Raw genomic sequence first — 72,089 nt, 5'->3', positions numbered from 1 at the left:
GGGCTCGACATTATACATTACATTACATGTCATTTGTTAGACGCTTTTATCCAAAGCACTGTGGATAATCCCCACAGGAGCAATTTGGGGTGAAGTGTCTTGCCCAGGGACACAACAACATGCTGACTGCAGTGAGACTCGAACTTGCTACCCCCTGATTCGAAGTCCAGCACACTTCCACTGAGCCACAGTCTCCCTTATAAATGGCCCGCTGGCCAGGAAGCACTATTTAGACACCCCGGGCCAGCATAACGTACTTTCCACTTGCCCGCGCGGGCCGATAAAAATATTGCTTTAAAAAAAAAAAGATGGTCCTGTGGTATAGGTATTTTGACAAGCAATTTTGTTACATTGTTTGTATGGAAGCAAACAAGAGACAGAAGTATTTGAATTTGATCAGACACCGAATTTATAGCATTGAAAATAATTACTTTGAAAATCATGTATCTGATTTTTTTTGCTCCGAATTGACCTACTGTATGTGAAATAAAAATGTAAAAATTCAAGTTAAAAAAATTAGAATGCACAATTTTGGTGTTTAAAATTTGACGTCCAAAATTGCGATGCAAATCATCCGGGCTACCCAGACAGGATAAGCAATCGAGCCTGAATGCAATCGAACCGACTTCTGGCCTATCAGAGCACGGCTTTGTCAGTCATGTGATCACAACAACCCGGGAGAAAAATGACGGAGAACAGCGGGGCTCGAGTAAGTAGTCAGTTTGTGCTCTTTATTTTACAAGCAGTGAGGGCTTGACAGCATTTGTATCTTACATTAGCTAGCTAAATGAGTGATGTAGCCTTGTGCCTTGCTGTTAGCAAGCTCTGTAGTTATCATTAATTTAAGTGAATCACAACGTTACCGTGTCCTTTTGTGTGTGTGTGGGGGGGTGACGGTTTGCAAAGTAACGTTACGATCACTTCGGTTAGATAAGTCAAATTGACTTGGTTAAAGGGGGTGTAAGAACATCCATAAGTTGTTGGAAGTAATCGTGGTTAATGTAGTTTTCAGATAATTTACTTCAGTAAAAGTAGACCATGCTACACTATACAAATACTCTCTTACAAAAGCCCTGCATTTAAACATGTTAATGTTACTTTAGTAAAAGTATGCTAGTATAATCAGGAAAGTGTTGTTAAAGTATTTAAAGTAGACACAAGTTATAATATTATATTATATCATTTGTTGTATTGTTATTACCGATGCAAGAGTTGACTTAACTGTGTGTAGTTGGAGCTCATTTTGAACAATGAGCTAACTAATGATTACTTTCATAATGGTTTAATGTGCTGACTATTTTCTACGTTAATAGATGAAGGTCTGGTTTGTTCAAACTCTCAAAATAGTAGGACATGCTGTCATAATTACCCAGAGTCTGAAGTGACACCTTTACAATGTTAAAGCTGTTAGATAAATGTCGTGATGTAAAAACTAAAATATTCAAGATAGTGTAGTGGAAAAGAGATAATGTTTTAAAAACAAGTTACTAAAACAAAATATCTTGTTTTGGACTGACAGTAATGATTCAAGAAATACTAGATAAATAAATACACACACATCAATCTGTGTGCATTTGTTGTGGATGGAACACAACAAATGGTGCTCTTACCTGTGATGCCTCCTCCAAACATTATAACCAGACTGTATCATTCAAACTATAAGTACCAGTTCTAGCTACTTGACTTTAGACAAACAATTCAAAAGACAAAATCAACACAATTTATTGAAAGACCAATCTTTATTTTACGGTGCCTCTCCTTTTGTTTGTATTATTAAACCCTCAGATGTGAGATATTAGTAATACAGTAGTAGCATTGTCAATCTTAAAATCTGAGCAACTCAACAGTTAACTTTATATTTCTTATTGTCCAAAGCATCTATTACACTATTTGTTCCCCTCTCATATTCACAGTATGGATGATTAGAGACTTTGGGGGAAACCTCAGCTTTATGACCGTCCTGTCTGTTGGTTTGGCCAGAGAGGGCTGAGGGTCTTTCCCTGCGAGGAGGACCTACACCAGCTGCACCTACAGAACTTAGCCCATGCTGGGCAAATGCATTTGATCAGCTGACTTTTTTTTTGCCAAACTTTATAGGCCTGACAATAATCACACTGTCTCTGAGGTGCAACGTAAAACACAAAACAACACAAAAATTAAGTTCCTGTTAGACTACAAAACTATTCAGTGTGCAGGTCTTTGTGTTACAATATAAGTGTCTCTTAGTGAATGTCCTGTACTGGTCTTAAATCTCATAACATCAGCTTTTCCTTTCCCTCTTGGATGTTCTTCTGGACCCTCGGAGAAAGAGAAAATGGTGAAGCAGTCCTGTCTCTCAGGCATGTCCTTTCCTAACAGAAATATCAAAAAACATATTATTGCAGAGCAAGTGTGTTATTTAAGAAAGAGGTGTGTTTGTTTGTTCAGGGGCTATAAATATAATGATTTTTTTTTTATTTTAATGTGTTTTTTAAATTCAACAGTGTACTACAAAGACAATCAGGTTATTTAGTGGGAATGCTGATACAGCATTCCAACTATATGTTATGCTACGGACAAAATTCTTATTATTATTCCATCCAATTATTTTGGCCCTCTTCTCCTCCCACAAGACGTTCAGCTCGGTCGGGAATCGCAGGCTATTACTTTTATCATTCATAACTTTCATAATTCCAGAGATACATCCCATAATTCATCCAATTTTGAACATGGAAGTCAATGGAGACATTCTTCAGACTTCAACAAATCTTCATGCGACTTCAACTGCTAACTGTTCATTCATACTTTCACTCAGAAACCTCATTCCAACTTTAAAATGTTACACATCTTTCTGACATTATTCGTGTAACACAACTTTTAAATCTGATTCTTACTTTTAGAGATATTAAACATTGTTCAGACCTTGTTAAAGAGGTTTTCTTCAGATTTTAACATTAACTAGAGTGCGTGATGTCACAGCTAGAGTGTGGGAATTCTTGAAATGTGCCTTCATATTTCTTTTTAAAACTGCCATAATTCCCAAACCCGACATTCCTGAGACATAATTTTTCATGACAAACGTAGGAAAACATCTCGTAGCTTGAAAAATGACAAATAATTAAGCAAAAATAATTAAACAAAATGCCTCTTGAGGGTGACAATAACGTGCAACATGTCTCCATTAAAGCCCATTGTAATTTCAGGCAGATATTTCCTCACAGCAGCAGCCGCACACCTTTAGTTAAACTGCCAAAAAGGCCACATTATTAACCCGAAAGTACACAAAAATTACACTTCAGATACTCAACTTCCTTGACATGCTTCACATTTTGAAATTTCACAGATATCTGTTATCGTTCTTCCACAAAACGTTCACATGTAAGAGGTTTATCTCTCATTCAGAACAATGCAAACCTTTGATCTCTTCAGAGCTCGTTAGCTCAACTATAAACACCTGTGTAATGGAACACGATGATGTCATCACTCCAACTGACAGCAGTCAGTTCTAACTGTTCATTTCTCTCTCTCTCTCTCTCTCTCTCTCTCTCTCTCTCTCTCTCTCTCTCTCTCTCTCTCTCTCTCTCTCTCTCTCTCGCTCTCTCTCTCTCTCTCTCTCTCTCTCCTCTCTCTCTCTCTCTCTCTCTCTCTCACTCTAACCGGGGTGAAAAGGGTGTTATCTTTACTTAATTATGAATGTTGTTACATCAAGGCTGAAAATTCGTTTTGTTTGTATTATATTTGTATTTGATCTTGTGGACGTGCAAATCCAGGGGGGTAATGCAGCACCCTCAGTACCCCTACTTCCCACGGCCCTGCTCGCGGGGACGGGCTGGCCGAACCCGACGGGCTCCCGCTCCGGCTCCTCCTCAGCAAAGGGCTTCTAGGCGGGGTGCACCATCCTCCAGAAGCGTCCCGGCGGAGAGAGTGGATAGGCTTGTTTGAGATGAGCGAGACCGACGCAGACCTGCGCAATTGCGATCAACGTCTTGCTAGTGCGTTGCATGATGGTTAGTCATTAGGCTTGTTTGAGACGAGCGAGACCGACACAGACCTGCGCAATTGCGATCAACGTCTTGCTAGTGCGTTGCATGATGGTTAGTCATTTTGTCCGACTTGGGTTGCGGTCGAATACTCCAAAAAAACAGCTCCTAAGTTCTAACCCTATCGTCTATTCCTTGACCTCGGAGTGAAACGTCATGGGGTTAAGGGATAGTGGATAGGAGAATTCAAAAGGATTTAGGAGAAGAGACTGCGGTACTTTAGAGAATCCGACTGCACTTTCACTATCCGACGTGTTTATGATGCGCCAGCGGAGGTCATAAATGTGCGCCTGCTGCTGTGGGGAAACTATGGAAACTACAGTTTTCTATACAGCGGACCACAACATGGATGTTTAATAAGAACGAGGGACTACTGTAAACTCATCTAGAGACTCTGCACCGTGATCTGATGCTGTTGTTTTATGCTTTATGAACGTGGACAACAGAGAAACATATTCTTCATGACCAAAGTTGGAATTGAAATAAAAAAGGAAAGTGAAACTTATGCTCGTCACCCTCTCCCTCCGGTCCACATTAATACAAATGATCCCAATACGTATGATTGTATGAAAATATCTTAAAATCAATACAAATGTATTTATTATAAACGTGAGTCCTTAACATCTATCACTGTGTATATCACCATTCAAACATATTTTAAAAGTTGAACAAACCCCACACAGCTCAGTAAACACTGTGAAATGTTGACTTTATTTGATAATTTCAGTAAAAACTAACGTTCATATTTCTCTTTTTGATTATAATACTGATGAACGTTCAAAACAAAGCACTTTGGCAACTTACCACATACGTTTTAAAATGCTTAATAAGCACCGTAACTTTCATGATATCATTTCTCGTTCATAATCGGTTGTTTCCGTGAACGGCCGACTGTTGTGTGACGGCAAATGCCGCGGCCGCAAGGCATTGTGGGGCAGCATTTTCTCCTCTCCTTTCGGTTAGGGAGGTCCAGTGGTTCCTAAGCTAAAGGAGGTTATAAAGGAAGTTTGAAACCTCCTTTCCTTTCATTTAGAGAATTCGAACGGCACTTATCATGGCTGCCACTGAGGGACTTCCGGGTCATTTCACTCCGTTAGGAAGGTTCCTAAGGTAAATGGACTATTCGACCGCAACCTTGCTCTGGAGGCTCGCCTACATGAGACGTTGAAATCTCGCGGGACAAAGACGCCCGCAGACTTGAGAGCGAGGCGGCGCAGTTTCTCTCCACGGGCTGCGGAAGCGAAATGCTTGATGGGAAACAACCAAGCCCCCAGGAAGTGCGCCGGACTCAGATGAAAATATTCGTGCTGGCCAAAAGGCGGTACTACACTTCCTTTTGGTTGCCAGGCCCGGAAACACTTTTTCCCATTGACTTACATGGGGAAAGAGTGGTCTGTAAATCGTTGGATAATTTTTTTTAAACTAAATAAACTACCCAGTATGAACACTTGTATAGCCCTTATTAAAAACATTCGTTCCTCAAGTTGTAAAAATGTGCTAATAACGTTATTCTGAGAGTTATTTCCCTCTGCATTATGAACGCGCATCTAACCCACGGGACCGCGCCGCCCGGCACGTTCATGTTACGTGTTCAGCACTACATGCGTTTATCTTTACCCATGGATGCACAATAAGAACGGACCCATATCGCCTTACTGCCAGCCCACGGAGCTGTAATAATGGATATATTGCACATGTTTGCTGTAATTCATCATTTGTAAAATATTATACTACATGGGCTGTATGATTAAATCTTGTACCGTAAATGTTGTATTAAATAAAGTTAATATTACCGACGTAGATTAACGTCCCTGTAGCTTCTTATTGCACTAAGAAGCTTATTGCACTGTATATATAATATACATATATATATATATATATATATATACAGTGCAATAATTCTTTCATGCTAAATGAAGCTCTGTTGCTTGGATATCACTAGATCCTGTTACAGCGTAATATAAAAGTACATAACGATTGATGTGTAAATTAGCATAATTACTAGCTAACCGCTAGCTGCTAACTGCCGCCTCGTTAATATCAAATCTATCATAATAACAAACCATTACCATGCTGTCATGAACGTGCGGTGCTGTTACGTGTACGCAAATTGACGTGCTTGATGTGAACGAGCATTTTGGGGGGGCATGGTTAAAGTTGCGCATGCGCTATGAGCGCACATACGGGTACTTCTCAGGCATGCCGGGTAATCTGTGACGTTTCGCTCTCTCAAAAGTTGGGCCATTTTATCATCATGCGCGAATGAGCAACTCTCATAGGAATGAATGAGGCCCCGCCTCCCACGCTGTATCCAGGGTTGCGGTCGAATAGTCCATTTAGCTTAGGAACCTTCCTAACGGAGTGAAATGACCCGGAAGTCCCTCAGTGGCAGCCATGATAAGTGCCGTTCGAATTCTCTAAATTAAAAGGAAAGGAGGTTTCAAACTTCCTTTATAACCTCCTTTAGCTTAGGAACCACTGGACCTCCCTAACCGAAAGGAGAGGAGAAAATGCTGCCCCACAATGCCTTGCGGCCGCGGCACAACAGTCGGCCGTTCACGGAAACAACCGATTATGAACGAGAAATGATATCATGAAAGTTACGGTGCTTATTAAGCATTTTAAAACGTATGTGGGAAGTTGCCAAAGTGCTTTGTTTTGAACGTTCATCAGTATTATAATCAAAAAGAGAAATATGAACGTTAGTTTTTACTGAAATGATCAAATAAAGTCTTTCACAGTCTTTACTGAGCTGTGTGGGGTTTGTTCAACTTTTAAAATATGTTTGAATGGTGATATACACAGTGATAGATGTTAAGGACTAACGTTTATAATAAATACATTTGTATTGATTTTAAGATCTTTTCATGCAATCATACGTATTGGGATCATTTGTATTAATGAGGACCGGAGGGAGAGGGTGACGAGCATAAGTTTCACTTTCCTTTTTTATTTCAATTCCAACTTTGGTCATGAAGAATATGTTTCTCTGTTGTCCACGTTCTTAAAGCATAAAACAACAGGATCAGAGCACGGTGCAGAGTCTCTAGATGAGTTTACAGTAGTCCGTCGTTCTTATTAAACATCCATGTTGTAGTCCGCTGTATAGAAAACTGTAGTTTCCATAGTTTCCCCACAGCAGCAGACGCACATTTATGACGTCCGCTGGCGCATCATAAACACGTCGGATAGTGAAAGTGCAGTCGGATTCTCTAAAGCAGGGGTTCCCAACCTTTATTGTGCCAAGGACCGGCAGATACATTAAAAAAAAATCGCGGACCGGTTGTCAATTTTAACTGATTTTAATATTTACTCACCACCAGCAGGTAGCATCAGAGGCTAATTGTATGTAACAGCCTGAACAAATACTAGAACAATATGCATCCAAAACATATTAACAAAGTTTAAAAAAGAACCGGTGTTGTTTTTCGGGAAACCAAAAAACCGACGTTATTCAGTTTTTAAACCAAAACGGGAAAACAGATAAATCAACGTTTTGGTTTTGTTTGTATGATTTACGGATAATCCAGTGAATGCTGGAGAGGAGAAGGCGCATTATGAAGGAGATGTCCGGTCGCCAGGGTGTGTGTGTGTGTGTGTGTGTGTGTGTGTGTGTGTGTGTGTGTGTGTGTGTGTGTGTGTGTGTGTGTGTGTGTGTGTGTGTCATTTGTTTTCAGAAGATATTATGATAGTGTCGTTCGTTCCGGTGCACTCCGACAGCATTTAGCACTACATCGAGATTAAGTTTAAACTAATTTATTTTGGGAACAGCTGATATATGGAGTTAGCCATATGTGTGTAAATTACTTTTCATAAACATTTGAAAACAAATGCCGGTGTCGGACAGACACAAACACACCGAACACAGAGCTGAGCAGAGCAGAGCACATACACACACACATCATGCGCCTTGGTGACTGACTGGACATCTCCTTCATAAAACTAATAAAAGGGGGAGTAATCGGGCAGTTCGATGTGTGTAGATGTGTGTGTGGTTAACACATAGCAGCCTGCAGTCACTCTTAAACTGTTCTGATGAAGTTAAACACAGCGAAGGCGGTGCGTAAAAAGGCACAGCTTAAACAAATAGCTCTACACCCCTGGCCGACATGTCCTTAAAATGAAGTCCGAGTTTGAAATCTATCTCAAATAATGTATGCACCACCATTTCCCCACATAAACATAACAGTCTGCAATGAAACGGTTGTCTCCTGTGCGCTCCTCTTCCTACTTGGCGCACCGGTAACATGCTCGTGCGCACAAGAGGCTGAGACTTGCTGAGCCGCCGAATCCCTCGGAACACCATAAAAGCCATTTTCAACTGTTTTCTGGTGAAAGTTTAACTAGCTACTGGATGAAATAATATGACTGGTGGCATAGGTGCGAAAATTAAACACTTTTTGAAAAAAAATATGATAAAATATTTTTATATATTTATAATTCTGCAAATATTACGATAAACTCACAGCTATTTCGCGGCCCGGCAGTAACACCTCCGCGGCCCGGTACCGGTCCGCGGACCGGGGGTTGGGAACCCCTGCTCTAAAGTACCACAGTCTCTTCTCCTAAATCCTTATGAATTATCCTATCCACTATCCCTTAACCCTGTGACGTTTCACTCAGAGGTCAAGGAATAGACGAGGGTTAGACGTTAGGAGCTGATTTTTGGATTATCCGACCGCAACCCGGGTGTTTCTCAATCTCGAGGAAGGCTGCTCCAGAGCCACTATTTCAAGCATACTACGTCATTGAGTGCCGCCGAAGTACTGTTCCAATGTCCAGCATACTTGGAAATCTACCGAGCCCGGCGTACTTTGTTTGGAGAAATTTCGAGGCTGCACATGTGTAGACTCCGCGGTCTTCAAATCCCCACAATGCTTTGCGCACGGACCAATTTCCCCAAATCTGTGGCGGAAAATGTAAGGCGGGGCCTCTCATATGACGTACACCTGCACACTTGCTAGCCTGTTCCACTCTTTGTTTTCCGAATGCCAGGAAGTATTCTTGCCTCACTTCTGAAGAAAGATGCTCGGAAGACATGTGCTACCAAGCAAGCGTACTCGAGATTGAAAAACACCCGCCGACTCCGAGCTGTCCGACTTCAGGCGAGCTTTTTGAGACCTCCCCCGGCTGCAATCGGCTATTCTCGTCTACTTTAGAGGCGAGCCGCAGCTCATCTCAAACAAGCCTAGTTTCTCCACCCAGGACGCGAGGGCGAATCCCGCCTCCTCCCTGTACGATTCCACTGTTGTGACACAATCATTTGCAAAAAATAAAAATGATTGCTTGTATCCCAGTCTGAGTGTCTTTTCTCTCCACAAATCCACACTTCCACATGATGTTAACCGTACAGATTCCCCACTCCCTGCCCCAGTTGTAACTCCAGTAAAGGAAGCAGCTAGTGGGCATGCTAGCTGAGAGTGATAAACCGCGCTATGCGGGTACAGGGACATTATGGCCGGCGTAGCAGGGTTAGGAGACACATAACGCCGAGTGTAAAAACTGCGCTTGATGCATTTCACTGTTTGGGTGAATGCATCATGGCGGAGCGGGCGCTCCCACAAGAGCGCACCGCGGTGCGTTCAAGGACCTCAGTAGAGAATCGGCCCTTTCTGTGTCGACCCTCCATGGGCAGAGCTTCCCTTCGCGGGGAGTTTTGCGGCGGGACGGGTCACCAGAGAGTACCACAGCTTTATCACTGGGGCCCCACAGCTGATTGCACATCCCCTAACGCAGTGTTATGGGGAATGGAAGCGCAGCTGTGTGTTAACGGAGTGGATGGACAGGAGGCTGAGACTGGGTTATTCACTCCAGTTTTGCAGCATCCCTCCTCCGTTCACAGGCATAAGAGAGGCGAAGCTATCATCCCGAGGGGAGATAGGTTTCCTCTCGGCAGAGATTCAGGCCCTGTTGCAAAAACAGGCAGTGTCTGCTGTGCGCACTCAAGACAGAGAGGAAGGGCACTATTCCCTGTACTTCCTGGTCCCCAAGAAGACAGGCGAATTCAGGCCCATTCTGGATCTTCGCGGCCTGAATCTTGTTGGAGCAGAACACTTATTGTGGTGGCTGATAGCCACCCCCTCTGCTACGCGCCGTTCGTTGGATGAGGCTGAAATCTCTATTAAATAAAAAAGGAATTGAAAACACCGGAATCAAAAGTTATAACAATTATCTGAGTTTACTGGTAGGAAACCAAACACATATACAAGTTATACAGAGTACTCCGGACTTCAGGTTTGTGATGCGATGCGGACAAAGGTGTCGGGACCGGCCACTCAGCAAACCAGAAGCATTTTTTCATACAAAAACACCAGTATTCATATCCCTATTTTGGGGCGGAGATGTGTTGACTCTTCCCCTCCCCTTTTATTCCAAAGCGAATGAGAGAGTCCGTTGGGAGGAGCTGTCTAAACTGCTCACCTCCCCCAAGTGTTTTTACTGGCTGGATTCACTTCTGGTCGGGTTCAATAGTTCTGACCAGAACGTCAAATTCCAAAGTTTCACAAGGTCAAAAGTCAACCCTTATCTTCGTGGGGATCTTCACTCCCATACCTTCCCATGAGAGCTCTTCACATAAACCATCCCCCCTCAGACATCCAAACCCCTCTGCATACATTTAATGAGGTCTTTAACGACTTTAAAACCAACATCTGTTTGAGGAGGTGAAGGGGACAGTGTGTGTGTATGACACAGGATCTCTGGGTCAGTGAGTTTAAAAGTGAGAATAACATTCCTATTATAAAGTGATTACCCAAACCCGTTGTGATTACCTAAAACAGTTCAAACAATACATGTTCACTAAAATACAATTCAAAATAATACATGTTTACTTCAATACAGTGTAGAATCATATCTTTTTACTTCAATCTCCACATTGCACGCAGAAAATTCCAGATGTTAACTATAAAACAGTTACTGGGACTGGTGCAGCCAGGCGATTGGTTCACAACCATCGACCTGAAGGACGATTACTTTCATGTCGAAATTGCTCTGAAACACAGAAAGTATTTGCGTTTTGCCTTCCAGGGTGTAGCCTACGAGTACAACAGGCTACCGTTCGGCTACTCCCTGTCCCCACGCACGTTCAGCAAATGTATGGCCACAGCGCTCCAGCCGCTGCGCGCCCATGGCATGAGAGTTTTCTTTTATCTGGACGACCTCATAGTCATGGCCAGGTCCAGGGAACGGGCAATGTTTTATCCTACACCTAACCAAGTTGGGCTTTGCGATCAATTGGAAGAAGAGCACCCCCATACCTCACCAACAGGCGTTGTATTTGGGAGTGGTGCTCGATGCAGACGCGCTACGCGCCACCCTGTCAGAGAGCAGCCGCGCGTCCCTGCTTCGGGCGGTTTGCAGGCTGTGACAGGGGGCAACAGTGACAGCTTTGACTATCATGCAGACTCTGGGTCTCATGGCGGCTGCTCACGTTGTGGTCCCGCTCGGGTGACTGCATATGCGCCGCCTGCAGAGGTGGTTCTCCAGCCTGCGTTTGAATCCCAAGAGGCACAAACGGCGTCTGGTGACCATCAGTGGAGGGCAACCTCCGGTTCTGGGGGTCTCCTGGGCGCCTCCGGAGGGGGTCTCCACTGGGACGGATGACCTCCTACATCACAGTGTTCACGGACGCATCCAGAACAGGATGGGGAGGGACCTGCCTGAAGAGAGCTATAGGCAGGGTGCGTACGGGTGCTGGAAATCCTTGAAAATGCTTGAAATTGTACGATGTGTTTTCAAGGTTTGAAAAATGCTTGAATTTTGGGAATGGTGCTTGAATTTGGGATAAAGTGCTTGAAATTGTAAATGCTTTACTTCGCTTTTTAGATTAAAAGAAAATAAAGAAGTCGGAGCGCGCTTAATTGCTTCGCTTTTACATAAAACAACTCCGCTCCGGCCTTCCCGCGCAATGCGCGTGACCGGCAAGTGTTTTTGTTACGTGTGTGACCTGGGCATTCTGATGAGAGTGATAGATGACAGTATGCCAGGAGGTTGCCGTTTCAACGAGCGTTGGCTAGCAGAAGACAAATACAAGCCATGGATAAGACGAGGGTCAAGCGAAGCCCAAGAGTAGCCTCCTGCAAAGTGTGCAACAATAACGATGCTAGAGTCTGCGCTGACGAGCCACACACCACACGAAAGGTACGCCATAGTATAGCATTTTAGATTAGGCTATCGTTGCATGTCAAATACATGACACTTTTCTCTGTGCGCGGCAAAACAAGCTCGCCAAAATGGCTTCACTAGTCTGGCAGTATTTTAAGTGTCCGAAAATGACAATAAAATAGCGGTATGCAACGTGTGTGTGAAGCAGAAATCCTGCAGCTCCACCCGCTGTGACGGACCGGTGACCGGAGCAGAACACACATTAAGAGTTAGACCTAACACACTTAGCTATTTGATCTACCTCTGGAACAAGCTAAACTAGTTATAAATATATTTATTCTTCACTGTCGGGTCGCTCATTACTGGATCAGTGAGCTGCAGGAGATACTGACGGGCTGTCAGGAGAGAGGGGGAGAGAGGAAAAGAGAGCGATATCGGTATCGGTCGATACTGATTCCGGCGATCAGCCCCAAAATTGGCGATCGGAGCATCCCTAATAATTGTATCTGATATGTTTTATAATGATTGATCATGAAAGTGTTATCAAAGCTGGTAAAGTTGCAGCTAGTTTGAATGACTTTGTATACTACAGGGTAGCTTGTGAATTTACTCCAGGTGGAACTAAAGTCTGATTTAACACTTGATTATATTTCACATCATTCATCCACATCTGTAAAGTAACTAAAGGTATTAAATACATGTAGTGGAGGAAAAGTACACCATTTACCTCTGACTTGTGTTTACTGCCAACCTAAAAGTACCTCAAAAATAGTAATCAATAATATATTGAAAAGTTATTTGGCTGATTGTTTTATATTGGCTCAGCCAGGTTATATGGGATGCCCAGTCTACGTACAGATGGGTCACTCATTTTGAAATATTAAACTTAGTTTTCTTTTCTAACATTTTTAATTTTTCATCCTCATGTAGAATGCTATTATGAAACACACATTTGGTTGTTTATAGCATAAAGAACATCTGATTTAATGTGAGGTAGGGAAATAATCATTTGAGTATAAGTATGTGTATATAAATATGTAATTTACAACAGCTGTAAGATGCTTGAAAAGCTTGAAAATGCACCTTGAAAATGCTTGAAAAGTGCTTGAATTTGACTTTGGAAAAGGTGTAAGAACCCTGTATAGGTGGGCGCTGGTCTCTAACAGAGACATGGCACAGCAACCTCCTAGAGCTGCGGGCAGTAGTGTTGGTCCTCCAGCATTTCAAACCCTTAATTCGGGGGAGACATGTACTGGTCAGGAGCGACAACAGCACCACAGTGGATTATATCAACAAAGCGGCGGAGTCCGCTCCACCCGGAGGTGGTGAAGCAGATCTGGGCCCAGTTCGGGAGAGCGGAAGTGGACCTGTTCGCCAGCCGGCGCAACAGCCACTGTGCCCTGTGGTTCTCCATGGCTCTGAGCGACGATCCGCCCTTGGGGGTGGACGCGTTCGCACACGAGCCATGGCCAAGAAAGCTGCTCTACGCCTTTCCACCGCTGCGTCTCATTCTCCCTCTCCTGGGGAGATCTCGTCCTGCCATGAGGGATTTGGCGGCAGGTCAGCCTTTAGTCAGCCACTAATGTCGCGGTTTTTACGGGGGTCAGGAGGCTGCGCCCAGTAGTGCACGCCTCCACCCCGCAGTGGGACCTGCCGCTGGTGCTCGAGCCTCTGGTCACAGAACCATTTGAGCCTCTGGAGCTCTCCTCCCTGAAAGTACTGTCGTGGAAGACAGCGTTGCTACTTGCCTTAACGTCAGCCAAGAGAGTGTCTGAGTTAACCGCTCTATCGGTGCACCCGAGTTGCTTGTTGATTCAGGGTGACCGGAGTGGGGCGACACTCAGACCAAACCCCTCCTTTGGCCCCAAGAGCCTAAGGAGTGCGTTCAGGTCGAGGGCTATTCAGTTGGGGGGCTTTAATCTTCCACCCCATGGTGGGGCCAGGGAGGCTAAATTGCACCTCCTCTGCCCGGTGCGTGCGCTAGCATGTTATGTGGAGCACACGGCTGCCCTTAGACGCACTGAACAGCTGTTTGTGTGCTTCGGGGCGGGGTGACCGGGAAAGCCCTGTCCAAGAAACGCCTGGCAGGCTGGCTCTGCGAGTGCATTGCACATGCCTACGGACAGGCGGGGAGAGCCTTCCCCACGGGGGTCCGTGCACACTCTACACGGGCTGTGGCTGTGTCAACAGCCTTATTTAACGGCATGAGTGTGGAGGACATATGCACGGCGGCGTCTTGGTCAACGCCAGGCCCCTTCATAAAGTTGTATTTCTTGGATATGTCTGGCTCCTTTTCATCATCTGTGCTTGCTGGGGCAACACAGGACTGGTGAGGAGGAGGGGGGCTGTGGGTCAGTGGGCATCTGACCCCCTCCCCGGGCGTAATGCGCTTACGTTTCCCCGGGGGACGTGGCGCGCACTGGGCCCTTAAGGGGCTGGAGGACTCTTTCCCTCTGCTTTAGGGCAGGAGGGGGGAGCCCTCCACGTCATAATCCATACACGCTCTTCACAAGGTAAGTGTGTCTGAGTGTGGGACATGGGGCACTTGCACTCTCCCCGTGCTCCTTAGGGACTCGGGAGAGGTGGTGCATAGTGAGCCCAGACAGGGCTGAGGGCTCGCTCCGTCCGCCTATGGGCGGAGGGGGAGGGCCCTCAGCGCTGTATATTATATATATTTAGTGGCCCCAATTTGCTGTGGTACATTTGCGAAACACTAGATGAGAATTTCTAGAAAAGGAACACCAATAATATGAGTTTAATTTGTTTTCTGACTACGCTGTTGTGTCATGCCTGAGAGCTACTAACTAAAAACATATTCTAAATTGATATTAATGTTGAAAATGTATCCCCACAGGAACACTTTGACCATTGCTTACTTTGCTCTTTCCCTGAACACGGCAAACCTTCACGGTAACGCTTACTTCAACTGTTTCGTGTTGGCTTTGGTTGAGATACCAGCCTACGCTTTGTCTTGGGTAATGTTTCGCTGGTGGTCCAGACGACTGAGTCTTTCATCAACCCTCTTCATGGGAGGAGTGTTTCTACTCTTCGTACAGCTCATGCCAGCAAGTATGACCCTTAGAGGAAGCATTTTCACAGTAGATTAATAAAGCTTTGTGCCTTTTTTTCATTTGTTTGTCTATGTAGGACTCATTATATAGTATTTTCAGATGCAAAATGTGTCTACTTTCTCAGTTGCAAGCAAACATAATTGCGGATAATTGAATTTGCATCTTATATAACTCAACTTACATGTAACCTCTGATTGAATGCTTTACCCGCTCTAGACCTGGTTTATCTCTCCATAACACTGGAGATGATGGGGAAGTGTGCGGTGACGACAGCATTTGGTATTGTGTACGCATACACAGCTGAACTCTACCCAACAGTGTTGAGGAATACGGCCTTGGGGGCCTGCTCCATGGCCTCCAGAATAGGCAGCATCATTGCCCCATACTTCATTTACTTAAGTAAGAATGCTCTCACCTCTGCCTTATTTTACACTTCTTACATTTTCCCAAGTATAGAATTATTTGGATGCTTTCCAAATTTCTTACCCAACTGACTTCTTGTTAGAACAAGCTGGTGCCTCCACTGAAATAAAACAGAACAAAAGTCACAAGAACAAAGAATCTAAAAACAGGCTTGATTAGCAACCACATCGGATAGACCATTATGCTGAAAACTTAACTCTTTCACTTCAAATGTCGAGGCTTCTATTAAAAGATTTGATTTAAAGTACTGATGCAGCCACATCAAATCCTTACAGTCGCTATACCTTTTGTCTTTTTGTTGTTTTTAATTGCTGTGGCCATGGTTGTTTTTCACTGTCTCCTCCTTTGATGTGCTGCCACAGGAAGCTATTCCGTTTCACTGCCTTACATCCTGATGGGAAGCATTAAAGTTGCGTCCGGGTTGCTGAGCCTCCTGCTGCCCGAGAGCTATGGAATGCCTCTGCCTGACACCATCAGTCACATGCAACACTTCCCCGGGTAAAACTGCACCTTCCTGTCACTAAATCTCCCAGAAACCAGTGATATTATTTATTATATCACTTTATGCACCATAGCTGCTACATTGTACTGCCATGTGGTAAATGCTTGTCTGCTGCTCATGCTCTTTCTGCATGTCATGTATTTATTTTTGCTATGTATATAAATGTCATGTTCTTGTATGTTGTATGTGAGGGGACTGCGGATGGAAATTAGCTTAAAGCTAAAATCCGGCTCATTTACGCTTGTAAGCATTGTTTTGTTTTAAAGTGTTCATCGATGTGCACTGTCCCGGTTCAAATAAACGATTAAATAAATAAATAAATTAAAAATAATCATTTGTACGTTAATTTGAATTAACATAAAAATGGACTGGGTTTAGTTTTCTTTAATTTTCTTTTTAAAAAAGCAAATATGTTCTTGGCTCAAAACTCATTTGTCTACCGGCATTACAAGTAAATCAAAAGAAAGAAACATGGCTAACTGTATGCTTTAAATCTGAAATATATATTTGTATGTGAATGAAAGACAGAAAACAAAATTAAATAGATAAGTAAACTAAAAACTAAAAAATATGGCCTCCATAAATAAATAATAAAAACAGTTCAAATAATTACTTTACTACAAATACAAATAAATTACAATTCATCATATTCATAATAGTCATTAAGTGTCTGTCAGTGCTTAACAGTGCTTGACTTAACTGCACGTATCCAGTTTAATTAGAAACTAAACTGCATCTCTGGTAGGTCATAAGTAAGCCAATCACACTAACTCAACACATTACATCAGGGGTGCCCAACCAGTGGATCGCGAGATGTGTCTAAAAATAGAACAACAATATTCTGTTTTATCGTTAATGTCCTATAAGATAATCTTCCTGTGCCAGAACAATAGAGTGGCGAAGTCCCTCCCCTTCCGGTGGACCTCCATGGGACCTTATTTCGGAAAAGTTATGTATTGAAGTCAATGGAGAGAGAAAGATTATCTTTCGATCCCGTTTGAATTGTGCCACGAATTACACATATGATGTTTGTCAATTTAAAAGATAATTTTGCAAGTTAAAAAAAAAAAATGTGTCGTAAAACTGTGAAGTTACACATTTGTTTGTGTGAAACACTCAATGAACTACATCTCTGGTCAACAACACACGTCACCAAGATGGCCGTCACTACTGTCTTGTCAACAAAACGATTGACTACCCTCACTATCAACACAATGAAACACGTCCAGAAGAATGTCATGCAAAGCTGCCTGCCTTCCTTTCTTTGATTCTCTCTGAACTGCCTGGTCTTTTTAATGTTTAATGTCAACCATTTGTGCAGATAGCATGAAGTAGAAAAGATCGCAGATGCTAGCGTTAGCGTTAGCATTTCTCCCCGGTCTTAAAGTGTGTATTATAGAATGATCACACCGGTGACAGTACTCTTCAAAGGGTTCACGAAATATGACTACTACTCTTACTGTTTAACATTTTGGGTTACTTAATGTTACTTCATGTTAAGGCTAATAAAAATGACATGGCTGTAATGCTAACTAACGTGCTAGCTACTAGCTAGGTAGCTAACTTGATCCAGACACTCCTGGTCATTTCATCAGACGGGAAGCGAAAGAACGAGCAAGACCCTTTGCTGGTATGATAACAACCTGGTACTAAGCACACAGGCGTCGGATTTGCTGAGATTATGTTTCAAACCGAAGAGAATGGACTCTGTTTTACCCAGGTGTAATGACAATTTATTATCGGCGAGCCAGGTGCAGATTCTGCCGAGCTCGGAGCTGAGGGTTTTTTCAACCTGCAATCTGCTCCTGTCAGAGACCAGCAGGGCTGAGTCGTCCGCGAACAGGAACAAGTTGCAGTCACATGCTGATGACATGTCATTTGCATAAATTAGGAACAGTAACGGACATAATATGCTTCCTTGTGGAACACCACAGCTCACTGGGAGGGGGGGGGACAGAGTACCGTTTACCTCCACCATCTGTTCTCTCCCCTCCAGGTAGGATTGCATCCAGCTCACCGATAGTTTATCAAAACCAATTGCTTTTAGCTTGTCAATCAGAATGGGGTGATTGACAGTGTCGAAAGCCTTTTGTAGGTCCAGCATCACCATGCCGCAGTATTTACCCTCGTCCACCTCTTGTTTGATGTGGTCGTTCAAATAAAGAAGGCATGTGTCAGTGGAGTGGGATGTTCTAAAGCCAGATTGAAATTCATAGATTAGTTTCTTTTCCGCGAGGTACTTTTCGACCTGTTTCATATACTATTTTTTCCATGACTTTCGAGATGGAGGTAAGTATAGAAACAGGGCGGTAGTTGCCTGGGTCCAATTTGCTGCCCTTTTTGTGCAGGGGGGTGTTGGAGCAGAACACCTCTGCTCCGCGCCGTTCGTTGGATGAGGCTGGATCTCTATTAAATTAAGAAAGGAATTGAAAACACCGGAATCAAAGTTATAACAAATTATCTGAGTTTACTTCTGGTAGGAAACCAAACACATATACAAGTTATACAGAGTACTCGAGTACTCCGGGCTTCAGGTTTGTGATGCGATGCAGATAAAGGTGTCGGGACCAAACCAACTCATCAAACGAGATGAAAGTGACTTCAGGTTTGTGATGCGATGCAGACACAGATATCGGGACCAACCAACTCACCAAACCAAAAAGCATTTTTACATACACAAACATCAGTATTCATATCTATTTTTGGGGCGGAGATGGGTCGACTCTTCCTTCCCATTTTCCTCCCAAGCGAATTAGAGAGCCCCTGGGGAGGAGCTGTGTAAACTGCTCACCTCCCCCAAGTGGTCTTATTGGTTGGATTCACATCTGGTCTGGTTCAATCAGAGTTCGGACCAGAACGTGAGATCAGGTCAAAAGTCAACGTTTATCTCCACTCTATCTACTCTACATTCCCTTCCCATGGGGTTTTTTCACATAAGCTATCCTCCTTCAGACATTTAAACCTTTCTGCATCTATTTAACGATGTCTTTAATGACCTTAAAAAACAACATCTGTTCTTAGGGGTGATAAGGAGCGGTGTATGTGTGAAACTGGATCCCTGGGTCAGTGAGTTGTAAGAGAGAATATCCTTTCTATATATATGATTACCCAAAACCGTTGTGATTACATAAAACAGTTCAACCAATACATGTTCACTAAAATACAATTCAAAATAATACATGTTTACTTCAATACAGTGTAGAATCATATCTTTTTACTTCAGGGGTTACTCTTGCAATTTTGAAGTCTTTGGGTACTTTTCCCTGTTTTATGGAGAGGTTAATTATGTGAGCTATGACTGGTGAGATGGCGGTTGCTGTGTCTCTGAGGAATTTGGAGGGGATATTGTCGTGGCCAGTGGCCTTGTTAGGTTTGAGGGCGCTCAGTTTTATGAGTACCTCTGCTGTTGTTACCCTTGCTAGACTGAAATCATCTTTGCGTACCCCTAGGTTTTTGTAGTAGGTCATGATGTGATCTACTCCAAAAAGCCCGGAGTGGGAGGGTAATTTTTTTACAAGAGTTGTGGCTATGTTTGTGAAAAAAATGTTCAAGTACTTGGCCACATCCAGTTTGTCTGTGATGAGCCTGTTATCTGTCTTTATGTTTAAGTTTGAAAATCTCGTTTTGAGTTTTTTACTGCAGCCAAGCTGGTTATTGAGTAATTTCCAAAGTTCACAGGGTTTATTTTTGTTTTCCTCAGTTTTGACATTGATGAAATTATTTTTGGCAGTTTTGATCATGGAGCTTACGTCATTTCTTAGTCTGTTTCTTTCAATTTTTTGTTCAGTCACGTGTGCCTGGAGTTCACTGCTCGTGCTTTTGGAAAGCATTGACTGACTTTTATGAAACTCAGAGCATTTTTTGTCTCTGGTTTTCATGGCGGTTAGTATGCCGGAGTGCATCCACGGCTCAGCGCGATTTTTTACACTGGTTGTTCTTAAGGGGGCCAAATCATTGAGTATTGCAGAGAATTTGTTTTTGAAACCAAGCCATGTTTCTTCAACTTGTGTACCACTGAGCTCATCTAACCAGTCCAGGCTCTCCAGTTCTAGGTTAAAGGCCTCGCTAGAGTAGTTTTTGAGGTCTCTAGATATGACTGTTTTGTGACAGCCGGCCTTTTGTTTTAGCTTTTTGCGGGTACAGAATATCATATAATGATCACTTAAACCGCATGCTATAACCCCTTTACTGGAGATCCTGGATCTGTCAGAGGTCAGAATGAGATCAATGGTAGTTTGTGTTGTTTCACATACCCGGGTGGGTTGGGTGATTAGCTGGCTGAAGCCGTGCAGATCACAAATCCTACTGAAGGACTTGAAGACGGACGTGTCTTTACGTTGCATATCCGTGTTCCAGTCTCCAATAATAATTGTCTCTACATCCCCCACACCAGCCAAACACCCATCTAATGTATCATAAAAGTCACTCTGTTCCGGTGGTCTATAGATTGTCCCGACTATTACAGATTTAGCATTGTCAAAAAGAATTTCAACCCACACAGATTCAATATTTCATGATGCAGGTCAGTACGGTTTTTGAAATTGGTGTCTTTATGTATGTACATGCAGACACCACCTCCATTCACGTTCCTGTCCCTTCTCACTACAAGATAATCTTCAATTTCAATCTCTGAATCTGTAATGGAATTGTCCAATTTGGTCTCAGAAAAGCATAATATGCTTGCCTTACCGTTCATGAATAGTTGCCTGAGTTCAGCCAGTTTGTGTCTCAGGCTGTTAGTGTTCAGATGAAAAATATGTAGTCCATTTTTGTTGCTTAACTGCACAATGTCGTCAGCTTGCAGATATTTGTCTTTGTCCGTTACAGCAACCGGCTTGTGGCCTGCCGTGGTGCTTGGAGCGGTGGGGTGGTGGTGGGGGGAGTTGAGGCTCCGTTGTAGCATTAGCCGTTGATATGCTAGCAGGGTGGCTAACAACATGGCGGATATTTGTTCCCTCGGATCTCGGTTCTCTTCCTCTCGTCACTGCCTCATGTGTGTCTGTCTGCCGAGGCGTCCCGGGGGAATGTCAAAGTCTCCGTTGATTCCTCGGTCTCCGCTGTCTCCACGGTCTCTGTTGTTGTCGCGTAGTTGTTGCTGCAGCGGAAGAGATGCTAGTTGTGATGCTAGTTGCGATGCTAGATCCTCGAGCCTGCAGGACTGGCTTCTTGTCTGCATCGGGCCCGGATTCAGATGGATGTCTCCCGCTAACAATAAGACCAAGACGATCATACTTCTTCGGTCTAGTTTGCCTGACGGGGGTAAGTACTTTCGCGTCGGGTTTGCAGTTAATAATGCATGAATGCTTGCACTTCCAAAAGCGAGGTGTTTCCTTTCCCAGCCGTTGAGAAGATAAAAGTCATTGTGGTTCATTTTATCCCCGCTTTCATTACTCTCCTTCTCTAATTGATGTTGCCTCATTGATGAGTTGAGGTAGGAGTCCATAATCCATATTGTCAGGAGGATGAGATATGTAAAAAATCGTGAGGAATAACCTCCAAAGCGGGAGCTCTCGAAAATGCGACCACTCATAGCGAAACCGGATACCTGCCAGACTACCAGTGGTAAGGCAGGAGACGCTACATCTTCACACTTTTGGAGCCACCTCTCCAATAATAGTACAGCGCAACGTTGTGAAAGTGTCCCTAAAAAATGTGTGGAATTCACAGCAAGGAATAGAGATCGAAGCAGTGGAAACCCCTCAAGTGTGCAGTGCTGTGATGAAAGTGCCAGGCGAACCAATCCAAAACGAATTAAAGAAAAAGGGTCTGCAGCTTGCTGATTTTCCACTGGAAGGCGCTGATGATCCAGAACTGTCTGTGTTAATAGGAGCAGACTATTACTGGAAAGTAGTGACAGGCAAGGTCCAGAGGATAACAGAATCGCTGGTAGCTGTAGAAAGCAGCTTTGGATGGGCTTTGCAAGAGCCAGTAACAACCTCAGGTGTCACCGAAGCCACTTGTATGCACATACGTCTAGAAGAGGACACTCAGATCTCCAAACAGCTACACGCTTTCTGGGAGGTGGAGTCACTGGGCATCGTTCATGAAAAAGCCCAGAGGAAACAGAGGCTCTTCAAAACTTCGAACAGACTGTAAAATACAAAGATGGCTGCTATCAAGTCGAGTTGCCATGGCGACCAGAGAGACAAGATCTCCCAAACAACTTCAGAGTAGCAAAGGGGAGGTTTGAAGGTCTTAAGATGAGACTTAAAACAGATGTGACCCTGTACACAAGGTACAATGATGTCATACAGGATTACCTGCATCAGGGCATCTGTGAGGATGTACCAGTGAACACATCAGCAGAAGAGCAACCGGAGGCTGTGAAATATTACATGCCACATCATGCTGTTATCCGAGAAGATAAAGCAACAACTAAACTAAGAATTGTGTTTGATGCATCATCACATGAAGAGGGTTGCCCCTCACTAAATGACTGTTTGCTGATAGGTCCAAACCTTAACCCAAATCTGTTAGATGTGCTCATTAAGTTCAGACTCCACCAGATAGCCTTTACCAAGGCTTTCTTGCAGGTAGCTCTAGCAGAAAAGGATAAAGATGCTGTTAGGTTCCTGTGGCTACATGGGCCTCCAACCAAAGACTGTAAAGATGAGCTGCGTATCATGACAATGAATAGAGTGACATTTGGAGTGTCACCTAGCCCTTTCCTGTTAGCTGCAACAATAAGAAATCATATCAAGCAGTATGAATCAGAGCAGCCTATAGCAGTGGAAGCACTGAGAGAGTCTCTCTATGTTGATGATTTCATTTCCAGCGCATGTGATGTGGATGAAGCCTTTTCAGTTACCACAACAGCAAAGGAGATTCTGTCTCACGCCGGCATGAACCTGTGCAAATGGGTGACACATTCACCAGATCTGAGAGCCAAGTGGACAGAAAGTGGAGTGGAGCACACAACAGAAACAGCCACTTGTGGAAATGTACTGAAGGTGTTAGGGTTAGTATGGAAAGCAGAGATGGATCATTTTGTATTTGACTTAAAGGGACTGCTGGACATTTTAAAAGGCAAAGAAAATACAAAGTGAAGTGTACTACAGACATCAGCTCAAGTATTTGACCCTATCGGTTTCCTGACTCCCTTCACTATAAGAGTAAAGTGTCTGTTTCAAGAACTGTGGGAGAGGGGAATCGGTTGGGATGAGCAGCTGCCTTCAGACTTGGCTGAAAAATGGGATCAGTGGTGTGCAGAGCTGCCAAAGCTTCACCTGGTGGCCATTCCGAGGTGGTACCAAATTGAGATCCAACCAAACTCACAGACAATCAAACTGCATGTCTTCTGCGATGCCAGCGAAAAGGCATACAGTGCTGTTGCCTATCTGCAAGGACAAAACAAAGATGGAGAGATTGTAACAAGTTTTGTGGCCTCCAAGTCAAAGGTAGCTCCATTGAAGAAAATGACAGTACCCCGCTGGGTGCACTGATCGGGGCAAGGTTAGGGAATAATCTTCTCAAGCCACTCAACATGGAAAAGATTCAACTTTACATGTGGACAGATTCGATGATCGTTTTCCATTGGATTCGCAGCTTAGCTCAAAGGTGGAAGCCGTTTGTGTCAAACAGAGTGACTGAAATACAAGGACTCACAAATCCAGAGTCGTGGGCTCACTGCAGCGGCAAAATCAATCCTGCTGATTTACCCACCAGAGGCCAGAGCGTCGAGAACCTCATCCAAAGGAAGCTGTGGTGGAGTGGACCCACTTCACTGTTATCCACAGATGGAGCAGAAGTCATTGATGAGAGCTGTGATGCAGATGAGGTGAACGCTGAGCTTAGGTCTAAGTTTCAGGCTGTAGTACAGTTTACTAGCACTGAAGAAGCTGAGCCACTACTAGACCTAGAGAAGTACAGCATGTTAAAAACTGTATTGAGGATAACTGCATGGGTGAAAAGGTTCATAGCTAATGCCCGTTCTAATCAAAAGATTCAGGGAGAGCTAACTTCAGAAGAGCTCACAGCAGCAGAAGTGTACGGGGCAAAGGTAACCCAAGAGCAACATTTCAGCCAGGAAATGTGTCAGCTGAAATCTGGACAAAACATAAAGAGAGATTGGAAAATCAAAGACTTGAAACCCTTCTTAGATGAAAATGGCCTTATGAGTGTAGGAGGTAAGCTACAGCACTCTGATTTCAGTTTTAGGGAGAAACACCCATGGGTGCTACCTAAAAATCACAGATACTGTACACTGAGCTACTAGTTCAGCGATGTCATGAGAGAGTGATGCATTCAGGGGTCAGAGATACTCTAGTTGAGGTGAGAGAGAGATACTGGATTTTAAGGGGGAGACAGCTAGTCAAGCGGGTGGTATCACATTGTTACATTTGCCGGAGACTGAAAGTTAAACCAGCACAGCAGGTTACAGCTCCACTACCCAGAGACAGAGTGACTGAGTCTCCACCTTTTGAAGGAACTGGGGTAGATTTTGCAGGGCCATTGTATGTCAAGTCTAGCGGTCAGGATAAGAAGGCATATATTGCACTTTTCACTTGCGCTGTCACCAGGGCAGTGCATTTAGAGTTAGTGTCAGATCAGACCACAGAAAATGTCCTCTTAGCCTTAAAGAGATTTATAGCAAGACGAGGACTGTGTAAAGTTATTTACTCAGACAATGCTAAAACATTCAAACGAGCAGACCAAGATCTAAAGGAACTATGGAAGTCATTCAAGGGCTCAGAGCTCACAGAGTTTTTCACTGACAAGGGGATCACCTGGAAGTTTATTGACGAGCGAGCTGCTTGGTGGGGCGGCTTCTGGGAGAGACTAGTGAGACCTGTTAAAACATGTTTAAAGAGGGTCATGGGGAAGGCTTCACTGAACTTTGAAGAGCTAACAACCATGCTTGCAGAGGTTGAGGCTGTGTTGAACTCCAGCCCTCTATCCTATGTACACAATGATGCATCAGAGCCTCAGCCACTTACCTCCTCTCACTTCCTGGTGGGGAAAAGACTAACCTCTCTACCACCAAAAACTTTGCTTCCACCATCTCAGGCAAACAATGCGAGCAGAGAGGACATGAGCCGGGGATGGCGGTACCGGCAGAGACTCTTAACCAGCTTTTGGAATAGCTGGAAAAAGGACTACTTGATGGAGTTGAAATCAGCTCACAGGTGTGAAACACCTCCACCCACTTTGCTGAAGGTGGGAGATGTCATCCTGATCGGATAGGACAACACTCCCAGGCAGAATTGGAAATTGGGTAGGATAACAGACCTGTTTCCAGGGAGAGATGGACTCATTCGTTCCTGCGCTGTCCGGACTTCTACGGGCAGTTTGTTGAGGAGACCTGTTCAGTTAATATATCCATTAGAGATAAGTTAATGGACTGAAAAGTGATGAAAGACTGTTCATCTTGCGGGAGAATGTTGTAACTTGTTTTATTTAAGGCAGTAAAACATTTGTTTATTTGATTCTTGATAGAAGTTAAAAGGTACAACGTTTCACAGGAAAAGCTTTTATTTTGAAGTGCAAGTATATGTGTCCTCCTCTGACACCTTCCTGTTGTTATGAAAATTGAATACGAGCATGTCGAGTGCATTTTCTCTGTCTTCCACCGTTCTTGTTGGAAACTGTTTAATGAATATAAAGTAAAAGTTCAGTTTGGATAAGACTGCGCTTGGTTCTTCAAACGAAGCTTCTATTACACAACAGTGCTGTCTAATCAACCGACAGGTTTTAAAGACAGCCGGTTTGTGCCGCGAGCCCTGCTGCCTAATAACCGATAGGCTATGAGGCAGCCGCTTATGCAGCTTTTTTTATGTCATCCGGAGGAGAGCTCTCCTGAACCGGGGGAACGGGGAGATCTCATTAGGCGGCTGCCTTTCCGATGATCTCCGGGAGTTCCTGGAGAATACCGCCTATACGGCAGAGCCGAGATGGCGGATAGAGGGACCCGGTGACCCGGGACCCCGTGTCAGCCCGGCAGCCGAACCTATAGGCTCGGCTGTCGGGCTGACACCGGGCCCCGCACAGGGAGGATGGGGCCGGGGGAACCACATGGTGATCCGTGAATGGAGGGGAAGGAGTCGCCTGACTGCTGCCCGCCACTCGGATCCAATAAATCAAGGGCTTGATCCACGGAGTAAGACTCCTGGACTAGCCAATCATCCTCGGCCGCAGCAGCGAGAGCGTCCGCTCTCTGCTGTCTGTGGGCCAGAGGGAGACGGACACAATGAGTGCACGACACCTGGGGAGTGAGAGCCGCGTTTGCGTGCTCCCATCCCCGGCAGTACTCACCTGTATCATCTGTGTAAAGCCGCTTCCTTCCTCCCTGGAGCGATCCAGCCACAGCCGGTCGTAACTCATATGTCGGGCTGACACCGAGCCCCCCCCCTGTCTCCCCCGTCCGGAGGAGAGGGAGGATGGGGCCGGGGGAACCCCATGGTGATCCGTGAATGGAGGGGAAGGAGTCGCCTGACTGCTGCCCGCCACTCGGATCCCATAAATCAAGGGCTTGGTCCACGGAGTAAGACTCCTGGACTAGCCAATCATCCTCGGCCGCAGCAGCGAGAGCGTCCTCTCTCCGCTGTCTGTGGGCCAGAGGGCCAGTGCTTCTGCAACGGAGTGCTGAAGAAAAATGGGAGCAGATGGTCGGGCCTACTTCCTATTTATACGGAAGTGAGGCCGTAGGTGGGGCCCACGTCATAGGTGGGCGTGGATTAAGTCTGTCAGTGCTGCACACGTGCAGTGGGATTACGCAATAGCGATAGCCTTAGAGGGCGAAGCCTTATACGAAATAGAACTGCAGTATTTTATGAAGTATTAATCGTACAAAGGTCAGTTTTATACAAGTATAAGTGTGTATTTACCTGGTAGTAGGCTGTCAGTAATGGCTACGCCTCTCTATTTGGACTGGTAGATCTCGGCAGACTGGCAACTTTAAAAGTAGCTCTCGGTTCAAAAAAGGTTGGGCACCCCTGCATTACATTAAACGTGTGTGGTAATTCACTCACAGTGCATTCAGGCCTCAACAGCACTGTTTATTATCTGTGAACCATTACCGCATCTGAATCAATGTTTTCTTTATTAACCCTAGATGTTGTAAGAAGACACCCTATAAACTCCCAAACACCGAAGAAAATGAAAAGGTTGCAGAAGGGAAGTCTCCAGTTTTCCCTTGAACAAGGAGCCTCACTGTTATCTGCCTGAAGCAAAAACTGGATAACCATCTTATCTACTTCCACTTATAATACCTGAGAATAATAATAATGTATGTCACTAGATTTGTGAAAGCATTTGACTTCAACTGCACCATGGAGCTTGACAGTTATTCAAACAACACAATTGTGTGTTTTTTTTTTTTAAATTAGCACCAAACAATCATGTTGCAAAGCACATCCATGTTAATGTTTTGTATACATCTGTGTGATTTATGATAACATTCATAAAGTGCATGTACAAATACTCCAAAATGTATTGGTCGAGCTTTAATTACTTCAATGTTACTCCTCACAAAAAATGTAATTAAATCGATTTATACAGATTGCAATTACCAGAAGGTAATGTTGACTAGGAACAACAGTAACCGGTATGAATTATATACAATTAATAGTACAATGTTTATATAAGCAATTTTTAAGACAATCAATCGACTTTCGTCAAGCACAGCAAGTTATGAATGTTGTTTTCTTGTTATGCACAGGCACTTCAAGCTGTTGGGATAAAACAGGGTTGCCAACTTTGGGTACCTGGCTGGAGTGAGATTTTGATATCATGGATTTAATTCGGTTTAATTAAACATATGCGCACGAAATGACTGCTATCGTGTCAGCAGCGGGACCTTAGCATATATATAGGATTATATATATATACAATATATACAAATACACAATAATGGACACAGACTATAAAGGGCACACAGTTTCATTCACTAATGAAAGTCAAACATGTTTGTTTCCACTGTTTTATTGTGTGCCTGTCGCGATAAGCAATTAATTGACTTATCGTACGATAAATAAAAATGAACTCGATAACTTTTCTGACCTCGATAAATTGCCATTTACATGAGGATGTGACTACCAGTTAGAAAGGATGTACTTGAATTATTATTATATATTATCATTATGTCAGTGGTCTAAAATGGTCATATGATACAACGGTGCCGACAATATTATCGTTTATCGCAATAATTTCCGGGAAAATGTATCCAACAAAATGAATTATCGTGAGAGGCCTATACATGAAACACACACACACAAACAAATCTACAGACTTCCTCCAAACTGCCAAATATATGAATTAACATACTCTCACTCTCATATACTCTTTGACTCTATTTTGGCCTAGTAGAACAATAAGCAGCAGACTTTTACTTTTTTATCATTTCTACTGGATCTTAGATTGCATGCGCAATACGGGTCGGCAGTTGCGGCTCCAGAGTATTTTTGTTGGGTAATCTATGGTAGGGCTAACTCATACAGTGGTGGGGCTCAAGTCAGTATTTGCAATGTAATTACATACACGCTCCCCCCGACAGTGAAACGCCACGCGTGAGCTTTAGATGATTTCCCTGTCTCAATCCAAATTGAACTGTTTGAAATAAAAAGGCACATTTGTCTTGTAGTAAATAAAAAGGGCAATCCTGCAATTTCCCCACAGGTGAAAGAGTTGACATGCTGAAAACCCAACCCCTGCAGGGGGGTCTGGGGGGATTCTCCCCCAGGAGATTTTTTTAAATACTAACATAAAATACACATTCTGGTACTCTCTTGAGAAGAAAAATAAATAAATCTATTACTACACGACATATTTAAAAAAATGAATGCCATTTTTGTTTTTTGTTACTTTGTTCTGAACCTGCTGCAGCAGTGCTGCTCCTCACAGAGGGAAGAGGCTGTGTGAATTAATTTACATTGTGGATAAGGGTGGATAGACCCCATTGTTCTGTGTGTCAAAATGAAAGACAGCCCACACACCTATCAATCATCAAACCGTGGGGTCTTATTTAATTACGTGTTGATTTCTATCAACACGTAATGTTGTATCGATGTATATAGAGATGTACTACAGCAAAAGTATTCTCCGTCGGGACTTCCTGCAACAACACCACTCCGTTATCGTGATTCTGATTGGCCAGAAGACATTATCAAAGATGTTCTAATGAGAAGACGATCACTACGTGACAAAAGTTTTCAAAACCGTTTCTAGTCTTCGGTATTCTTGTTTTTTGGCGTGAGAATAGTTTGGGCAGCGTGAGGGCGTGAGATTGAGAGTGAAAACGTGTGTCACACGCCAGATGCGTGAGAGTTGGCAACCCTGGATAAAATGCAAATAAAGAAACCATTATTTTGTTGTCAGCAAAAAGGAAATGTTTGAATATTGTTTAATTTCTACACATTTTATTTTTAACCTCATAAACATGTACGTAAACTATAAAAAGTGATGCCACCATCATCATATCCTCTCAAGAGTCATGTAGATGATGAGGATAAGGAGGGGTTGGTTTTGGTGGCTATATTAAAGCATGATGTTGCAGTTTTTGTTGCCATTATCTTGTCTGAACATCCAGTATCAGGAAGTTCTGTGGTTGTTTGGGTACAATACCTTGTTGTTTTTTTCAGCTACGGTGACTGTATGTTTTACCCCATAAGCTACCCACCTTTCTCTTTGTTGCATCTGTTGAATAGTTTGAGGTTGTCCAAAACTCTCTGCCAGGAAAAGAACAGAAAAGGCAGAAACAACAGCCAGAGTCCCCAGTGTGATATAAGGCAGGTACTCAAAATATTCACCTGTACAAGGAGAAGGGGAAAATAAAAGTGTGTATACAGTAGAGCATCCAAACAACAAATAGGTGCTGATTATCCACAGAAATGTGTCGATGTGCTTACACAAATTCAGGTTGAACTAGATCTACCTGAGTACCTGATATTGAAGACAAATTGACTCACTCAGCTTAACAAAAAAGGAGCAAGGCAGCTTCCTATTCTGGAAACAGTAATGCAAATGCCTGTCGCTGTGTTCCTGAGCACTGTTGGGTAAAGCTCTGCAGTGTAGGCGTACATCAGGGATGTACCGTTGGTGATAACAAGTTTACCCAGCATCTCCAGAGCGACAGCCAGCTCTGATAAAGCTGAAACGCAAGAAATGGATTAACAACAGAATATAATGAAAACAATACCTGCCCCTAAATGATGTACTCTGTGAATTATTAACTGCATTGTGTTGGCCCAGGTTTTTACAAGGTAGAATAATGCATTGAATACAAAATATGATATCTCTGTATCAGTGACGTGCGGTGAGGTTCATGGCTGGTGAGGCACTGACTCTTTCAGAGTCAGATTTACAAATATTATAGCCTATTTTGACCTTAATCGAAATATTCTGTTATTTTCAAAAGCTTTTTTAGTCTGATGCTATGATTAATTTTAAACAGACCGATCAACAAAAGGATACCCAAAATCTAAATATTGGATTGTTCTTTCTAAGTAAGATCCCATTTTCATTACAGTTGTGGTCTTACCTTGACTTGAAGATGAATAGAAGTCCATGCTATCCTTCTGGACAACAATCTCTATTACTGTTTTGTAAAAGTCCTCCTTATCTTCCTGTAGTTTCAAAAGTCTAGTTTGTTGTTTGCGGTGGGAATAACAGTAGCAACAAGAACCTGTGGGCTCACGTGCGCCCCCTTCAGTGCGGCAGGGGTTATGGCTGCCTCCCCTGGTGATTTTTTCATTGCCGTTGTATATGTGTAGCGAGCCTAAATATCATATATACGTGAAATAAGTTATTTAGAGACTATGGATGGCGAGGATAAATGTAATAAAGGGATCTACAAACATTACATTGGTGACCTACAGTGAGATGGGAACAGGCATGCACTTAGGGCCCGCTTTCCAGCCAGTTTCTGTGGGGTGACGCATTCTGAATTGAGGCAGAGCTCATCTGTGCCTCACCTCAGAATGCGTCACCCCACAGTAAATGGCTTGAGCGCGCTCACAAAATAAGTGGCCGCGCTAAATTAGTGCCCGCGCTCCAGCAAGTTACTGTGGGCTTACGAGAGGCAGTGCTCGTGCCTGCCTCACTTCTCATCGCTCCCGTAGCGGAGCTCGGCCAATTTGCTGATTTTGACTATAAAATGCGATTGGAATCATACAGAAATCACATTTACAACACAGATCAGTGGAGACATTTTATTATTATTACTATTTAGTTTTTCTTTAATTGTTTTTCCGTTACATTGGAGTATGACAGGTGAGGCTCTGCCTCCCCTGCCTCCACTGACTGCACGTCGCTGCTCTGTATCCAGCGCAAGTCTGACAATGTTATATTAGTGCATTGCTGAATCCGTGGAGTACTCTAAGACTGAAAGCATTTGCTTGGAAGCATTGCAGTACCATGATACACCACATCATGACACTGCTTACTTTGAGGCACCAGTTGAATAAGAAACAGTGACACTCCAAGGAGTAAGATAAAGATGACAGAGTCGGCGTGGGAAGTATTTCAGTGCCAGCCAGCAGGACATGTAAGCTGGAGGTTTTCCAGGCACTTCAACCTACCAAGACACAGAATATGCTCTGGGAAGACATAGGTAAGGAGGCCTACCTCCCTAGCCTGCTGCCTGCATGATCCAGCCTGACATGGGTGTAGAGAAATGGATACATGCATGGTGAGATGGTTTGCTTGTTTTGAGTAAAACCCACCACCAGAGAGGTATGTAGAGGAGGCCAGGCAGAGAGATAGCAATCAGGTCAAAAGTAAGCAAAGAGAGGCAGCATCATGTAGCCAACTGCAAAACAAAGACAAACACCTAGTGATGGGAACAAGACCCGTACATCACCAGTCAAGATCTCAGTGGACAGGAAGAGAGAGAAATATATTAGAGAAGTTCAGGTGAAGATAATACTGTCTAGACTACCCTAGACTAACTCATCACTTTATGAGCTTTTTTCAGCTTACTTCAGCAGAGAAAAAAGAAAATCGTAGCTATTAATTTGATCGTTAAAATTGTAAAATAGTAGATTCTTCATTTTTTAAATCACCTCTATCGGGATGATTGCATCGCACCAATCTTGAGCCAGATTTTCCTCAGGAATCAGGCAGTGGTGTCTGGGAATGTCTGTCAGGAAGACAACAGAGAAAACGCCAATCCATTGGGCACGATGCTGGCACAGAGCAGGAAGAAGACAACCTGCTGGAAACGTCCCCACTGACCCAGAAAAGCAATTGTCTCATCGTAATCCTTCATATCATTATCCTAACTGTCCCCTCCAATGTTTTGCAGGTTTTTTTCTGCTGCAACAGAAAAAAAGACCGGTTTGCCCTCTCCAAAGCTGTGAGCTAGCCACGCCCCTGTACTAGGCCAATGCTAAGATAAAAAAAGAGAGAGTTTTACAATATTTCTTAAGCTATCATTTCCTCTTAGGACTTTTGTTACTACCATCATTTATTTATAGTTTTTTTTTTACTTAACTTATCTTTTTTACTGCTACTTATTTCTTCCATGGTTGTTGAGTCATTGGTTTTTATTTGACGTGTTTTAGCCTCTTATATTTAATGTTGCCCACTTATTTATTTTTCTTGCCTTCCATGCACCATCTCTTTGCTGTTGTAACAACATATTTCCTGCTGAGGAACAAACAATGTTCAATACCCTAGACATAGCTGTCAGGGAAACAATCATAAACTATAAACAAGATACCCTTATAGTACTTGTAATGAAAAGATCGCAATGTAGATCAAGTCAATCAAGTCAGGAAGTTCTCCCAGCAACATTGTTATTCTTTTTTGAGTTTTTTATTGCATTTACAGGTTATATATTCCAAAGGTTAAACAAAGATATTGATAACAGATCCAATAGCTTTTTGACAAAGCAATATGGTGTCACAACAAACATGCCAACTGTGCAACATTTGTCTAGTGAAAATGTTGTGCTTTTCAATGTTGTTCAAAAAGAAAATAGTGCAGTGTTTTAATATTAAAGCTCTGTTTTGATATTTGTCATTTTACTTAGCTTGCAAAGAGCGCACGCACAATTGAATTTGTTCCAAAATTATGAAGGCCATATTTGTATCATAGTGCTCCATAATGATAATTATCATTGTAAAAAAATGTCTATGCTGACCAGCCATATGAAGTATTATGATACTTGACCTTATACATCATGATAAAAGGCTTCATAGCCTTCTATGATTTTGTGATAAGCAATCTGAATATTTGTGAGCGCTTGTAAATGTGATAAAAGCCTTCAAACTATTAAAATGATGTTCGTAAGGCATTATAGACATACAGTAAGTATAAACAACAGTGTTATCAGAACCGTATACAGCAGTATAATATTTATGAATAACTCATTCATGTTTGACTATGCACCACAGGTTTCAAATGTTCTTTTCTTGTGATGCATGGGCACTTCATGCTGTAGTGATGAAAGACAACAAAAATAAAACAATAATTAGATTTTCAAAAGGAACAAAAAAATAAAAAATAGACTGATGACACCATCATAACATCCTCTCATATTGCCATGGATAATGACAATGAGAGACGCTGGGTTTTGGTGGTTATATTAAAGGTACCATGAGATCTTTTGTTGAAGTTTTCTTTGTTCTAATTAATTGCTATAAGTGAATACATATATTCAAACACTGCTTTCTTGGTATGAATGTGTCAACAAGGACAGTTTAAGTATTGAGAGTGTTTTGCACGTTTCTTTAAATCTAATAAGTGAATTGTCTAATACTCAGTGTAATTTCTGTGTTTTATAATGTTGATGAAGAAATAGTTAATGCTAGATACCCACCTTTCTCTCTTTTGCATTTGCTGAATAGTTTGAGGTAGAGGTTTTCCAAAGCTTTCCGGCAGGAAAAGAGCTGCAAAGGCAGAAAAAACAGCCAGAGTCCCCAGTATGATATAAGGCAGGTACTCAAAAGATTCCCCTGTATAAGGAGAAGGCAAAATCAGGAAGAGGAAGATCCGGGGTCCTACACATGTGCACTGTAAACATTTACAGGATGTGACATCAGAGCATCCAAACTATTAAAATGGCAGCTTATCTTCACAAATTCAATATGTTAAGATAGGGTCAAACAAATATCTACTATTGAAGACAAGTTTACTCACTCAGCTGTAACAAAAAAGGAGCAAGGCAGCTTCCTATTCTGGAAACAGTAACGCAAACGCCTTCCGCTGTGTTCCTGAGCACTGTTGGGTAAAGCTCTGCAGTGTAGGCGTAGATCAGGGATGCACCGCTGGTGATAGCAAGTTTACCCAGCATCTCCAGAGCGACAGCCAGCTCTGATAAAGCTGAAACGTAAGAAATGGATTAACAACAGAATGTGAGTGTTTTTTTATCAAATGTTCTCCTTTGCTTGAGTGACTCCAAAGCTTTATTCAAGTCCTCCTCTTTCTCTTAGCAATTATTCCACTTACAAAGCCTTCTTAAAAAGGAACTCTCTCTCTCTCTCTCTCTCTCTCTCTCTCTCTCTCTCTCTCTCTCTCTCTCTCTTCTCTCTCTCTCTCTCTCTCTCTCTCTCTCTCTCTCTCTCTCTCTCTCTCTCTCTCTCTCTCTCTCTCGCTCTCTCTCGCTCTCTCTATATATATATAGATATATATATATATATATATATATATATATATATAAAATTAACACCAAACCAAAATGTACACATGTACATGTAATATCAAGAATTATGGTTTTAAGTTCTAAGTGATGGCACGAGAAGTAAGTGGGAGGAAAGTGACCCCTCAGTCTCTTTCTTAATTCGGCATCATTGCTGGTTTGATTCCACTCTGAAGAAAATCTCTCAATAAGGAAAAAGAAGGACAGCCGGGTCCAGATGTATGTCTCCCCCTCTCATCATGTAATGTAAAAATCACTGGCTGGTAAAATCGACGAGCTAACAGCGTTAGCCTGGAGTCAGATGGAATATTTGGAGTGCAGTTTACTTTGATAATGAGAACATGGCAGTACCAGGATATATCTAATGACAACATTTCCATCGAGCTTCACCACGTCTTCACCATGAGCCTGAGAGATCAGAGGGTCTCTGTGCTGTGGAGGACGCTACCTTGTTCCTGTGCTTAAGACGCCGCGTCCCAGTGGCTACTCTCATTGCACATTTTTACTCTTACTTCCTATGTTTGTATAAATAGTTATTGACTTTAGTCCAATATGGTGCACCTGTAATACAACATCATTTCCCCCCGGAATAAATTAAGCATTCTGATTGATTGATTGAACCAGGTAGTGACTGCTTACTTTCAGGCACCAGTTGAATGAGAAACAGTGACACTCCACCAAGGAGTAAGATAAAGATGACAGAGAGTCGGCGTGGGAAGTATTTCAGTGCCAGCCAGCAGGACATGTAGGCTGGTACCTCTACAGCTGCTGAGAAGAAGCAGCTGATGTAGGGGTTAGCATGAAGCTGGGATGTGTTCAGGGACAGGCCATAGTACCCAATACTCAAAGAGAACCTGGACATACACAGACCAAAGAGATGTTTGTTATTAGGTTATGAATATATTGAAAATGTATGATCCAATATGGTTATAGAGAGCTTTGTCAAATGGGTCAACTTCAATCATTAATGCTCAATATGATCAAAACCAATTAGCAGGTTGTGGAAAAAGAACACCATTGTAGGAAGTTGTAGCCATGACAGTAGACATTGCTACAAATATAGATGTTGCAGCTAATGTTATGAGTTTATGTTGTTATTTTCTAGTCTACCAACCACTAAAAAGGACTTAACCCCACATAGCATCATTCTTCCATTTGCACACACAATAAAACACAACAACTAATGGCAAGAGCTGAAATGCCAGATGCCAACCTACTCATCAGAACCGTTTAAGGGTCAAGTGCTTTGGAGGAGCCGAGGAGTTGTACCTGCATTCCAACTGTGGGTATGAATTTAAATCTCATTATCTTTCTTAATCAGACATAAATCTGTAAGAATCATCTGCTAAACTACTTTAATAGGTATGCCGGTGTGATCTCAAATTCAATATGATGGCTGGGGAGTTGTAATAAAGAACACTACTCATCACAGTAATGTGATAACTTCTTCTGCTAATGCATTACCTATTGAGTACATTCTGCTGTCTTTTCTTGCTTCTCTTTACCAAGGAGCTTCACTTGGAGGTTTGGGACCAACTACTAGTTACAAGTTCAGTAAAAAGGACATGAACCCTGTTCAGAGTGGATACTCACCACACCAGGCAGAGAATGACAGTCGTGCTTCTGACGCTTTGTGTCTTCACCAGGCTGATAATATTGAGGTGTTTCTGAGGGTGCATGTCATCATCCTGCAAGATAATACAAAAATATAATAATATCAGTTTTACCAGCAGCTAGTTATGTTTTAGCTAGTCTGTAACCTACCACTTTGGTGAAGAAGTAAAAATGTCGAACTGTAGGAAAAATAGCTATGAAATGTGAAAAAGGACTGCTCTTTACAGAATAAATAGTACTATTAAAGCGGCCTTAAGCATATCAATTGGCTCCTGTGTCTTCACAATCCTATTCAAGTCAGACTCACATGTGCACTGTAATCTTTAAAGATGACCGTTGGAGCCTCAACTCTGTTTGTCTTAGCCGCCTTTCTCACTATGGCCTCGGCCTCCTCCACTCTTCCCTGAGAGAGCAGCCAGCGAGGAGACTCCGGGATGAACCTTCCTCAGCATTAAAGACAGAAAACAACGTTAACCAGAGGGTTTAAAATATAAAACAAAAAAGAAGATGGATGCAAGTTAGAATATTTCAGGGAAATAGCCAAATTGTTGTTACCCTCTCCTGACATTTTGCTGTTATAAGTACAACTTACCACCAGAGAGGGATGTAGAGCACGCCAGGTAGAGAGATAGCTAACAAGAGAGATTTCCAGTCCCTTAAAAAAAAAGCTATGAGAGGCAGAATCATGTAGCCAATGGCAAAGCCCAGACACACACCCATAGATGAGAATATGATCCGAACATCGCCAGTCAAGATCTCAGTGCCTGTAGACAAAGAGAAATGTATGATAGAAGCAAGATGTACATGGCAAATATATGCATATCATTCAGAATCAGATATGTCTTTAAATAGTACTTTTCTTTGTTACAAGAGCATTTACCCAAAACAAAACCAGATACATAGTTGGATATCTGTCCCAAACCATTGAAGAAAATGAGGATGGTGAAAACCGTCCAAGAAGGTGAAAAAGCTTGACAGAAGGAAAAGGTTGTCTGAACTGCCATGGTGGCGAAGAAAACAGGCTTTCTTCCAAACCTAGAGTGAGAAATCCAGGAAATACAGATGATAGAATACAAATTATACAAAATAACATACTAAATATAAACAAGAAATGTTTCATCAACTGTATGGATCAGAGATCATCCAGCATTATGTACCAACATAAAACTTTACAATAAGTGACGTAATACTGAGGAAAACGCCTGTTGGATTTGTAGACTTAAATATTTTCAGTGATTTCTGTACCTGTCTGAGAGCTGTCCTGAGATGAAGGATCCAACAAGATATCCCAGGAAGCAAGCTGTGGAGGTGAACGGTTGCTTCCACTGATCACTGCACACCAGGTCAAACTGGAATATCCATACATGAAAAATGTAGCAATGAATACAATGACCAAAGGAATCCATGTCAAAAACAACCTGATGAATATAAGTACAATATTCAGTAGCTGACTAGCCTGGATGCTATACTTAACAGCTCCGTGATAGAATGGTTTATCTGTTTGAATGTATAACCATTTTGTCAAAGCTGCAAATGGTAGTATGTGAATGTGCATGGTATTTGTAGAATTGTATCCTTTTATCAAAGGAATTCTCTATCATAGCATAGGAAATTAAGATCCTCAAACATCCTTTAAACAGGGTTAACTGGGGAAATGTTATTCTTATCACCCATTAATTAGTTTAAACAGGTTAATATTTTACATTTGAATGGCCTTTTCAGCTTCCCTTGGTGAGTTTAAATTAGCAAATAGTCTTATGAGAACATGACTAGCCCTTCATATGTGTACAGAGATCACCTTGTAACTTGTCACCTATTTAGTCCATAGATCTAACATTCTAGAAATGTTAAGAATAGAGTCTGCTCTCTACAGCTTAAACTAGGGACACACACACCTCAGAAACCAGAGTAGACTGGTAGATGTCTTTGCTGTAGCTCCACCCGTCCACACAGCCCTCCTGCTCCAGGTCGGTGAGGTTGACGTCCCTGCCAGGAATGAAGCCCTGAGCAGAGAGGTTTCTGACCACATCCAGCCTGTACCTGCTGCATCTGCTCTGCTCCTGTTTCCCATTCACCACCTAACAGTCACATTAACGTTATTACTATTATAAGCAAAAATGTAATCAAAACTAACCTACCCATGTCAAGTGTGGTGCCATACCGTGTAATAAAAGAGTAGAAATTGTGAAATGTGGAATGTGATCAAGTACTGATGCTGCATCAGTGCATATTGGGGCTGAACATCCGACTGTGAAGAATGTGGTACTACATATTGGAACAAATGATGTTGTGAAACAACAGTCAGAAGCGCTGAAAGAAGACTTTAAATGTCTGTTGGAAACTGTCAGCTCTCTAAATGCGGAGGTGTTCATCAGTGGCCCTCTACGGCCAGTCAGAAGAGGAGTGGAGAGATTCAGCAGACTGTTTGCACTGAACACGTGGCTTTCAACTGCCTGTACTGACCATTCTGTCCATTTTATTGACAATTTTAACTTTTTCTGGGATCGCAGACATCTTTTTAAGGCAGATGGAGTTTGCCTGAACAAGTCAGGAGTGAAATTGTTTATCTCTAACATATTCAACTGCCTGCGTCATCAATCTGTTCCCTCTGCCAAGGACAAGCGGCAATAAGAATCAAAACAGGAGAAAGACACAACACATCGCGCAGCAAACCCTGAAGAAGTATCACTGCACCCGCCTGAGGAATGTTCTGATTATGGGAGACCTATGACACAAATGGAGGAGTCTCCACTGCCCGTCAACGCCTTTGAGGATACTCTTCATTCATCCCCCAGCTCTCTCTACTCTCCGCTCACCCTTTCACCCTCGCCCTCCCACTGGAGTTCGATGACCGCATGAAGGCGATACGCAGGGTTGGCAGCATGTCCTTTACCCCCGCCCCTCAACGACGCCCACCAAAATCACTGAAGACAAGCCTACGTCAACCACCTCCCCCCCCTGGCAGCATGTCCTTTACCCCCGCCCTTCCACAACACCTACCAAAATCACTGAAGCAGAGACGCGCACCATCTCCCCCGTCTTCATCACCGTGCCTACGTCAACCACCTCCCCTCCCTTCAAGAAAGCATCTGCAGTCTCCGAAGCCTGATAAGGATGTGTGTGTACAAAACGCAACAAACTCTTACTGATATGTGCTGGGTGCAGGCTCAAGGGCGTTTGGCACTCTCAACTCTTTCCAGCACATGCCGGGGCCCTTCCTGCCTGTAGCTTTGCCGATATCTGTGTTGATAGGTAATAGATTAAGAGCGGTGACGCATGGGCGTAGGAAGCATCCTGAATGTGGGGGGGACATTTTTAACGGGGGGTGTGGGGGCGGAAAAAAAATATAGATTTCCTGTATTCTGGTGCATTTTAACAGGTGGTTTGATACTTTTATGTGGCTATACTAGCATGAGGAAAATGATGGGTACATTTTGTAATTTCATCCAGTAGTAAAGAAAGGAAACATATTTGATTATTAATTCAGAGCTGTCTTTGAATTAATAAAAAGCAGTTTAAATGCCCATTTTTTGTACATTTATATATAACAATAAATATTTGTGAGTGCATTGAGAGATATTGTTGTGGAGAGTCATTTATATATAAATCGCAAAATACATTTGTGAATCCTTCTGTGAGCATTTATTAATATTGAGACTGATCTGACTCCATACGGATGTTAAGTTCACCTAGGAATGGTATCATTGACTTAAATGTTCAAATAAATGTTGCTCTTCTGTCTATATTGGTCATATGATGCCCCTTGACTGAAATGTTTCCTGTTCAATATCCCCACTGATTTCCTTAAAATCCTGGGATGAGAGTCCACATCACAATTTACTCTCAACTGTCATTTCCCTTTCATCACTCACCTCAGCAATGGACCTCTCTCCACTGTCCCTGTATTCTGCCTCTGACTCACTCTCAAGTGCCTAGATGTCAAGAGAGGTGGTGAAGTGATAATTATTTATTGAGCAGTATACTCTTTCACATTGAATCATAACAAGTCATACTGAATGTAAATACAACTGACTCTAAAGTAAGTCCCAGTCTGTGACATTGGACATTTTGAAGACTCAAAGTCCCAAGCAGTAGGTAGAATATTAGCTAGTCTATGTAATGTGCACAGAAAATAAATAGTTAACTGAATACTGGGATGGAAATAGCCTATAAGCACTCAGTAAAACATAAACACACACAAAAAGCTTCTGAATGATAAGAAGTATAATTAAAACATAATGCACATTACCATTTTGAGAGAGAGTACCTAAGTTAAAGAACTCAGAAAATAATCTCTTATCGAACTGAGGCTCCAGTAAAACACACTGACTGCGTCTCTACATGGACATCAGTAAGCCGTTTATGAGTATTATCCCGGTTATGATCATATTGGGGATATGGTGTTTACATGAGCACAGAGAGATCGGGTTATTCATGTTCCCTGTTTACATGATAAATACTAGTAACCTGGCATTTCGATGCCTTTTCTCATCTAAACTATTCAGTATTTGTATCTCTCTATCATGACATAAAGACGAAACTCCTCTCCAGAAGTGAGACGCCACAATCACTGTTAACTGATTAACTGCTACCAGCTGATGACTTACTTTCCTCTTCTTAGAAAAAAATGTTCTTATGTCCATGTTGTCTGGGGGAGAAAACATATCAAACCAAGAGATCGTCAGCTTTGATTTTTGCTGTATTAACCATTTCCTGAACATTTGGTGAGTGTTCCGCTACCGGCATCGCCTCATACAACAGATCTGAGCTGAGCTATGACAACACTCCTTGAACATGCGCGCGCTATGTGAGAATCTGCCTTGGTACAAAGTAGCAGTGAAAACATGGTACGGAGTTTCATTGATTTGGGCATTCTCTCAATAAGCAAGTGGAATGGATTTCATTTGATAGTGAAGCACTGACACAGCGCTCTACAAAGTGCGGCGAGTGGATGGACCGATTCACGGACTTTCCGCATAGTAAAAGTGGGGGGGTCTAAACTAATCATTTGAAAAAGTGGGGGGGACTTGTCCCACCCTCATATAATGGCTGCGACGCCCATGGGTGAATCAGCTTAGAAACAGGAAGTGCTCAAACGTTTGTGTGAGTTTATCAAATTTAGCAGTGATTCCATGTCAGCCACAGCTTGTCACAAAAAATCTTACTGATAGTGTATTTAACAAACTTAAACTAGCTTTATTAAATGTCAGGTCTTTGGCAGGAAAAACATTTTTAATCAATGATTTTATCACTGAGCACAATCTCGATTTTATGTTTTTAACGGAAACTTGGATTGAACAAAATAACAGTGCAGCTGTTCTTATCGAATCAACCCCTCCCAACTTTAGTTTTATGAGTCAGGAAAGAATGCATAAGAAAGGGGATGGAGTTGCTATTTTGTTCAATGATTCCATTCAATGCAGGAAGACATCTTATGGGGACTTCTTTTGAATATGTGGCCCTTCAGCTGAAATGCTCCTCTCGAGCTCTGTTCCTAAATATCTATAGACCACCCAAATACTGTGCAAGCTTTTTTGATGACTTTACTGAACTGCTGTCTATAGTGTGTATTGACTTTGACCGTCTAGTCCAGGGGTCTCCAACCTTTCTTCATCTGAGAGCTACTTTCAAAAAATGAAAGTGGCCAAGAGCTACTTACATCACATCGCTTACATTTATTCACATAGCCCTCATCAGTTGAATTAAGCTATACTTTTGTACACGTGTGAAATTGCAATACCTAAAGCTTATCAAAAATAAGGTCCAAGAAAACGAAGATTTCTCACATATTATTATGGCCCACATAATAAGTACATCACTGAACATTCACATAAGTGTCCTTAATCACCACCTTACAAGCATTTCACTCTTTTGTTAGTGAGATGAATGGCACTGCATGCAGTCCACCATAGATGTGTATGCTGGAGTCATAGAATAGAGTCATTTAAATGTTCATCAGTTGGTCTTGTTCTGTATTTAGATTTCATTCATGTCAGAAAAAGCTGCTTCACAAAGGTATGTAGAACAGAACCAAATAAAGCAGACATTTTCAGTGCTGCTTGGTGAATGTTCTATAGTTTTCGGGGTCTACAAGGCTCCAGAAATGTTGTGAGTTTTGCTGAGACTTAAGCGGAACATTATTTTGGAGATCTCCACAGGATTGACACTGAACAGTTGTTCAGCCATCTTTTTCTTCTTCTTCTTCGTCTTGACATTAAATTATAAACCATAATAAATTAATTGTATAGGTCTAGCCTCCCTATATCTGTGTGTGAAAATGGTTCCATCCTCAAAAACAAAAAACTAATACTTCTGCAGTCTAGCTGCAGCTTCTAGCTACAGTCTTCTGTTAAAAAAAAAGACACTGAATGTCTTGAATGCATCACACACAGGACTTGAGTCTGAAAACAGCAGGAGTATTTACAATAGCATTATAAAAACAAAAATAGTGCATGTGGGTGCACACTTACATTATCTGTCTTACTGTTACATAAATCCCATGAATGTATGAGATTAAGTTAGCTTCATCATATCTCAATCAGTGATTAAGTGAATAATAAAGTTTCTATCGGGTCACTATCAGCCTGTCACTCATTATTTTCAGGGAGGGGGCGGGGTTTGGAGGAACGGAGAGGAGAGCAGGAGACGGTGATCGCGGAAGCTTTCCTCCTGCCTTCACAAACTTTACACAAGTATTTATCAACTGAAAATAGCAAGAGGACATTCATACTCTGCAATCCAAGACTTGATTAAATCCACCAAAAACCTGACATGACGATAACGAGTGTTTTTCAAAAAACACAAATCCCTCCCTGTGTGTCTCTGACGCGCAGCGACAGGGCCTGATTCAGAGCGGGTCATTCTGCTGTTAGTTCTGGACTGGTGTTGGTGGAGAAAGCAGACTGCTCCGTGTGTGTTGTCGCTGTGCTGCTGTCACGTCTGTTCCTTGATCTCTGCGTCACCGACCATTTGATATTCGTGTGACAGAAAAAATTCTAAAATAAAAAAACGTTATTGTCCAGCCGCGGCCGAAAAATCAATAAGCAACCTTACTACGCTATAATCAATAATCGAGCGGCGAGCTACTGAAAAGCTGCCCGCGAGCTACCGGTAGCTCGCGATCGACGTGTTGGAGAGCCCTGGTCTAGTCATTGTTGGTGATTTTAACATCCATGTTGACAACCCCCAGGACAGAGGGGCTAAAGAACTGTTTTGTGTTCTTGATAACTATGGACTGACTTAGCATCTGGCGGAGCCCACGCACAATAAGGGGCACACTCTGGACTTAATTATCTCAAAGGGTCTGAATATCTCTAAGGTTGTGGTGACTGATGTTGCACTCTCTGTTGTTCAGAAAGAGGTAACCACAAAGCGATATTTAACTGAAAATACTAGGGAAATGTTTACTCATAATTTTTATCCACACTTGCCCCTGCTAACATCTCAGTAAATGAGCTAGTAGATCATTTTAATTAAAAAATTAAAAATGTTATAGATACCATTGCTCCAACTAAGGTAAAGGAAGTGATTGGCAAGAAAATATCTCCATGGAGAAAGGCCATGACCGTGAGAACAGAAAAAAGAGAGTGTCGAAAAGCTGAACGTAGGTGGCGAAAAACAAATCTCCAGGTTCACTTTGAAATCTATAAAGAGAGACTTGGCCTTTATAATTTGGAATTGAAAAACGCACAACAGTCTTTCTTCTCTGACATCATTACCAAAAACAAAAACAACGCACGTGCCTTGTTTGCTACCGTCGACAGACTAACTAACCCCCCAGTGTCAGTAGCATCTGAATTTCTATCCACCAGGGCATGCAATGATTTTGCCTCCTTCTTCACTGACAAAATTCAGAAAATTAGACAAGCAGTCAGTGCCTCTGCATCAGGTACAGCAAATGTGTTGTCCCTGTGTCCACCTAATATCAATTCAAACACCATGACACAATTCCATCAGATTAATGATAAAAACTTAGAGGACATTATACAACTTCTGAAATCCTCCTCCTGCTGCCTTGATATTATTCCAACAGGATTTTTCAAAGATGTTTTTCATTGCATGGCCTCAGATCTACTTCATATAGTAAACACATCTCTTCACTCAGGTATTTTTCCACAGGCCCTGAAAACTGCAGTCATTAAACCGCTCTTAAAAAAGAATAATCTAGATGCTTCAGTAATGAACAATTACAGGCCAATATCAAACCTGCCATTTCTAGGTAAAATCATTGAAAAAGTTGTATTTCAACAGTTGAGTAACTTCTTGCATTTAAATAACTGTTTGGATGTGTTCCAGTCAGGATTTCGTCCAAACCACAGCACTGAGACTGCTCTTGTAAAGGTCTTCAGTGACATCCACTTAAACACAGACAGTGGCAGAACTTCAGTGTTAGTATTATTAGATCTCAGTGCTGCGTTTGACACTGTTGACCACAACATATTACTAGACCGACTAGAAAACTGGGTGGGACTTTCGGCAACAGTTCTAAATTGGTTTGAGTCCTACTTAAAGGACAGAAACAACTTTGTTTCTATAGGTAAATACACATCTGAGTTGACAAATATGACATGTGGGGTACCTCAAGGCTCCATCTTGGGGCCTCTTCTCTTTAACATCTACATGCTACCACTGGCTCAGATAATGAAAAACAACGAAATAAGTTACCATAGCTATGCGGATGACACACACATTTACGTAACAATTTCACCAGGAGACTATGCTCCAATTCAAACACTGAGTAAGTGCATTGAACAAATCAATGACTGGATGTGTCAGAACTTTCTCCAATTAAACAAAGATAAAACTGAGGTAATGGTTTTTGGAGCCAAGGCAGAACGTATAAAAGTTAGCGCTGAGCTTCAGTCTGCAATGTTCAAAACAACGGATAAAGCCAGAAATCTAGGTGTAGTCATGGACTCTGACCTGAGTTTCAACAGTCACATTAAAACAGTTACTAAATCAGCCTACTATCACCTAAAGAATATATCCAGGATTAAAAGACTAATGTCACAGCAGGATTTGGAAAAACCTGTCCATGCTTTTATCTTCAGTAGACTGGACTACTGTAATGGTGTCTTTACAGGTCTCACTAAAAAATCTATTAGAAAGCTGCAGCTAATTCAGAACGCCGCTGCTCGAGTCCTCACTAACACTAAGAAAGTGGATCACATCACTCCTGTTCTGAAGTCTTTACACTGGCTTCCTGTGTGTCAAAGAATAGATTTCAAAATATTGTTGCTGGTTTATAAAGCTTTGAATGGTTTAGGCCCAAAATACATGTCTGACCTCCTGCTAAATTATGAACCATCCAGAACTCTCAGGTCTTCAGGGACTGGTCAGCTTTCTGTCCCCAGAGTCAGAACTAAACATGGAGAAGCAGCATTCAGTTATTATGCTCCAAATATCTGGAACAAACTCCCAGAAACCTGCAGGTCCGCTGCAACTCTTACTACTTTTAAATCCAGGCTGAAGACTTTTCTTTTTGCCGCTGCTTTTAATTGAACTATTCATATCTTAAACTGCACTGTAACTTTTATCCATGTATTTTTTTCTTTTAATGTTTATTTTATTATCTTTTCTTTTTAATGACTGATTTTAAATGCCATTTTCTTAATGTCTTCCATTTTTGTAAAGCACTTTGAATTGCCTTGTGTTGAAAGGTGCTATATAAATAAACTTGCCTTGCCTTGCCTTGCCTTGCCTTACGGTACGTCTACACAGCAGCGTTAAAAAAATCTTGGAGGTGGGCGTATCTGAAGCTTGAGGATTTTTTGCGAGCAAGGCACGAACAACCAATCACATGAATCTCCCGCCCGCGACATACGAAGCAAAAAAGCCCGAAGTAAACTGGATATAAACTCCCCAAAACAGGCGAAAACCTACCACTGTCTCTGCCACCTCCCTCCATGCCTGGCTCCTCCGGTTTATATCCCGGTAGGTCTGGTCATAAAGCACCGGGTGATTGATTCGCTACCGCTAATTTCTCCTCCATTTTTTGGAATATGAGGAAATGACCTGCGGTATGTCTCTCCCAGCATACACGCCGTTTGATTGGCTAGAGCTTGAACTGTCAGATTTGCGTACACGGGATTTGATTGGCTGACGCTTCCACCTCAGCCTCAAAAGTTGAACATTGTTCAACTTTGAATCCTGAAAATCCTGAAAATCTCCGCTCGCCTGCCCACAATGCAGTTCGGCGAAAAGTGAGGGAAAGTGACGTCACCCCATTCAAAGTGAATGGGCAGAAGCGTTTCAAGATTTTTTTAACGCTGCTGTGTAGACGTACCGTTACTGTACTTAAGTAAAAAAATGTAAGCACATATACTTAAGTATTTTCACATGTTGCTATTTTACTCACTACATTTCTTTTACAGACTTAGTTACTGGTTACTTTGAAGATTTCGTTTTAAATTAATATATGTTATTATAGGTTAAGTTAGCCAGTGTGTGTATAAAACAATTCAAATAAACCCCACCTTTACCAAGTCCAACATTGAAGTTATGAACATATCAATACATGAATAATGATAATACAATTATATAAACTATATGGTGCTTATTTGTGTCATTCTGGTTTACGTTTTGTTTTGTTAGTTTGATTTTTTTGTTTGAACCAAAAAAACGAAAATACCAGCCTTTTTTCCTTTTAAATCAAAAACGAAAAATCGGGAAACCAAAGCCGTTTTCCCGTTTTTGTTGTTAATTTAAAAAACGGTCCGGTTTTGGTTTTTGATAACAACTTCATTCCATTTTTCGTTTTGTATTGAAGAATGAAGAAAAGCAGTCCGGTGGACCGGAAGTTAAAGAACATATTTCAAAATAAAAGACACGAGGATATAATGGCAATGCTGTAAAAGTTCAATCCTGGAACCCAGAAGTCTGACGAGGATACGTTTATTTCTGCATTCACATGCAGATATGCGTTTATGGAGAATACAAGTATGCAAGCTCTTTGCATAACTTTATTTCGCTGACCTCCAGTTTGTACTGTGTCGGCAAATCCAGTGTCCAGCTTGTCGGTGTGTGTCAATGTCATGTTTGTTGCATACCTGCAAGATTGACCTGTGACAAATGTCAGCGATGTGAACAGAACTGTTGCCCTACTTTCACCTGCACCCAGCAGCAAGCGGGAGAACGATATCTCATACAGTCGACCCCTAAAACAGTTCACTCAGTAATGGAACAGTTGTTAACCATGATTTTGTCCAACTAGTCTATATTATGAATTTGATGTTTGTCTAAACTGCTAAGAAGCTGACAGCTGAGTTAGAACAGAAAGACATGCAGGCCATAATCACTAGACGCTCAAAAGAGGAATGTGTGTGTAAGGCTTACATGAACTGAATTGAAACACTGTCCATTAGTTGATTAATAAACAAGAAATTCAAGTCAAAGTTTTAGGCATTTTCATTTGTAGCACGCTGTAAATATGGACTATGAATGAACACATGCAATGTGGAAACACACAAATAGGTTTATTCTCAATACTCATAACAGTATCAGACACAATGACTTTACTGAGAGTGAAGATGACATGAACATAGTTACTGTATGGTACTGAAGACAAAATACAGTATATTGCATTTACCTCTTCCTCTAACTCTCTCTCCAAAATTGGCCTCCATTGTTGTGCACAACAAAGTGTTCAAGCTCAGGTTTCTAAGTGATCTTATTGGTTACAGTACGTGGCTTTTAACATGTTTCTGGGGGCAGGGGTTTGATAATTGAGTGTGGTATTTCAGTGGCAGTGTTTAGCAAACAACACACAGGCTGTCGGTTTTGAATAACGTGTCAAATGTAAATAAGAGTGTGTAGTTATTTGGTCAATCCAGTGTCCAGCTTGTCGCTGTGTGACAACGTCATGTTTGTTGCGATACCTACAAGATTTACCTGTGACAAATGTCAGCGATGTAAACAGAAATGTCGACCTACTTTCACCTGCACCCAGCAGCAAGCGGGAGAAATGTTTCAAGTTGTACTTGAAACATTTACGTCTACAATTAGGAGGGTGAGTAATTAAGCTTTTATTTCTGTAACGTTAAACTTATTGTTTTTCTTCAACAAGTTTGACTACATTGAAAGACAGAGGAGGGACAGTATGTGCATTCTTAATGAACATACTTTGTATTTTGTATGTGTCAGGGTGTTATGCTACAGGTCCATGAAGACAGGCCCCACAGTGAGTTCAGGATGAAGTGTTGTTACTGTCTTAGTTACCGTCCGGTTAAACATGTTCCTGGGGATTCGGCTCATTTTAGACAGGTTAGACACAGCCAATAGTAAAACATAAACTTTAATATAACTAGCACAAGGTAGCTACTCCCCAGAAATTGACTGACTGGTCTGTGTGTGCTGCACAGAGGTCACAGTTGTGTTTTGTTCCTGTTCTGTTGTTAAAGAGTTATTTTTCTTCGTTCATAGTATAAAAGTATATCAATTCATATCAGTATGTATAAGAAGTTGTAAGTAGAAAACATTTAGGAAAAAATATGACTTATTTACTCCTTAAAATAGCACAATGTTATTAAACCAAAATGTTACCCTAAAATAAATAATACGAAGCAAACTGAATACGTATTTATTTTGTTTCTCTTCTTACAGGTGGGGCTGAAAGACTCGACCCCCGTTGAGCTGGAGCATCATGGCTGCAGGTGTGACGTGTGCAGTGGCGACTGGTCATTAGGGGCAGGTGGGGCACAGCCCCACCTAGTGTCAGCAGAAAGTATTACAAATAATGATTACAAAAATGCAAAAAAAAAAATAAAAAAATATATAAAATATATTTTAAGATCATGTTTAATCATCTGATTCGTCTGTACATTGCTGTTTTAGTCTGTGTTCTTCTAATTAGTGTGTCTACAGTCACAGTGTGTGCCTATTGAGCTGTTTAGAGCCATGTGGGACAAAACCTGATTATGCCCCTTCCTCTCGCTGTGAAGTGAACGTGACTGTAAAAACTACACTGCGCATGCTCAGAGTATTTTGTAATGTAATGTGTGTGGCAAAAAAATAATGACCAGAGGGGCACGGAGCTACCATCCCCACCATACGTCATCTCAAATCATTCAGAGCTGATTGGCTGTAAGTACGTGTGCCGCGAAAAGTGTGGTGTGTGAAGAGGAGACGAGAGAGCTGCAGTGGCGCGTCCTAAAACCAGGAAGTAAGCACAAAAAAGCAATGAGATTTCTCCAGAGGATTTTAGAAAATAGCTCGAAATAAGATCTGTGGGAAACGTACCTGTTAGATAAATGCACGTTTTGATTAGCCGGATAATATCCATATGTCTACCCTACTTTTATAATTTTTTTATCATAAATCTATGGATTAGATTTATGATAGACTTTTGAAACTACAAGAACATAAGGAGGACTTTTACAAAAAAGTTATAGAAATTTTTGTCCAGAAGGATAGGCAAATGGACTTCATCTTCAAGTCAAGGTAAGACCGCCATTTTATTGAAAATGGGATCTTACCAAGAGAGAACAATTCAATATTTAAATGATAAAATTACATTTTTTGGGTATCCTTTTGTTGAACTGTCTGTTTAAAATTAATCGAAGCATCAGACAAAAAAAGCTTTTGAAAATAATATTATATTTTGGTTTAGGTCAAAATATAATATTTGTAAACCTGAAGAGTCAGTGCCAGTGCCTCAGCAGCCATGAACCTCACTGCACGTCACTGCAGAAGCTTATATATAGACATCTCATTTTTTTGTGCCCCACCACTTTTGTACATATAAAAACGCCACTGGACGTGTGTTACTCTCCTGCTCCAGTCACATGACTCCCAGTGGGTCCCCAGTACTCAGCTGTACAGAGCAGCAGTGGTACAAACCAAGAACTATGGCAAGTCTGAGAATAATGTCATTAAATACTAAAACTACACACTCATCATGTCTCATACACATCTCATCATTTCTATATCTTGCTTAAACCCAGTGTGTAAAACCAGGCCCGGTAGAGCACATGGCTGGGATGTCCGCAATCCAAAGCAGAGAACAATGTCAGAGAAAGTAAAGTGAGAGATTAGTAGTTATGTGAAAGTAAGCTATGCACACAGAATAGTTTATGTGTTGATGTCTCTGAGAGCTGAGAGGTGCTGGATCTGTCTGCCCTCAAAGTGCCAGGGATCTACAAGGACTTCACTGCTGCTTCTGCACCATACAGTAGGTATCCCTGTGAGGTGCCACTAGTGGACTCTGCTCTCGGTAAAGTTCAAGCTGGCAGTCCCCTTGTCATATGAACATCACCATGACAGCTAGAAGTCAATTTCTGGGGAGCTTAATTACTCACCCTCCTAAATCTAGACGTAACTTCACAAGTACAACTTGAAACATTTCTCCCGCTTGCTGCTGGGTGCAGGTGAAAGTAGGTCGACATTTCTGTTTACACCGCTGACATTTGTCACAGGTAAATCTTGTAGGTATCGCAACAAACATGACGTTGTCACACAGCGACAAGCTGGACACTGGATTGACCAAATAACTACACACTCTTATTTACATTTGACACGTTATTCAAAACCAACAGCCTGTGTGTTGTTTGCTAAACACTGCCACTGAAATACCACACTCAATTATCAAACCCCTGCCCCCAGAAACATGTTAAAAGCCACGTAACCAATTAGATCACTTAGAAACCTGAGCTTGAACACTTTGTTGTGCACAACAATGGAGGCCACTTTTGGAGAGAGAGTTAGAGGAAGAGGTAAATGCAATATACTGTATTTTGTCTTCAGTACCATACAGTAACTATGTTCATGTCATCTTCACTCTCAGTAAAGTCATTGTGTCTGATACTGTTATGAGTATTGAGAATAAACCTATTTGTGTGTTTCCACATTGCATGTGTTCATTCATAGTCCATATTTACAGCGTGCTACAAATGAAAATGCCTAAAACTTTGACTTGAATTTCTTGTTTATTAATCAACTAATGGACAGTGTTTCAATTCAGTTCATGTAAGCCTTACACACACATTCCTCTTTTGAGCGTCTCTAGTGATTATGGCCTGCATGTCTTTCTGTTCTAACTCAGCTGTCAGCGTCTTAGCAGTTTAGACAAACATCAAATTCATAATATAGACTAGTTGGACAAAATCATGGTTAACAACTGTTCCATTACTGTGTGAACTGTTTTAGGGGTCGACTGTATGAGATATCGTTCTCCCGCTTGCTGCTGGGTGCAGGTGAAAGTAGGGCGACAGTTCACAGGTAAATCTTGCAGGTATGCAACAAACATGACGTTGTCACCAGTCTATGGTTGGCACACAGCGACAAGCTGGACACTGAATTTACAGACACAGTACAAACCGGAAGTCGTACAAACCGGAAGTCAGCGAAATAAAGTTATGCACAGAGCTTGCATACTTGTATTAATCTCTATAAACGCATATATGCATGTGAATGCAGAAATAAACGTATCCTCGTCAGACTTCTGGGTTCCAGGATTGAACTTTTACAGCATTGCCATTATATCCTCGTGTCTTTTATTTTGAAATATGTTCTTTAACTTCCGGTCCACCGGACCGCTTTTCTTCATTCTTCAATACAAAACGGAAAATTGAATGAAGTTGTTATCAAAAACCAAAATCGGACCGTTTTTTTTATTAGGTCTTCTTGTTATCTGTTTTTTGATTCAGACAACAAAAACGGAAAAACGGCTTTGGTTTCCCGTTTTTGCGTTTTTGATTTAAAACAAAAAAACAAAAAAAGGCTGGTATTTTACGTTTTTTGGTTCAAACGAAAAATCAAACTAACAAAACGTACACGGACCTTTTTTTAATTAGGTTTTCTCGTTATCCGTCTTTTGATTCATACAACAAACGTTTTTTCGTTTTAAATAAAAAACGAAAAACGAAAAAAGGCTGGTATTTTCGTTTTTTGCCTTTTGGTTTAAACGACAAATCAAACTAACAAAACGTACACAGACCCATTTTAATCCGTGTATCTACCGTCCAATTGTTTTTCTTTATTAAACACGTAAACAGAAGAGCGTCTGAGAGACGTTTTTGCTTTTTGCTTTTTACCTTACTTAATGGTCTAATGGTCATTGGAGCGAGGGGCGGGGCTAAACTCACGGAAGTGATTTCAAAACAAAAGCACTCGTGTGCTGGAACGGTGATAATATTATAAACAAGAGGAAACTAGGGGCTGTTCTCATTTCATCAAATCCCCCTCCTCGACTCCTCAACTCCTCGGTCCTCCGGTAGTGACCCGGAAATGAATTTTAGCGCGCCATGTTGAAGGACATCTCATTTCTCTAAATGCACATCGAGGACCGAGCATCGAGCGTCGAGGAGGCTCTCTGGAGGAGCTGTAATCGAGGATACACTGATGGGTCCTCCAAGGTCCTCCACGGCTCCTCCGCTCGCATCTCCTGTGGGCGGGACTAAGTCTCGAGGATAGGAGTCGAGGAGGGGAGTCGAGGAGGGGAATTTGATGAAATGAGAACGGCCCTAGGTGAATTTAGCGATCACAACGAAAACGGCCAAGACACATATTGAGCCCAGAAAATGAATGTTATTAAGGGCTGTAAATATAATAAGTCTGTGTCTAAAATGGACAACATTGTTAGGAGATTTAAACTACAGCCTACAGCGATTCTGCACTCGGTCACTCAGCCGTCTCTCCACTTTGTTTTTTCAAATCAGCTGCTCTTCATTTTTTGTCCTGCTATATTTGATGATCGATACAAATATTTGTTATCATAAGTTCTTAATAAAACTGACACTGTTGGACTCGGTACTAGTTTGACTGCTACGAGAAATAAAATGATCACTTTTACTGTGTACTTTGCGAGTAATGCTCTGTCAGAGTCCCCTCCATAGTACATAATGCATGTTTTCTGCTATCTTTGAGGAATGATACAAATAAATTGTTACCATTAGTTCTTAATGATATTCATACTGTTTGACTGTGTATTAGTTAGCCTGCTACTAACAATACATTGAAGTACTTTTACTGTGTATTTTTGGAGTAATCCTCTGTCAGAGTCCCCTCCATACTGTACATAATGCATGTTTTCTGCTATCTTTGATGAGTGATAAAAAGACCATTTTACCATTAGTTCTTAATGATATTGATACTGCTGGACTGAGTAATCCTCTGTCAAAGTCCCCTCCTGAGTACAAGAATGCATGTTTCTCTGCTATTTTGAATCAGCGTTACAACACCTTTCTTCATGAGACTTATATTGTTGGACAGAGTATTTTAAGAGGATATGACATGATATCAGCAATACTTCCAGTCAGTACTCCGGCAGCAGCATTTTTACACCTTGGAAAGTCTTTAGAGACTGGCCTTCAGCAAAGTGACAAACCCTTGTGACTCTTGTTGGCCTCTTATGACAATGCTGTCTTTTAAATAGGACTATTTCTCTACTCCTAGTTCATTCCTCGCAGATTCTTCCATCAGTCCCAGTCATTGCATGTCAGTCAATAGAGATTCGAAAAATGTGTCCAATTCAACAAAATGTTTTTTTGTGAGTGAAGGCCAGAGCTAAATTATAGAGTGTGTAATTACAAGGTGAGAGAAAAAAATTCCACACCCTCCTATGAAACGTATTTTATTTACTTTTCCACTTATAAAACATTTGCATGTTGAACTGCTGGATATCTTCCCCAGCCTCAAGGAAACACAATAAAATAAATGGATTCATAATGAAAAGAATATTGATAAAAATGTATAAATTAATAATGTTGTGTGCAAACATTTCAAATTTAAATATAAAATGAAAAAGAAGTTTACTTTTGAAATGATTTCTCACAAAAACCTTTCTAAATTATAGTAAATTATAAAAAAAGGTTTTAGTCAATATACGTTTTTCTGCCTAAAATAGTTGAAATTGAACATTACGTAAACTATATCAAACACCACATGCATGGCAATTAACCCATTTTTGCCCGCTATTTAAATTGACTTTGGTTGAAGTTAACAATATTGATATGATATAGATATATAGATATATAGATATATAACATATCATTGATGCAGTCTTTCTGAACACTTTTAAAATAAAATACTGCAAATGAAGAATATTTGTAATGTTCTGCACAGATAGTGCCTTAACTTGAATTTGAAAACACGTGGCAACTTTATTAATACAGCAGATGGAAAGATTTGTGGAAGGATAAATTCTTCATGGGCTTCAATGGCTCTCTAGTAAAGGGTGTTTTATGGTTGCTTGTATTATCCTCAGATAGGGGTTTGTTTAAATAACTAGTGACATTTGAATAAATATTGCAAAAAAGGGCTCCAAAAAAGGCATATATATAACCGGCTTAACCAGTCTGTATTTCTTCAAGCACCACAAAATTCAGAGTTTTTAAAGTACAATTCTTGGCCATTTATTGTGTCATTTCTCCAAACACATACAGTAAAAATGCCTGTTTTGAAGCCTTAAAATAGTGCAGGAAAAGGACTTGTATTATACTTAAAGACAGGGCTATTCAGTTAAGAGAAAAGAAAAAAGGAAAGAAAATTGTTATAATGGGTGATGTAACATTAATGACATACATAATATGAGGTCCTTGGCACTCAGACTCTGGAGGGGTCATTTTGTGATCATGGGGCATCACCCTTACAGCATCAGGACAATATCATATGGAGTCAGACACTGGAAGTGTGCTGGAGGCTGATGCATTGACTGGGACTGATGGAAGGATGAGGCCGATGAGACTGAAGAATCTGCGAGGAACGAACTAGCGGCTGTGAAATAATCATATATTAAAAGACAGCAGCATCATAAGAGGCCAACCAGAGTGACAGAGTGTGTCAGTGTGCTGAAGGATAGACCAGCTATCCAGGCCAGTCTCTAAAGACTTTCCAAGGTGTATAATGCTGCTGCCGGAGTACTGACTGGAAGTATTGCTGATATCATGTCCACCATATCCTCTTAAAATACTCTGTCCAATATAAGTCTCATGAAGAAAGTTTTTTTTAACGCTCATTCAAAATAGCAGAAAAACATGCATTCTTGTTCTCAGGAGGGGACATTGACAGAGGAGTACCGGAAAAGTACACAGTAAGTGCTTCATAGTACTTGTGGGGGTAGTTTCAGTAGTACTGAATCCAACAGGATCAATCTCACAAAGAACTAATGACAACAAAAAAGAATTCCCTCATCAAACTTAGCAGAAGTGGCTTGATTTTGTTGACTTTGACAGAGTATTTCTCAAAAAATACACAGTAAAAGTACTTCAATGTATTGTTAGTAGTAGGCTAACTAATACAAAGTCAAACAGTATCAATTTCATTAAGAACTAATGGTAAAATTATATTTTTATCATTCATCAAAGATAGCAGAAAAACATGCATTATGGAGGGGACTCTGACAGAGGATTACTCACAAAGTACACAGTAAAAGTACTTCATTTTATTTCTGGTAGAAGTCAAACTTGTACCGAGTCCAAGAGTGTCAGTTTCCTTAAGAACTTGAGGTAAAAAAATATTTGTATCACTCGTCAAATATAGCAGGAATAATGAAGAGCAGCTGATTTGAAAAAGCAAACTCGAGAAGCGGCTGAGGTGACCGCAGTGCAGAATCGCTGTATAGTTTAAATCTCCTAACAATGTTGTCCATTTTAGACATAGGCTTATTATATTTACAGCCCTTAATAACATCCATTTTCTGGGCTCAATATGTGTCTTGGCCGTTTTCGTTGTGATCGCTAAATTCCATCCGTTCCTTCATACTGTAGTGATTCAAAGTGTGATTTTAGCAAACGAGTGCTTTTGTTTTGAAATCACTTCCGTGAGTTTCGCCCCGCCCCTCGCTCCAGGGACCATTTGACCATTTAGTAAGGTAAAAAGCAAAAACGCCTGGGAAACTGTCGTCGCTGCTGGAGGAAGCCGGAAGAAGGAAGTGAAGTTGGAGACGCGTGGCAGAAAGCTCAGAGAGAATCGGAAAATTCGGATACATACAGAAACGGTAGCATTGGACTGTTTTTTTTTGGCGGATTTGCATAAACTGTACATTGAGTGTTTCATCATGTCAACCAGCTCAGATGGTAGCCAAAGAAACAATATGGAATGGATGATATCCAAAGCTGCGAAGAAGAAAAGATCTTTGAGAGACAGAGATAGTTCAGTAAGAGCTCGAAGTTGGTCGGATTGGTCGGGTGAAGCAGACGAGGCTAAGCAAAACAAAAAATCAAGAGTCAGTCAAAATGACAGCCAAGCAATGTTGAATAAAGAACTAGAACACGAGTGGAAAGTTGTAATAGAATTCAATCAGGATGGTGGGCATTACCACCCGATTAAACTTACCAATGCAATTGAAAAAGAGATTGGAAAAATTAAATTAGCTAAATTCATGAACAACAAGCGGGTATTGATACATGCCAATAACAAACAGCAGCAGGAAAAGATTCTGGGAATGAACTCACTGAATGGGGAGAAAATGAAGGCGCATGTTCCAGGAGCAATGGCAAAACTGAGAGGAGTAATCTCAGGAGTACCATTGGACATGTCAATGGAAGATGTTAAAAGTGAATTAAAAGGAGACAAAATAGTGGAAGTCACAAGGCTTAAAAGCAAACGGGATGGCACACTCAAAGAAACATTATCAGTTCTCATTCAGTTTGAGAGAATCTTACCTAAGGCAGTACAAATGGGATATTTGAACTTCATGGTTAGGGAGTACATCCCCAAACCTCTCAGGTGCTACGCATGTCAACGAATGGGGCACACAGCGCAGCAGTGTAAAGGACAGCTAAGGTGTGCGAGATGCGGAGGACAACATGAGTATGGAAAATGTGAAAAGGATGCAAAGGTTAAATGTTGTAACTGCGGAGGAGATCACAGTGCTGCGTTTGGAGGATGTGAAGTGCAGAGAGAGGCCAGAGAGGTGCAGAGAGTTAAGATTACAAACAAAGTTTCATACGCAGAAGCAATAAAGAAAGTAAGGGGAACAGTAACAATCAATAAGACCCCTAGTGGAATGGAGCAGAGCATTACAATACAAAATGTCAGGAACACACCAAAAAGTAATCTTCAAATCCAACCCCACAGCGCCACCAAGAGTAAAGAGGATGATGATGTTTTAGGAGTGAAAAAGGTGAATTTTGTGGTATTCATATGCCATACTGTAAATGTTGCATTACAGTTAAAAAAGAAAAGTGATAGAATCAAAGCCATTGTGGAGGCAGCTGGAAAATTCCTTGACATGAAAGATATGAAAGCAGATCAGATACATGCAATGCTAACTATAAATGGAGCTGGGGAAAATGAAAATCAGGATGAGGGTTAGATCCTTAATCATGGTGCTGCACATACTACAGTGGAACGCAAGAAGCCTCATAGCTAATGGTCAAGAATTCAAGAAATATATATATGATCTAGAGGTAGTCCCTGAGGTAATATGTGTGCAAGAAACCTGGTTTACGACCTCAATTAGACTTTGTCATTCCAGGATTTAGCTGTATAAGGCATGGTAGAGATAATAATCAAAATGGTGGAGGGTGTGCCACGTTTCTCAAAGATGGTGTGGCATATAGGGAGTTGCAATCTCCTGATGATATAGAGGTACAGGATATACAGCCCCAGGACAAGACCAGCTATGTTATGCTATGTTTAGACAGTTACCTATGGAAACTATGACAATGGTGCTGAGTCTTTTCAATAAAATCTGGGGAGAAGGAGATATGCCAAGTTTGTGGAAAACAGCAGTCGTGCTACCATTCAATAAGCCAGGGAAAGATACAGCTAACCCTAGTAACTACAGACCAATAGCTCTTACATCACACCTATGTAAATGGATGGGAAAGATCATTGTCCGTAGGCTCTCACATGTACTGGAGCAGAAAGGGCTGCTGAGTAGTTTTCAGAGCGGATTTCGTAAAGGGCGGTCCACAATAGATGCTTTAGTAAGAGTGAGTAATGATGTGGAAAAAACATTGAAAATGAAAGAGATAATGGCAATAGTGTACTTTGACAGTGAAAAGGAGTATGACTGTATATGGAGGGATGGGTTACTGATCAAATTGAGTAGAATGGGTATTGGAGGGAGAATGTACAATTGGGTAAGGGCCTTTTTAACAGACAGGACATTTAGAGTAAAGGTTGGAGCAGATATTTCCAATTATTTTGAAATAGAAAATGGTATCCCCCAAGGGAGTGCAGTCAGTCCAATATTATTTAACATCATGATTAATGATATATTTACATGTTTAGACACATGCATTCAATCGGCTCTATACTCAGATGATGGGGCTATTTGGATGAGGGGAAGAAATGCCCCATACGTAATGGAGAATATAGCTAGAGCGATTAAAAAAGTGGAGAGGTGGTCATATAACTGGGGATTCAAAATGTCAGAAAGCAAGTCATGCTACAGAAACGGCACTCACCAAAGTCCTCAACGACCTCCTCACCTCTGCTGACACCGGTTCACTCAACATCCTCATCCTCCTCGACCTGAGTGCAGCCTTCGAGACCGTGAGCCACAACATCCTGCTCACCCGACTCCAGGACATCGGTATCGAAGGTACTGCACTCAGGTGGCTCCAGTCCTACCTCTCCGACAGATCCCACTTCATCTCCCTCAACAACCACTCCTCTGCCACAGCTTCAGTCACCCAAGGTGTTCCCCAAGGTTCAGTACTCGGCCCCCTCCTCTTCATCATCTACATCCTCCCCCTTGGTCAGATTCTACACCACTACAACCTGGACTTTCACTGCTACGCTGATGACACACAGATTTACCTCAGCACCAAATCCCCCCACAACCCCCCCCTCACCCACATCGAATCCTGTCTGACTGCTATAAAATCCTGGATGGCACACAACTTCCTCAAACTCAACAGCAATAAAACTGAACTCCTCCTCATCGGCTCCAAATCCACCCTCAGCAAAACCCCCAACCTGACACTCACCATCGATGGCACCCCTGTTTCCCCCTCCACCCAGGCACGCAACCTTGGCGTGATATTTGACCCCACCCTCTCCCTCGAGCCTCACATCCGCCAAGTTGTTAAAACCTCATTTTTCCACCTCCGCAATATCGCCAAACTCCGTCCCTCTCTCACCCGCCCTGCAGCTGAGCGACTCATTCACGCCTTCATCTCCTCCCGCCTGGACTATTGCAACGCACTCCTCTACGGCATCAGCACTACATCCCTCAATAGACTTCAGCGTGTCCAGAACGCAGCCGCCAGACTCCTCACCCACACCAAATCATGGCATCATATCACCCCGGTCCTCAAAGAACTTCACTGGCTCCCCGTTTCACACCGCATCCAACACAAACTCCTGGTACTCACCTACAAAGCCCTCCACCACCTGGCCCCCCCCTACCTCACTGACCTCCTCATCCTCTACCAACCACCCCGGTCCCTCAGATCCACCTCAGCCGGTTTGCTTTCCATCCCCAAGGCCAAACTCCGGAGCTTTGGGGACAGAGCATTCTCTGTGGCAGCCCCGAAGCTCTGGAACTCCCTCCCCCAAGACCTCCGTGAGTCCGAGTCCCTCACCCTGTTCCAGTCCCGCCTCAAAACCCATCTCTTCAAATCTGTATACCCATAAGCCCCCCCCCCCACCCCCCACTTCCTCCTGACTGCTTTCTGTTTTTTTTTTGTTTTTTTGTTTTCTCTGTTTTGTTTTTGTTTTGTTGTTGTTTTGTTGCCTGTCCTTGTCTGTCTACCCTTCCCCAAATGTAAAGCGTCTTTGGGTTTAGAAAAGCGCTATATAAATAGAATTTATTATTATTATTATTATTACATGGTATTCACAAACAAACGCAAGATTGATGGCCAACAGCTAACACTATATGATCGTCCAATGACAAAGGTGAATGAGTTCAAATACCTAGGACTGTGGTTTGATAGCAAATACATGGAAAATGCATATTAATCAAGTGGAAACAAAATGCAAAAAAGTATTACATTTATTGCGAGCTGTAGCTGGATGCAACTGGGGCGCAGACATTTACAGATCAATGATGTGGTCCACAATAAATTATGGTTGTGTAGTCACTATACAACCATAATCTATTGTGGACCTCATCAATTTTTAAAAGCGGTGTTTTTGCTGCTGCTCCATACACTATACTATAGTGTATGGAGCAGCAGCAAAAACATCGCTTTTAAAAATGGATAGAATACAATATAAAGCATTGCGGTTGTGTATTGGAGCGATAAAGTCATCCCCTATCAATGCAGTTCTGATAGAAGCAGGAGAGACACCTCTGGAGATCAGAAGAGAGAAACTTGCTCTGTCATACTGGGTCAGGCTACAAGGAAGTGGAGAAGAAAATATTTCAAACAGAATATTACAGGATTGCTGGGATTATGCAAAATTCCAGGGACGTGGGTTTGGCTGGACGAGTAAGGAGAGAACGAGGGCATATGGAGTGGAGAATATCACGTTTGCCAAAGCAACCCCATTTAGTAGTGTTCCCCCATGGCTTTTCCCAGAAGCTAAAATAGATATGAGTATCATAGAAAGGAAAAAAGAGTGGCAAATAAATGAAGTGGGAATTAAAACAAGTATGTATCTGAATGAAAAGTACTACAATTACCTACAAATGTACACAGATGGTTCTAAGAACAAGGAAGAGTGTGTTGGAGTAGTTATATACATCCCAGACTTTAAAATATCTATTTCAAAAAGAGCGTCTGATCAATTATCAGTGTACACAGCAGAAACGCTTGCTGTAATCATAGGATTACAGTGGGTTGAAGAGGTCAGACCAGATAGGGTGGTGATGTGCACACATTCATTGTCCATTTTACAAAGCATACAATCAACAACAACTGCCAGAGAAGACATTCTCATAGAACTGAATCATAGCCTGTTAAGACTTCACAGAGGTGGCATAGATCTGCAGTTCTGCTGGGTGCCTGCACATGAGGGGGTGAAAGGGAACGAGTGTGCTGATAAATGAGCAAAAAGTGCACTTCAAAAGGGAATCACATTACCAGTTCAACTTGGTAAAGGAGAAGGAAAAGCAGTAATTAAGAAGAAAGGGATGGAGATCTGGCAGAAAAGGTGGGAGAAAGACCAGAAAGGCAAAGAGTATCACAAAGTACAAAAGACAATTACAATTCATATTTATAAAGAAAGAAACAGAACGGAGGAAATCACGATCTCTAGACTCAGAATAAATCACACGGCTTTGAATGGTACGCTGTATATCATGGGGAAAAGTGACAGTGACAAGTGTGGGAACTGTGGAGTAAAAGAAGATGTAGAACATATCTTGTTACATTGTGACATCTTTAAAGCGGAGAGAGAAAAACTAAAGGCTAAAGTTTTAGAGGCAGAGAGGGAATGGAGTGTGGTTGGTGTTTTGGGAACAAAAGGAGAGGGAGTAAGAGCTACCAGAAAGGCACTGTTTACATTCTTGAGTGAAACTGGGGTAGGGAAAATAATTTAACATTAGGTCAGGAAAGAATATAGATTTTTATTTTTGTTTTATTTATTTCATGTTTTTTGTTGATTTATTTATTTATTTTGATTTATTTTGATTAGATCATAGGTTAAAGAGTTGGTATGATATGATGATTCATACTCATGTACAGTAGGTGGCGGTATGCACCTTTTAAGTTGTTTGCAATCCGCCAAAAACGAAGAGAAGAAGAAGAAGAAGCAAAAACGCCTCTCATACGCTCTTCCGTTTACGTGTTTAATGAAGAAAAACAATTGGACGGTAGATACACGGATTATTCTGTATGGAGGAGTACTTTTACTTTTGGTACTAAGAGTATATTTTGATGCTAATACTTCTGTAGCTTCACTGAATGCAGCCCTGCAGAGTATTTGTATTTGTTTACTTCAGTAAATCATCCGATTTATTTTTCCACCCCTGGATACAACATTATGGCATTGACAACCGTGACCTTACATTATCTTTTCCACCACAGTCCAAAGTATAGACTAATTGATCACTTTATGAGCCTCCTTTAACTTTTTACAGCAGACTCGTAAAAAAACTAAAAACATGCTGCACATCTGAACAAAAGTATTGTGAAAACAAATTAACATTTTGTTTCTGGTTTGGCTAGTGTAATAATTCATAATGAGGGAATAAAACTGCTACATTCTTAATTGTTTGTATTACCTCTATCGGGATTATTGCATCGCGCCAATCTTGAGTCAGGTTTTCCTCAGGAATCAGGCAGTGGTGTCTGGGAATGTCTGTCAGAAAGACAACGGAGAAAGCGCCTAATCCATTGGGCACGATGCTGGCACAGAGCAGGAAGAAGACAACCTGCTGGAAACGTCCCCACTGACCCAGAAAAGCAGTGGACTCATCGTAATCCTCCATAGCCTGAGTATTAACTGTTTTCTCCCAAGCTTGCAGAAAAATTCCTTTTCCAACTCAACAGAATGAAGACATACAGTTTGCAGTCTCTTAAACTGTGAGATAGCCACGCCCTTTAATAGATAACCATGCATGCCAACAAAGAAATACAAAAATAAGAATTTTACAGCATTTCTCAAGCAATAATTTCCTCTTAGGTCTGCTGTTTAATATCTATTTAATGTTGTTATAACTTGCTTTTATTACTGGCTAGTACAGTAAAAGTTATTTTGCCTTTCATCTGAAACATTCCTTTGCTGCAACACTAATCATTTTCCTAGCCATAGCTGACAGGAATCAAGCATGTATAAGCCACATTGCTACACATATTACAATTACTTGTATATAGACTCTCCTTGCAGTATTTATATTATATTGTATTTGTATTTACTTCTATGTACAAATGACAAAAAAAGCCTTGAATCTGTTTTTTTATTATCCTTGTCAGGTTATATATTACAAAGGTCAAACGGTATAGTTTATGGATGCAATTTTTTGCTGACAACGCAAATGGCTATTACAACAAACATGTGAACTGTGCAACTTTTGTCTAGTGAACATGTTGTGCTGTTCTCTGATGTTAGGTTAATCTTTCACAGCAAAACATGAATTCACATTTAACAGGTCACCCTTATAACAGTAATAACGGAAACCTGTCTCTGTCTAGACAAATGCCAGAAATTACTTTAGCCATATCCAGTCTGAAAGTTCACTAAGACAAAAGGTCAGGTTATTTATTACCATGGCTAAAAAGAAATTGTGAATGTGTAGCAGGCCCCACTATGCAGGGCGCGATGACAGATTATGTTCCTGTAGAACAGGAGAAATGATGAGCAGAGAATGCCTTTTACTGCTCGTTTGGCGGGTCTTGCCAGAATTTATTCACAATTGGCACAAAACAAAACACAATTGTTCTTGCCCTTTTCCTACTCTCAATATAAACACATGTTTATATGTTCATGTCTTCAAAATATACTTTTAACATGCTTGAAGTATTCAAAATAAACACATTTGTCTATAACCAAATGTCATTAACTTCATGACTAAAAATAAGAATGTACTGTTAAGTACCTTTTCAGGATAACTATTAGCATTAGTCTAAAATGTGCTAGCATTAGCATCTAACAAGCATTTACAATAATTAAAGAACGACTGCACATAGGCTATCGATAATACAGAACACACCTTGTCATTTGGAATATAAACACTGAAAATAGGTAGCTAATAAAGTGCACAGGAGCTATAAACAATTAACTTGCATTCACTTTCATCAGGGAGCGTGAGTCTACTACATCTAAATAGCAACCGCCATTATACATACACACAGCCACCACGAGGTGGTCTTACATCTAAATAGCGACCGCCATTACACATACACACACAGACACCACGAGGTGGTCTTCTACGCGGCATTAAACATAATAAACAACATCTAAACATCACTTCAAACTTAAGACATTGCGATTTATAACATTTGTGACAATCTGTACACATTACTGACCTGTAGAACAGGAGAAATGATGAGCAGAGAATGCCTTTTACTGCTCGTTTGGCGGGTCTTGCCAGAATGGCAAGCTAACGACAGCTCCGTCATCACGTCAGACATTTTACGGCAGACGCGTAAATAATAACCAACCCCTTTGCGGCAGTGATACCCTGCCATCTACTGCCCCCTGCTGTCCATTGTTAAACAGGTCATATTAAATCATATTAATTATACACATACAATTGTGATTACACTTTGTGTGGGTCACACACACTCCCCGACAAAGAAAAATGGCTCCCGACATTAACCATCAACCTCTTAACTTGTGCCCCTTCTCTTTGAACTTAAAACACTTATACACACTCTCACAAGGGCACTTCTTTAAATGTACAGGTGAATACAAATATGTATGAGAGTGGGTGTAACAATCTTTCCTTCTCAATATGCATGTATGTATGGCAGCATTACAGTGTAAGGCAGTGTCTGGTGTGTAGTGTAAGGCAGTGTCTGGTGTGTAGTGTAAGGCAGTGTCTGGTGTGTAGTGTAAGGCAGTGTCTGGTGTGTAGTGTAATGTGGCATAGGAAGGGGCTGCATTCCCCAGAATGGCAGGGCTTGTACAGTATATAGTCCCGCTGGGTCTGTAGGCCCACATGATCTGGAGGATGGCTGACCAAGGGAGTCATATGTCAGCGTTTGAGGAGGTCTCCTGTCCCGTGTGGATTTCCTCACTGGCTCATCCTGAGGTGTCACAGGTCGGTCATAGCCATAGGGTACTTGTACATCCTCATGCTCTTCCGGTGCTTCAGAATCCACAGGCAGGTCTTCCTCATCAGTCCGTTCTTCTGGTGGTTCTTGTCTGGTTTCTCTCTCAGGTGTAACAACTCGATGTTGTTCTGGTATATGATATCTCAATGGCACTCTATATCTATGTGGTTCAGGTACCCTTTTCCGACCGTCTGTGTTTTGCTGAGATCCAGAGCTAGGTTCAACATTCTGTGAGTGAAGTCCAGCTTGTGGGGGTACTCTTAGCCAGTATCGTACTCTAGGTGCCTCATCATCAGAGTTTTCTGAGTCACTGCTTTGTGATGTCTCTCTCTGTCGTTGTTTCTCAACATGATGACTCTTGCTCTTCCCTCTAGGTGGTAGCAGATTTCCTGTTGGTTCAGGCAAGTTTACAGGTAGGTCATTGACAACGTGTAGGAGATTTCGATGGAGGGTACGGATCTTATGACCACCTGTCTCAGAGCACACTTTGTACACAGGAATGTCACCAACTTGTTCTTTGACGACATACACAGTTTGTTCCCAGTAGGACCTCAATTTTCCAGGTCCACCTCTCTCACTCATGTTGCGGACTAGGACTCTATCACCCGGTTGGAGCACAACTCCCTTGATGTGACAGTCGTAGTACTTCTTGTTTCTTGCACTGGAGTGTTGACTGTTTTCAGATGCAATCCGGTAAGCCTCTTTCATTCTCAGAGCCCATTTCTTAGCATAGCCCTGTGTTGTTTCAGTCTGACCTTTGGCTGACAGACCAAACATTAAATCTACTGGGAGACACGGGTGCCGTCCAAACATGAGGTAGTGGGGTGAAAAGCCTGTTGCCTCATGCCGGGTGCAGTTGTATGCATGTACAACCAGGGGTAAGTGGTCTTTCCAGTTGCTCTTTTCTGTTTCTCCCAGGGTCCTCAACATTTGGAGCAGTGTTCTATTGAACCTCTCAGCTGGGTTTCCTTGGGGGTGGTATGGGGTTGTCCTCGAATGAGCAACTCCAGCCAGATGCCTCAGGGTCTTGAACAGGTCATTTTCGAACTCTCTGCCTTGGTCGTGGTGCAACCTGGCCGGGTAGCCGAATCTTGGAATGAAGTCATTATAGATTTTTTCAGCAGCTGTTCTGCCAGATTTATTTTTTGTTGCGTAGACTTGAGCAAATCTGGTAAAATGGTCAATAACTACTAAAATGTACTCGTAGCCCCCTTTGCTAGTTTCCAGGTGCATATAGTCTATAGACACAAGCTCAAGTGGTGCAGATGAAGTGATGCTGCCCATTGGTGCTCTGACGTGTGTCACAGGTTTCTTTTGTTTGATACAGGGGCACTTTCTGGTTACATAGGTTTCAATGTCCTTTTTCATGAAAGGCCAGTAGAAACGGTCTCGAGCCAGGTGGATGACCCTCTCAGCCCCAACATGTCCCATGTCGTCATGGAGATGCTTTAGTACCAGGGGGTGGTATCGTGATGGTAAGACGAGCTGCTGCCGCTGACTGGCTGTCCGGTACAACAGTTGATTTTCCATGTGCAGTTTTCCCCACTCGTGCATGAGCTTTCTGAGCGTACCACTGGCTCTCTTCCTGTCCTCATTGGTCAATACTGCCTTTGCCTCTTTAAGTTTGATAAGCTCACCGATTGCATGGTCCTCCCTTTGGGCATTGACTAGCTCACTGTGGTCAATGGTAAGGGGTGACACATTCACAGGTGACTCTGAGCATGAAGCTAGGTCCAATGCAGCAACATAAGCAACATCCTGCCTCTTTGCAGACTCACAGCCATCCCATGTGGTTTGGATGGTTTCTCTTGTGAGTTCTTCAGTACACTCTCTGACGTAGGTGTCAATGTCAAGAGGGAGACGAGAGAGCGTGTCTGCGTCTATGTTCACTCTTCCTGGCCTGTATTTGACATCAAACCTAAAGTCTGCTAGCTCACCTACCCATCGGTGGCCCACAGCATTCAGCTTGGCAGTACTCATCATGTATGTGAGGGGATTATTGTCTGTGTATACTGTGAAATGGGGTGCATAGAACAGGTAATCCCTACATTTCACACATATCGCCCACTTAAGAGCAAGAAACTCGAGTTTCCCTGAGTGCATGTTGTAATTCTTCTCAGCGGGAGACAGAGTTCTTGAACCATAGGCGATGACTCTCAATTTTCCATCCTGTCGTTGATACAACACAGCGCCGAGTCCCTGCTGAGAGGCGTCAGTGTGAAGCACAAATGGCAGTTCGAAATCCGGATAGGCCAACACAGGTGGGTGTGAAAGTGTGTCAATCAGCTGTTCAAGGATCCTTTGGTGATCATCAGTCCACAGGACAGGTGTCCTTGAGGGCAGCTGAGCTCCTTTTCCAACCTTATGTTTCCCCTGGGTCACGGTAGAGCTTCCTTTAATTTTTAACAGATCATAAACTGGTTTGGCAATGCTTGAGAAGTTTTGAATATAGGCTCTATAGTAGCTTAAGAAACCCAGTAACTTCCGCACTTCTCCAACTGTGCTTGGCCTCTTCTCTTTCAGGGATGTGATGGCATCAATGTCTTTTGGGTCAATCCTGACACCGTCTGCAGAGACCAGCCTCCCAACATACCTGACCTCTTTCTGAAACAGCTCACACTTTGTTGGTCTAAGCTTGACACCATGGGACTGCAAGGCTCTCAGGACTTGACGTACTCCCTCAACATGGCTAGTGAAGGAGTCGGAGTAGCAGAGGATGTCATCGAGGTAAGGGATACAGCAGTTGTCACGCAGAGAGTCCAACATTTCCTCCATGCTGCGCTGAAAAGCAGCAGGGGCGTTGGAGAGTCCAAAAGGTATCCTCACCCACTCATACAGCCCCCAAGGGGTGATGAACGCCGTCATGTGTCTGGATCCTTCAGCAATGTAGCCCTGGTGGTAGGCCTTGCCTTGGTCTAAAATGCTGAACCAGCTTTGGCCTTTTAGGGTGTCGATGAGTTCCTGGATACGAGGCAATGGGTGACGGTCTGGTACTGTTTTCTGGTTTAACATTCTATAATCGATGCATAACCTTAGGGACCCATCCTTTTTCCTGACGCAGACTACAGGAGCTGAGTACGGAGATTTGGACTTAACTATCCACCCTTTTACAAGCAGGTCTTGGATGTACTCTTTAACCTCTTTATAAAGGGGCTTGGGCACTGCACTGTATGTGCGCTGAACTGGGATGTTGTCCTTTAAGTTGATGGACATTTGCAGGCTGGGAATGCAACCTATGTCCCCATCATCTTTAGCAAAGGCTGCCGATTCCTCGTGTAACATCTGTTCCACCTTCATCTGTTGCTCATCACTCAGGTGGCTGACATCCACAGGTGGGTGCCACAGTGCAGAAGTGGATTTGTCACTGTTAGAGTGTGGTGATATGGAAGAACTGGCTATATTTGCCTGGGCTTGATTGTCCTTGCTGCTTGGGTTGTCTGTCTCTATCACTCTATCAATGGTTTCGATGTTGCCTAGAACAGTACAGCTGGGCAGAGTCACAGCACTTCTGGAATGGTTTGACACAGGCACCTTTACGAAAGGTCTCTCTGTCTGTTGGATCGCCATTAGTCCTTCTCCAACACTCAGCTGTGCCAGTGGTGTAGCTTCTAGATTGGGTTCGAAAAGCACAAGTGAGTCGGATTCACTAATATCTACTGGTACCCTGCACTTAATATAAGCTACCTGGCCAGGATAAATAGTGACTTCTTTCCTGCCTATCTTTACTGCAGCACTCTGTTGTTCCTGTTTTTGCTCAGTCTTTATGAAACTCACCATAGCTTCTGCCATAGCACTGTCAGTCTCCAAAGCACCAGTAAGCAAGTTGACAAGGATAGATATCACTTTGGGTCTACTTTCATGACTCCTAAAGAGTTCCTGGATGACATTAAAACCAACTATTGGTCTGTCTATTTTTATTCGACTCACTAGGAAAGGCACTCGAATAGATAAGTCTGGATCATCGTTTCCCTGCAGGTTTACTACCACTTCAATCCATCCTTCATAAGGTACTGCATCTCCTGTGACAGCCGTCACGTAGAGATCATCCTCCATGAGTTCACTGAGGGGTCTAATATCTTGTCCAGGTAAGTATCTGTCTTTCCAAGCACTGTCTATTATGCTCACATTGGCCCCCGAGTCTAAAAGAGCGGTTATGGGGTAACCGTTCATGCTACATCTCAATAGCGACTTTCGGCCAATTAGCGGAGCTATCTTTTTGATTGGGTGTTGTTCGTTATTTTTCTGCGAGTTGATAGGTGTACGACCAGTGCTTTGTCTTGCTGCTGTAACCTCCTGGGGGTGGGACTTGTCCTTTGGGTCGGTCAGTGGTCGTCCCGTTGCTCTGACCTGCGCCCGTTTCCCGCCTGCTTCTGTCTTTTCAAGCAGCCTATAGCACGATGACCCTCCTCCCCACAGAAAAAGCAGTGGCTACAGTTTGGTTTAGCCTGAGCTATGCATTGTGGGCACCCATACGGTCTCCTGGTCTTCTTCTCTGGTCTGGTTTTGTCCGAGCAACACTGGTGGGTGGTTTGATGTAGCCCCTCAGGCACCTGGGTCGTTGTTGATAGCTGTTTCAGTGTTTCCATTGCCTGTGTTAAAGCCTCAACCTGAGCACTCAATCTCTGGATGACATTATCCTTACTTTTGATTTGAGTCTCTCCCACACTGCTGAGTATTTCTTCAGGTTCAGCGAGTATGCTGTGTGCTTGAGTCAATTTGCAGTTGGAACTGCGTCCCAGTCTGCGCTTTCTTTCACTTTCTTCCATTGTAGTCTTGATAACCTGCCTTAACAGAGCTTCATCAGACACAGTGGGGTCAGCAAGCAGTAGTTTCAGCTCCCGTCTGACATCCTCATGTCTCTCTCCCATGCCTTGATAGACTGCATTCAAAAACACACCCTTCAGTGTAGACGCATCATACTTAATAAGTGCATTTGCCTGCCTGGAGGTGAACATTATTTTTTGTTTCAGTCCTATCATGCGGTATAGGAATTGCTGTGGAGCTTCATTTTCATGCTGTCTAGTACACATCAATTCCTGGAAGAGCTCTGTGCTGCTCTTCTCGCCAAGGTGGGACTGCAGGAAACTCTTCAGCTCCGTGACTGTAAGATCTTCCTTGTTTGTAAGCATGTCTTTAAAGTTTCCACCCTTTATTATGCGTAACACCCCTCTAATGATCTCGTCGTCAGTGTGTTGCTCTCTGCAGCCTTCCTCAATCTGTTTACATAAGCTGTTAAAGCTAATGTCTGATGAAGTGTCAGTTATCTGCCCTCCATGAATCTTAAACTCCCTCCTATGCAGAAGTGAAAGATCTTTAAGGGAAATCATGCTCTCTCGGGTGGTATTAGAGAGTCCTTCTGTAGATGTATGTGGTGAGTTAGGTATATGCTGCTCACTGGGTTGGCTAGAGTGAGGTTGCGGTGTATCTGAACTAGGTGTGGTGACACCGTGTTGAAGTTTGTTTTGCACCTCCTTTAAGCCCCTTAACAGTTTCTGTATGTCCGTGTCATGAATGCCAGTCTCAGTTGGATTGTCTAATGGCTCAAGTGGTTGGTTAGCGTTAACAGCAGCAGATAACATCAGAGGTGACTTAACAGAAGTATCAATTTCACCCTCTTTGGAACTCACTGTACCCCTGCTACGGTTTGCAATAATCAAATCAACAGTATCTTGTAGACACAACAACATTGACATTCCCTCATCTTCTAGGTTTAGTAGAGTCTCACTGTTCATATTCGCAGCAATATACTTAACACAGCCCTCCTCGTCGTCCCTGTTTAGCTCTGATGAGTCAAGTCCTTCCACTGGATCGAGGTGTGTGGCAACTTCATACGCTTCATCTGCTGTTAACTGATGAAGTCTTTTCTTGATGGACCAGCTTAGTCTCTTCCTCTCGTTGTCAGCCATCCTGTGTGTTGTGGGCAACTGTGGCAAACAGTTCTGCACTCCTAGGCGTAGATCCCCTTTAACCTGGTCTCTCTACCTCTTGAGTCGCTAACTGGAAGCACCTTCACTCCGGCAACACGTCGTCAGTCCGGTCCTTAGGTCCAATATCTCTGGATCAGCATATGGTCGTCTCAAACGATGCTGATCCCGGACGAGCCCCCAAGAATCTGTAGCAGGCCCCACTATGCAGGGCGCGATGACAGATTATGTTCCTGTAGAACAGGAGAAATGATGAGCAGAGAATGCCTTTTACTGCTCGTTTGGCGGGTCTTGCCAGAATTTATTCACAATTGGCACAAAACAAAACACAATTGTTCTTGCCCTTTTCCTACTCTCAATATAAACACATGTTTATATGTTCATGTCTTCAAAATATACTTTTAACATGCTTGAAGTATTCAAAATAAACACATTTGTCTATAACCAAATGTCATTAACTTCATGACTAAAAATAAGAATGTACTGTTAAGTACCTTTTCAGGATAACTATTAGCATTAGTCTAAAATGTGCTAGCATTAGCATCTAACAAGCATTTACAATAATTAAAGAACGACTGCACATAGGCTATCGATAATACAGAACACACCTTGTCATTTGGAATATAAACACTGAAAATAGGTAGCTAATAAAGTGCACAGGAGCTATAAACAATTAACTTGCATTCACTTTCATCAGGGAGCGTGAGTCTACTACATCTAAATAGCAACCGCCATTATACATACACACAGCCACCACGAGGTGGTCTTACATCTAAATAGCGACCGCCATTACACATACACACACAGACACCACGAGGTGGTCTTCTACGCGGCATTAAACATAATAAACAACATCTAAACATCACTTCAAACTTAAGACATTGCGATTTATAACATTTGTGACAATCTGTACACATTACTGACCTGTAGAACAGGAGAAATGATGAGCAGAGAATGCCTTTTACTGCTCGTTTGGCGGGTCTTGCCAGAATGGCAAGCTAACGACAGCTCCGTCATCACGTCAGACATTTTACGGCAGACGCGTAAATAATAACCAACCCCTTTGCGGCAGTGATACCCTGCCATCTACTGCCCCCTGCTGTCCATTGTTAAACAGGTCATATTAAATCATATTAATTATACACATACAATTGTGATTACACTTTGTGTGGGTCACAAATGCAAAAGCTTGTTGACTGGTCACTTGCATTTCCACAATACACAGCGTTTATTAAATGTGTGGGGGTTTTTGCATTAAAAAAGGTAACAGACCTGTTGCATTCTATCATGAAATTAATGTATGTAA

At 42.1% G+C, this 72,089-nt stretch overlaps 1 protein-coding gene across 1 annotated transcript; it reads right to left on the bottom strand.

The window, feature by feature from the left end:
* Positions 1–31,799: 31,799 nt before the first annotated feature.
* On the bottom strand, positions 31,800–62,671 carry LOC117472125 (solute carrier family 22 member 5-like). The gene is made up of 11 exons (XM_034117256.1): positions 62,366–62,671; positions 38,202–38,384; positions 37,552–37,655; positions 37,187–37,341; positions 36,899–37,070; positions 36,614–36,746; positions 36,286–36,380; positions 35,332–35,546; positions 34,194–34,376; positions 33,874–34,009; positions 31,800–31,860 (listed from the first exon to the last, which is right to left on the bottom strand). The coding sequence occupies exons 1-11, from the start codon at positions 62,570–62,572 to the stop codon at positions 31,818–31,820; spliced, it is 1,626 nt and encodes a 541-aa protein (XP_033973147.1). The 5' UTR covers positions 62,573–62,671; the 3' UTR covers positions 31,800–31,817.
* Positions 62,672–72,089: the final 9,418 nt, after the last annotated feature.

Source organism: Trematomus bernacchii, unplaced genomic scaffold (genome assembly GCF_902827165.1).
Source record: "Trematomus bernacchii unplaced genomic scaffold, fTreBer1.1, whole genome shotgun sequence".
Taxonomy (NCBI): Eukaryota; Metazoa; Chordata; class Actinopteri; order Perciformes; family Nototheniidae; genus Trematomus; species Trematomus bernacchii.
The sequence above is the reverse complement of the archived record's forward strand: the minus strand, read 5'-3'. Positions and strand labels throughout refer to the sequence as shown.

Bases quoted from the DNA above. Each gene is read 5' to 3' on its own strand.
- LOC117472125 (XM_034117256.1), bottom strand. From the start codon at position 62,572: ATGGAGGATTACGATGAGTCCACTGCTTTTCTGGGTCAGTGGGGACGT. The intron at 38,385-62,365 runs GTAATACAAACA...TGTGACTGTTAG, and splicing joins ATGCAATAATCCCGATAGAG to GTGGTGAATGGGAAACAGGA. The intron at 37,656-38,201 runs GTGTGTGTGTCC...TGGATATTCCAG, and splicing joins AGTCTACTCTGGTTTCTGAG to TTTGACCTGGTGTGCAGTGA.